This window comes from Papio anubis, chromosome 12, assembly GCF_008728515.1.
Source record: "Papio anubis isolate 15944 chromosome 12, Panubis1.0, whole genome shotgun sequence".
Lineage (NCBI taxonomy): Eukaryota > Metazoa > Chordata > Mammalia > Primates > Cercopithecidae > Papio > Papio anubis.
Window position 1 is genome coordinate 116,994,185 of NC_044987.1, and position 60,948 is coordinate 117,055,132.

Consider the following 60,948-nt stretch of genomic DNA (forward strand, 5'->3'; position numbering starts at 1 on the left):
ATTTGATATGAAAAGATTAAAAAAAATTTAAAAATAGAACTGAGGACCTTAATATTGTCAACAAAAAGAGTCAAACTCTGTACAATATTTGAAGAGATGTATTTTTTTTTTTTTTTTTTTTTTGGAGACAGAGTTTTGCTCTGTTGCCCAGGCTGGAGTGCAATGGCACGATCTCGGCTCACTGCAACCTCCGCCTCCAAGTTCAAACAATTGTCCTGCCTCAGCCTCCCCAGTAGCTGAGATTACAGGCATGTACCACCACGCCTGGCTAATTTTTTGTATTTTTAGTAGAGACAAGGTTTCACCATGTTGGCCAGGCTGGTCTTGAACTCCTGACCTCAAGAGATCTGCCTGCCTCAGCTTCCCAAAGTGCTGGGATTACAGGCGTGAGCCGCTGTGCCCAGCCAATATTTATTCTAAGTTGAATGTGAGTGACTGGCGGTCTGTGACACAGCCCTCAGGAGATCCTGAGAACATGTGCCCAAGGTGGTTGGGCCACAACTTAATTTTATACATTTTAGGGAGACATAAGACATCAATCAATACATGTAAGATTCCAAACATAGGAAGCAGGTTGGGGGCTGCTTCCAGGTACTAGGTGGATTCGAAGGTTTTTCTGATTGGCAATCAGTTGAAAGAGTGATCAACAGAAAGGAATGTCTAGGTTACAAAGGGGTTGTGGAGACCAAGGTTTTGTCATGCAGATAAAGCCCCTAGGTAGCAGGCTTCGGAGAGAATAGATCATCAATGTTCCTTGTCAGACATAAGAGTCTGTTCTATCAGTAATTCCGAAAGAGAGGAGGGTATAATGAGGCATGTCCAGCTCCCCTTTTCATCATGGCCTGAACTAGCTTTTCAGGTTAACTTTGGAAAGCGCTTGCTGAGAGGAGGTGTCCACTCGGATGGGTGAGGGGCTTAGAATTTTCCTTTTGGTTTATAATGTCAAACCTTTACACATTCCCATTAAAGTCACACCCCAGATAAGGAAGCTTGCTATCACCACTATTCAGCCTTATTCTGAAGTTTTTAGTTGTAATAATGAAAGGAAACAAGATATCTGATATTAGAAAGGAAGAGACACCATCCTTACTATTTCTCAACAGTGGCTTACGCCTGTAATTCCAGCACTTTGGGAGGCCAGCGCAGGTGGATCACCTGAGGTCAGGAATTCGAGACCAGCCTGATGAGACTCTGATCACCAGCAGAGAAAACAGAAAAGCAGGCTGGGCGCAGTGGCTCAGGCTTATAGTCTCAGCACTTTGGGAGGCTGAAGTGGGAGAATCACCTGAGCCTGGGAGGGCAAGGCTGTGGTGAGCTATGATCATGCCACTGCACTCCAACCTATGTGATGGAGTGAGACCCTGTCTCAAAAAACAACAACTACAACAAGAACAAAACAAGAAAAGCTTGACTGGGTACAATTTATTTATTTTATTTTTTACTTCCCACACTACACTGATGTAGCCTTTTAAAAATCATTTATTGGCCAGGCGCAGTGGCTCACGCCTGTATTCCCAGCACTTTGGGAGGCCAAGGCAGGCGGATCACGAGGTCAGGAGATCGAGACCACCCTGGCTAACATGGTGAAACCCCGTCTCTACTAAAAATACAAAAAAAAATTAGCCAGGCATGGTGGCGGGCGCCTGTAGTCCCAGCTACTCGGGCAAGCCGAGATCGCGCCACTGCACTCCAGCCTGGGCAACACAGCGAGACTCCGTCCCCACCTCCCCCCAAAAATAAAAATAAAAAATAAATAAATAAAATAAAAATCCTTTATTTAGTTAGTTTTTTTTTGTTTTGGTTTTGAGACAGGGTCTTGCTGTCTCATCGAAGCTGGAGCACAGTGGTGCTGTCATGGCTTACTGCAGTCTCACCTTCCCAGGCTCAAACCATCTTCCTGCCTTAGCATCCCAAGGAGCTGGGATTATAGGTGTGCACCACCACGGCCAGCGAAGTTTTCACTTTTTTTTTTTTTTTGTAGAGATAGGATCTCACTCTGTTGCCAGGGCTGGTCTTGTACTCCTGGGTTCAAGCAATCCTCCTGCCTCAGCCTCCCAAAGTGCTAGGGTTACAGACGTGAGCTGCCACACCTGGCCTGGATAAACTTTTGTAATAGCAGAGTCCATTAAGTCATCTAGATACAATATCAAAAAGGTAAATCGATAGTATTCCATTCACAAGCAACAACCAATTAGAAATGTAATCAGAAAAGGGATTACAAAAACATAAAACCACAAAAATATCACAGAAAATTCCTGCACTAAAAAAGTACAGAATTAAAAAATAATTCTAAATCTTTAGTGAAGGAGCTAAAAGATCTGAATCAATGGGAGTGACCATTCCCTGGGTAGGAAGATGCATGATTGTAAAGACATGGTTCTTCTCTGAATTCATTTAGAATTCTGTGCACGGAGTTAAACACTCTTGGGACATTTGCTGTGTGTCAGGCATGGCTCTGAGCACTTTACAAGCACCTTGTTCACTTTCTCAGTAACTCTAACCATCACTCCTTTAGGGTATATGTTATCTTCATTTTCCACTTGAGGAAACTGAGGCAGGGGTCATAAAATCTCACTGGTAGGAAGTGACAGAAGCAGGATTTTGAATCCAAGCCCTTAACCTTGAAGCTTTGATGCCACTTGCAGATAATCATGTTTCTAAATCTATTTGTGCCAGCGTGGACTAATCTCAAAAACATTGTGTTGAATGAAAAAAGCAAGGTGTAGACTCATTACGTCAAAATACTAGGCTGGGTGCAGCTGCTCATGCCTGTATTCCCAGTACTTTGGGAAGCAAAGACCTGAGGATCACTTAAGCCCAGGAGTTCGAGACCAGCCTGGGCAACATAGAGAGTCCGTGTATATACAAATTTTAAAAAATAGCCCGGTATGGTGACACACATCTTTGGCTCCAGCTACTCAGGAAGGTGAGGCAGGAGGATCACTTGAGGCTGGGGGGTCAAGGCTGCAGTGAGCCATGATCTTGCCACTGCACTCCAGCCTGGGTGACAGAGTGAGACACGTCTCAAATCAAACATACAAAATGCCATTACTGCAAATAAAAATCACCAAACACTCATATTTTTCTGTGGGTAAATATAAGTAAAGTAAAAGCACAAGTAAAGTAATTTTTTTAAAGGATTGGAAGATGATATCAGATTCAACAGCATTTGGCTCCAAGATGGCAGGAGGGGACTTTATAGTTTTTTGGTAAAGGTCTAAACTTTTAAGAACCAGTATATTAATATGCTACTGTGAAGTGTTTTAAAATCACCTAGAAAACCAGCCAGGCACAGTGGCTCATGCCTATAATCCCAGCACTTTGGGAGGCTGTGGTGGGTGGATCACCTGAGGTCAGGAGTTCAAGACCAGCCTGGTCAACATGGTGAAACCCTGTCTCTACTAAAAATACAAAAATTAGCCTGTGTGGTGGTGTGCACCTGTAATCCCAGCTACTTGGGAGGCTGAGGCAGGAGAATCGCTTGAACCCAGGAGGCAGAGGTTGCAGCAAGCTGATTGTACCACTGCACTCTGGCCTGGGTGGCAAGAGCGAGACTCCATCTCAATAAATAAATATTTTTTAAGAAATCACGTAGAAACAGTAACGGGTATTGTTAGGATGGTCATAATATGTTATTACTTTTTTCTTGCTTTTTTGGTATTCAACTTCAAATGCAGGAAAAAAATTGATGTTTTTCATTTTCCAAATATAATATTTGATTACAATATTGAGTAAGTCCTTCCCTTGAGAAGCTCTGTGCTGGAGGTTGGGGAAGATCTGATCATGCCTTCCTCACACTGGGCCTGACAATAGATGCTCAAAATAGTTGCATGGGGTTGTTGTAGGACTAGCAGGTTTGTATGCCCGTATGTATGCAGTAACAGACCAATTACACTGAGATAGTAGGGTTTGCAGCAGAGAAAGAGTTTAATGATTGCAGGGCACCAAGTTTGGAGATGGGAAGAGACCTTCAAATCCATCTCCCCAAGGAGTTTTGGGCTGGTTTTTTAAGGAGATTGTGGAGGGCAAAGGGCTGGATATTTGGGATTGCTGATTATCCCAGCAAGGGGCATGAAATAATTGGGATTGGAAATCGCATCCTTAGGTGAGCCAGCTCTTCATGAGGACCAGCTGAGTCAGTAGTTTTATCAGCATGCAGGACCTGGAGGAATATTTCAAAAGGAAAATTTAACATTTCATGTTCAAGTTGTTATTTATACAGCAGTTAAGGGCAGCTATAATCTAGGGTCTTTGTGACTCCGGGACAACAGGCACCAAACAGCCACGAGGAAGTAGGTTAGAGAGCAGCTGACCTCATGATGAATGCTGAGTGTGCTGAAGGCTTGGTTTATTTTCATCTTTCCCCCCTACTTCTTCCCTAATTGGTTTTATGAAGTTTATAGGGATGGTTGTAGGGTGGTTGCAGAAAACTTCCTGGGGGAGGTGATGTCCAAAGGGCTCCTAGGAGGAGTAGGGCCAAGTCGGGAGGAAGACAGAGCCTCTGGTGCAGATCCAGCTTGTATAGGCAAAACCAAAGGAGCTGGAACTGGGGAGGTCGACAGGTGGCAGCCACAAAGGACCTGGAATGGCAGGCCAAAGGGTCTTCAGCTTTGTTCTGAGGGCAGTGGAGAACCACAAAAACTCTCAGGCAGGAAAGGGGCAAAACGGGTCTGAGATTTATAATAATCCCACTGTTCCATGTTTGCAGAGAAGGGGCTGGAGAAGCCAAAATGTGAGGGTGGGAGACCCCAAGGACACATTGTTAATTTCAGGTGAGAGATGACAGGGCCACAGCCATCTCTCACTGTGCTGGGAATGTTTGGAAGGTAAAGTTGACCAGATAGACACAGTGGATGTGGGATCAGTGGAACAGGAATAAGCCCTTGATACCCCGTGGCTTGTGGTCTGGAGGCTGGTGGGGGAGGCTGATACACAGAGTGACACAGGATGGGATGGGTGCTGAGGAGGTGAGAGCCAGGACCTGAGATGCTGCAGAGGAGGCTCCTGGGAGACGACATCAGAGTGGATCTCCTTCTTCACTTGAGAAGCCTGGCAAGCAGGTGCTCCAGTGGGTGGGGACCAGTGGGGGATTTGTCATTAGGAGACCTCAGGCCGAGTTCTGGCAGTTGTGTCATCCTAGGCAGGCCACTCAGCCATGCTGACACTCTGCTTCTGAAAACAGGGCTCATCATTCCTGAGACTGGAGTTTTGGAGGATTAAGGAGGTAACACATGGCAAGTGCTTGGCACAGAGCCTGCCACTGAATGAACAGAGGATCCTGCCCCTCACTCTCCATTTCCCATCCCTCCATGCCCAGCATCTCCTGTCCCCAGCATCCCCAACCTGCCTCTCCTTCAGCCTGTATTCCTTTGACCCAGTTAGAGAGAGATGAGGAAGGAATCCACCCCATGGCTCCAACCCGCCCCCCTTCTTCTGCCCCAAAGGGAGGGATCCGAGGACTCAGGTCTGAGCCCGGATTAGCTGTGTAATCCCCAGCTTTGCCTAGGCAACCTCTTTCCTTGCCCAAGAGAAGGGGCCTGGGGCTGGCAGCCAGGACTCCTGGGCTCTGGGCCTGATACTACCCTACCTGTCTGGGCAACCTCAGACAGGGGAGAGATGCTCTTGGTGCCTCTCTTGGGAATGTCACTGACGTCCACAGTGACTGTCACATGCGCGTCAGTTGTTCTGTAGGTTTTTCTGTGCGGGGCACTGTGGGAGGGAAGAAAGGCCTAGATTCCAGTCCAGCTCCACCACTCAGCAGCTTCATGCCCACAGACAAAGGACAAAATCCCCCTGAGCCTCAGTTTTTTCATTTACAAAATGGAGTGAACACCTTGTGGGGCTGCTGTGGGGTATGTGAGAAAAATAGCTGCAAAGGAGTTTTGTGAATAGCACATTTTAGAGAGATCAGAAAGGATGATTACAGCACAAAAGAACAGAGATGGTTCCTTCCCAGGAGGACTGGAAAACAGCTGGGGAGAGCAGGCCAGAAAGGTCACTCTCATCACGAGGACCAGAGCAGAGGGTTCCAGGAAACTGAAAAAGATGAGTTCATCAGGCTTCCAAGTCCTCCTGGGAAGGCAAAGGACAGAGGGACCTCCCCAGGTCAGGGGAAAACCGAGGGAAGGGGACAGCGACACAAACGCCCTAAAGTCTAATGATGGCAGGAAGGGGTCTTGGGGGACGGGGGTGGGGTTCACAGCAGTGGCCTGGGCGTGATGACCCTGGTGAAGGACGGGGTTGCAAAGCCCTTAAATCCTGGTCCAGTGGCTGATTCCAAAGGCAGCAGGGACCATGCCAGGATTTTGGGCAGAAGCACAAAGTGCTGGACTCTCCTGAAAAGGGCTGAGAGAACTCAGCGGTGTAGGGACCAGCCCCACAGGGTCGGTGGGTTTTTCTCTCCATGTGTGGAGACGAGATGTTGTAGAAATGAAGACACAAGACAAAGAGATGAAAGAAAAGACAGCTGGGCCCAAGGGACAACTACCACCAAGATGCGGAGACCGGTAGTGGCCCCGAATGCCAGGCTGTGCTGATATTTATTGGATACAAGACAAAGGGGCAGGGTAAGGAGTGGAGTGTGAGCCATCTCCAATGATAGGTGAGGTCACGTGGGTCACGTGTCCACTGTACAGGGGGCCCCTCCCTGCCTGGCAGGCAAGGCAGAGAGAGAGAGAGAGAGAGAAAGACAGCTTATGTCATTATTTCTGCATATTAGAGACTTTTAGTACTTTCGTTAATTTTGCTACTGCTATCTAAAAGGCCTCTGGAACATGAAGGCGGACTACGAGTGTGACCACTGAAGCACAGCATCACAGGGAGACGGTTAGGCCTCCGGATAACTGCGGGCGGGAGCAGGCCCTCCACAAGAGGTGGAGGAGTCGTTTTCTCTAAACTCCCCTGGGGGAAAGGGAGACTCCCTTTCCTGGTCAGTCTCCCTTTCCCGTTCTGCTAACCAGCGGGTGTTTTTCCTTGGCACTGATGCTACTTCTAGACCACGGTCCATTTGGCAACGGGCGTCTTCCCAGACGCGGCATTACTGCTAGACCAAAGAGACCTCTAGTGGCCCTGTCTGGGCGTGACAGAGGGCTCACACTCTTGTCTTCTGGTCACTTTTATGTTCCTTCAGCTCCTATCTCTGTATGGCCTGGTTTTTTCTAGGTTATGATTGTAGAGCGAGGATTATTATAATATTGGAATAAAGAGTAATTACAACAAACTAATGATTAATGATATTCATATATAATTATATCTATGATCTATATCTAGTATAACGATTCTTATTTTATATATTTTATTATGCTGGAACAGTTCGTGCCCTGGGTCTCTTGCCTCGGCACCTGGGTGGCTTGCTGCCCACACAGCTGTGCCAGCAAAAGGATGTGCCATGCACTGACCATCTGCATCCTCTCTGCCTCACTCCAGCCTAGGACTCCGTGAGAGACCCTCCGGGGAGACCTCTGCGAACAACCCCCTGCCTTGGAGTCTGCAGTCCTTCCTCAAGCACACGGACGTCCCGGGTGGGGAAGTCCACAGTCTGGCAGGGCTCAGACTGGGCAGAATAACTGCAACGTAGTCGTGAGGATCGGGCTGTGGCCTGCCTGACTTCTCCCTCCTCCCATGATACACCGATGCATACAGCAGGTGCACACTAAACGCCAAATCCATAGAAAGTGGAACACATCAGGACCCAGCAGAAGGCGACATGCGAGTTTTGTTTACTCGTGGCATGAAAGGCTGGGAGCCAGCAGGCGTAGTCCACGAAGTGAAGCGGGCTAAGGAGGGCGCGAAAGAGCAGTGGGGACAGCCGCCACTAAATGCCAGCCGGGCAGAGGGAGGAAGGCGGGCCCTAGGCCGGCGGGACCACATCTCCCAGAAGTCCCGGCGCCAAGGCATTGGCCTCTCCGCCCTCCCCCAAGGAGGCGGGGCCGCGGGCGAAGCGGAAGGGGTGCAGCGATGCCAGTGCGCGGCGCCGGCGTCGGGAGCGTGACGTCTTTCCTGTGCGCCACCTAGCGTTTCTATCGCGCCGGTTCCTCAGCTTGAGTGCTGTGAAGGTGACAGCTTGAGGTGACCCAGCTGGCCCCCCGCGATGCTGGCAGCACGGCGGCTGCTCGGCGGGTCGCTCCCCTCGCGGGTATCTGTGCGTTTCAGCGGCGACACGGTGAGGCCCGGCCTGGCTGGGGCCAGGGGTTTTCGGGGCCCGGTGTCGCGGCCGCGCCTGTGGACGAGCAGTCCCTGGGGTCTGAAGTGGCCTCTGGAGAGCCCTTCTCCCCAGGCCAGGCGGGAAGACTCCCGCTCCGGCCTGGTTGAAGTAGGGGAACGGGTCCCATCGCGGGGCCGACTCCCTTGGCCCGCCGGCTTGCTGGCTTCCCTTGTTTCACAGTCCTCGGCCTGGCGGAAGTTTTGCAGGTTATGAAGGGCCCTTGTTTTCATTCCTTCCTTGTTACAGCCTTGTAGGGCGTGAAGGGGTCATTGCCTCATTTAGGGATGCGCACCCCCTGATTTCCTGTCCACTGCTCTGCACCCTGAAGTGGCTGAAAAGTGCTCTTACACGGATGGGAATCCCATCGCCCTTAGCTGGGGCGCTCTCCACTGGGTTGTGGGGCTCCTCATTTTCATCCTAAGTGAGCCGCTCCATCATGTGTGTGTTAGGGAGGCATTTCTTTCCCATGAGTAAACACATTTCGCCTCTTCGGCCGAGTTAGGAATATAAAAGGCCCCTGGCCTACCCGAAGCCAGGCCAGGAAAGGGCCATGCCCACACTCGGCTTGTGGGGCGGTGTGGTGCCGTGATGCAGGTGTGGGCTTCGGCCACCGACAGACCTGGGCTCAAATTCGACCTGCTGCTTTTGACTGTGAGACGTTCCATAAGTTCCTTTTGCTCCGAGCCTCAGTTTTCTCCTCTGTGAAATAGAGAAAATCGTTCCTATCAGGGTTGTTATGAGGATGAAATGGGATTTTGAATGTAAAATGCTTCCATCCAGTATCTGCTAAACAAAAATGCTTACTAATGGCCGGGTGCGGTGGCTCATGCCTGTAATCCCAGCACTTTGGGAGGCTGAGGCGGGTGGATCGCTTGAGGTCAGGAGTTCGAGACCAGCCTGGCCAATATGGTGAAACCCCGTCTCTACTAAAAATGCAAAAATTACCCTGGCGTGGTGGTGAAAGCCTGTGATCCCAGCTATCCGGAGGCTGAGGCACAAGAATCACTTGAACTTGGGAGGTGGAGGGTGCAGTGAGCTGAGATTATGCCACTGCACTCCAGCCTGGGCAACAGAGCAAGAGTCTGTCTCAAAAAAAAAAAGGTTACTAAGTGGCAGTGGTAGCTGTGATGCTATAGATGCTCCCCTAGCCCTAGCCCAGCCCCTCCTAAATAGGGAGACCCAAGATTCTGTAGCTTCTGGCCCAATCCCTCATGGCCCCAGAGCGCTGCTGGGCCTCCTGACCCTCTGTCTCCCCAGACAGCACCCAAGAAAACCTCATTTGGCTCGCTGAAGGATGAAGACCGGATCTTCAGCAACCTGTACGGCCGCCATGACTGGAGGTGAGACAGTGCCCTTCGTGTGTTGGGTCCCGGAGCAAGGCGTCCCCTTCACTGCCTTCCCTACTCTGTCCAGGCTGAAAGGTGCCCTGAGTCGAGGTGACTGGTACAAGACAAAGGAGATCCTGCTGAAGGGGCCCGATTGGATCCTGGGTGAGATCAAGACATCTGGTTTGCGGGGCCGTGGAGGCGCTGGCTTCCCCACTGGCCTCAAGTGGAGCTTCATGAATAAGCCCTCAGATGGCAGGTGTGTGTTGGGGAGTGGGGCAGATGTGGCTGTGGGAGAGACCTTAGGGGTGGCTGGGGCTTCCCTGGGCCTTTGGGCTCTTTAATTAAAAACAGCATGAATGAGGTGGGCACATGTTCCCAGGCCTTAAATGGATGGGACTTACTCTGTGGACTTCCACAGGGGAGACTTACGTAGCAGAATCAACACATGATTTTGACTCAGGTAGACTTTGTTCAAATCCTAGCTCTGCCTCCTAATCATAGAGCTTTGGGCAATTTCCTGGCCTTTGTGAATCTTAGCTTCTTTTTTGTAAATAGGTACAGTGATACCATGCAAGGATTAAAGAGATAATGTTCATACAGCTTTTGGCCTGTATGCTGATTGGCACATAAAGCAAATGATAAATGTCACCTGCTTTACCTCCTTTTGGTGGTAGAGCTTGAGGAATGCTCTTTGTCACCAAGAGCAGAATCTGGTCTCAGGGGCAGACACAAGGAGAGATGTTTGGATGAGCTGAATGAAGACCTTTCTTGTGGTTATAGCTGGCCAAAGATAGAATAGGCAGTAAGCTCCCTGTCATTTGGTGGTGAGCAAGCAGAGCCCCTGGGACATGTTGGGAGGGCAGTGAAGGATTGGCTGTCTGAGGAGACATCTTTGAGGCCTCCCTGGGTGGAGTGGGGTAGCATGGAGTTGAAGACCCAGCCCTGGTGGCCCTGTAGCCTCTCTGACCTGTGGGCCCCTGCAGGCCCAAGTATCTGGTGGTGAACGCAGACGAGGGGGAGCCAGGCACCTGCAAGGACCGGGAGATCATACGCCATGATCCTCACAAGCTGGTGGAAGGCTGCCTGGTTGGGGGCCGGGCCATGGGCGCCCGCGCCGCCTATATCTACATCCGAGGGGAATTCTACAATGAGGCCTCCAATCTGCAGGTGGGCAGGGAGAGACGTGGGCAGATGAGAAGGTGCTCAGTGTGCACTTACACACCCCTCACCCAGCACAGTTGTTCTGAGGTGTTAGCACCTGGTCTCTCAATGGTTGAACTGGGGGAGTGGTGGCCAGTCTTGCATGCATCCCTAATGGGACTTGGCTCCCAAAGCCACCTTCCAGGGCTCCTAATGCTGCTGGTATGATTTTTTTTTTTTTTTGCTTCAAAAATAATAGTATTTATTATAACAACAGGTAGCAAGAAGAACATAAGTGGAACTATGTGTTTAGCAAGAGAGCTGAATAATTATGAATATAAATAATTCCTATTTGGAGAAAATACATTATGTTCATTGCTTGGAACTATGAATAATACTTATATCTGTAGGAAATACAGAAAAATAAAATAGGTTAAGGCAATAAGGATATAGGCAATTACATTTTTATTTTAATTTTATAAAGACTTTTATTTTTCCTTACAAACTGGGGTAGTTAGGAGACCTGATAATAGCTACTTCACTTTTATTTTCCTGGCAGCAAAGCAGCTTACTTACGTGTTCCTTCTTGCATATCTGTTGCAGATTATAGTCAAGTTTTCCAATTTGTTTTACTAAGTTAGCAAAATTTTTTATACCAGGAGCATTAGGAGCCTCACCATAGGAGGCCTTCAAGGGCTTCATGACTCCTGAAGTTATAGGCTGACTGCTGGGCTGGGGGTCGGCTGGGAAAGTCACACCTTTGTCCTGCAGGTGGCCATCCGAGAGGCCTATGAGGCAGGTCTGATTGGCAAGAATGCCTGTGGCTCTGGCTATGATTTTGACGTGTTTGTGGTGCGCGGGGCTGGGGCCTACATCTGTGGAGAGGAGACAGCGCTCATCGAGTCCATTGAGGGCAAGCAGGGCAAGCCCCGCCTGAAGCCCCCCTTCCCTGCAGACGTGGGTAAGGCCTGGCGTAACCCTGGGTCAGACTGTGTCCTGTGACACCCGGGATCTGGCTAGGTTCCCTTCGAATTGTTCTTATGGATTTCTGAGTGCCTTCCCGGCTGGGGTCAGATAAAGAGTAGGCTGGCAACAATACACAGGCTCCCCCAGGGCTGCCTGCAGTCCCTCCTCCTGCCTCGGTCCCCCCACACCCATGCTGCTCTGTGGCTCCACCTTCACAGTGCCTGTTCTGAGGCTAAGGGCATGGTGGTGAACAAGGCAATGAGGCATCTCTGGAGTTTGGGGTCCAGCAGGGATAAGAATGATAACGGGATATTAGAGCAGGGGTTCTGCCATGGGAGCAAGACCCTGGGACACACCTCCCTGCCAGGAAACTTGCCCCACCCACTAGCAGCCACCAGTTGTCTTCCCATTTCCCTGAAGGAGTGTTTGGCTGCCCCACAACTGTGGCCAACGTGGAGACAGTGGCAGTGTCCCCCACCATCTGCCGCCGTGGGGGCACCTGGTTTGCTGGCTTTGGCAGAGAGCGCAACTCAGGCACCAAACTATTCAACATCTCTGGCCATGTCAACCAACCTTGCACTGTGGAGGAGGAGATGTCTGTGCCCTTGAAAGAACTGATTGAGAAGCATGCTGGTAAGGCCTGGGGCCAGCCAGGATGTGGGTGGACAGGTGTCCATGAAGAGAGCCTAAGCGGGAGGGCTCAGGAGACGGGGCTGGGTCTAGGGGCTGACTAAGGGCCTGGGGTCAGGACTAGGCAGGTGTGCCGGCCCCAGCCCTGACCATGCATCCCTTTGGGGACTGACTTGGGGCCCCAGGGGGTGTCACGGGCGGCTGGGACAACCTCCTTGCTGTGATTCCTGGCGGCTCGTCTACCCCACTGATCCCCAAGTCTGTGTGTGAGACGGTGCTGATGGACTTCGACGCGCTGGTGCAGGCACAGACAGGCTTGGGCACAGCTGCGGTGATCGTCATGGACCGCTCGGTAAGGGTTCACACACCAGCCCCGGTCCCTGCCCTCCTGGTTGCTGTCTTCCTCCCTGGGCCTCCCAGAAAACCCTCTTGCCAGCACTCAGGTCTTAGTTCCTGCAGCCTGAGGTAAAGCAAGGTGGAAGAGGAGGGAGGAAGGCCGCTCTGAGGAGAATACCCCAGAGTCTGGGCAGCACAGGGGGCCCAGGGAGGCTGGAGGAGGCCAGAATGCTGGGTGGGCTGGGAAGAGCTTCTGGAACTGGGGGAGGGGCTGTCACTAGGGGGTTGAGGCCCAGGCTTCTGTCTGGCCGTGGGTGCCTGCTGATTGCCCCTTGTCACCCAGACGGACATCGTGAAAGCCATCGCCCGCCTCATTGAGTTCTATAAGCACGAGAGCTGTGGCCAGTGCACCCCATGCCGCGAGGGTGAGCAGCGGGCAGGCTGGGGGTTTGCTTGCCGTGGCTTCACTTAACCTCCACCCCACCATGTGGCCTGCACCCCTCAAGCACCATCCCACATCCTGGCTGGGGAGATCATCAGGCCCTCTCTTGTGGCTGTGGCTGCAGGTGTGGACTGGATGAACAAGGTGATGGCTCGTTTCGTGAGGGGGGACGCCCAGCCGGCCGAGATTGACTCCCTGTGGGAGATCAGCAAGCAGATAGAAGGCCACACCATTTGTGCTCTGGGTGACGGGGCTGCCTGGCCTGTGCAGGTATTCACCGCCCTTCTGCGTAGCGCGGAGGGTGGGTGGCATCAAGGGCCCAGGGTGTTGGGGGATTTTTGGACTCTGTTTCACACAGTCCCCCCACCGACCCCAGGGTCTGATCCGCCACTTTCGGCCGGAGCTTGAGGAACGGATGCAGCGGTTTGCCCAGCAGCATCAGGCCCGGCAGGCTGCCTCTTAGCCCACCACCCTGGCCTGCTGTCCTGTGTCTGTCCGTCTGGAATGCTGGACAATAAAGCGAGTGCTGCCCACCCTCCCGCTGCAGCTGCTGTGACTGTGCTCTTTACCCTTTACCCAGCACCGGATCCTCAAGGGTGGGAGGGGAGAACAGGGCCCAGTCTGGCTCGTGGCCAGAGGAAGGACAGGGTCTCGTCTGGCTTGAAAGAGATGTTTATTTCGGCTCCATGATTTGGGGAGGGGGGGTGAATGTGAAAGCGGGGAGAGAGGAAACACCTCTCTGACTTGGGACTGGGGGGCGTGATGGGTGGGGCAGCCCCAACCTCCATCATTTTTGTGGGGACGCTTCAGGCAGCTGTAGTGGAGGGGCGGCAGGCAGGGCCCCTGGGCTAGTTGCTGAGCTGGACAGGCTTGCTGTCCAGTGGGTGCCACAGCTCCAGGCGGTGGTCACTGTGGCCCAGGCACTCAAGCCAGTGCTGCAGGCGCTCCCCACTGGCATGGCTGCCCAGCTGCACCCCGCCTGCCATGGGGGATGGGTCAGGAACCGCCAGTAGCCTACTGGGCCCCCACCCCAGCTCCTCATGTTCCCACTCACCAATGAAGTCATCAGCCGTGCCCAGGTCATAGTCCCACACAGACACTAGCAGCGTCTTCTGGGCCAGCTCCTCCCGTGGGCCTGAGTAGAAGAATTCCTGCAGGGAGAAGGGCAGAGAGGTGGGAAGGAGGCAGCCTTGGCTCTCCCAAAGTTTAAGAAGCAGGCCTCAGCAAGGGAGTGGCTCAGCATGTCAAGGCCAGGGTTGGCTGGGACCTGCCTGGTCCTGGCTCACCTCATTGAACTCGGGGTTCAGGGTCTTCCTGCGAACACTGGTCTTGAATTTAGATTTCTTCCCTGCATTTGGATGCAGGAAACTGATCGGGGAGGATTGGCAGGTTAGGTGTGGCCCTGGAGAGGTGAGGAGCCACCGTCTTGTCCTCACCTCCCACCTGCCCACCCCATTCACTCACAGGCGCACAAAGGGGTCCGAGTAACCATTGGCATCCATGGGGGCCAGGTGGACGCAGCGCAGCACACCCACCAGCAAGCCACCCTGCTGAGAGCTGTAGCACAGTGACAGCAGGACGCGCCCATGTTCCTCCCAGGCCACCTCTGTCTCCACCTCCTCCTGCAGGTGTAGGCTGAGGTCAGCCCCCATCCAGCCCAAAGCCCAGCCCCTTTAGCCTCCGCGCTCTGGGCAGGAAAGCTCAACCTGGCCCCAAAGAAATCAGGGGCAATGGCTTCATTTCCCAATACAGCCACTCGCACAGTGCCGTGGAAGCGGTCCTATGGGTCAGCTGTACCCTCCAGGGCCTGACCAAAGGTGAGGCTTGCTGACCACATGACCAGTCAGATACGTCTGTCATGGAGGGGAAGGGAACTGGCTGACATGCCAGGAGCTCCCTAAGTGGTCTCCCATCCGGTGCCCGTAGCCATCCCTGTAGGCAAGTGGCTCTGAGAGGATGTTCATTTCCCAAGGAGAAGCAGATCTCTTCAAAACCCCACCCTCTTCACCCCTTACTTCCCTGGGGACCAGATTCTGAGTGTTCTTTGCCACACTCTGGGCCCTGGTGCTTCTGAACAGGCTCAGGGAGGAAGCCCCAGGAGGATGTGCTGCTCTCACCCGCAGGGTAGGTTTCCCTTTGCAGAAAGCCCCACCACCTTGTTCACAGGCGGCTCTCAGGAATGCGGGAGTGCTCTGTGAGCACCCACCATGCTCTGGGCGCTGTTGTGCTTGGGATCTGGGGCAGAGGGTACACAGGGCTGGCGCTGGGAGAAGTGGCCTGTTCGTGCCACCTTGGTGGGCCTCAGCCACTTGGGCTTAGCTAATCAACAGCTGCAGCAACTTGTGGTTCCACCAGAGGGCAGGGCACCCGGCACTTTGGGGAGGAGCTGGTAGGGGGCCCTGCTGTCAGCATCCCAGCTGCCTCCCCCACTGACCACAGGGGTTCTAGCTAGGTCTTTGGTCTCCAGTGGCGTCAAAGAAACCTCTGCAGTCACCCTCACTGCCTCCGGACAAGGGCCTGTCTAGGACGGCCTGCCCCAGGAGTGGTCCCCACACTCCCCTCAGGGCCAGACCCCACCCAGTGAGCCCCGCCCGTCTGTCTTCTCTTCCACCTTGCCCAGCCTCCCATCTCAGGCCACGGATAAATGCCGCCAGTTGCAGCCTCTGCCTCAAGGCAGGTGTCTGCCCGGCTGTGCCCCCAAGGGCTCTGCTTGTCCCAGTGCCCCACAGCTCCTCGGGGCTGCCCTGGCAAGGGAGTCACCCTCACTTTGCCATTGGGGACCTGGCTGTCCCCTGGGACAATGAGGGCTCACAGGGCCTGTGAGAGCTGGCCTCAGGTTCCTCCAAGCCCCCTACGCCCCTGCCACCAGGCTTGCCCCCTTATCCCTGCTCAGCCCAGCCGTCCTACCCACCTCATAAAGGGACATGCCGCGGGCTGTGTCCAGGCTCTTGGGCCTCTTGGCCTGAAAGGGAAGAGAGCCCGGTCATCCTGGCCAGATGCTGCCCAGGTCCCCCTCCCTATTCCTCCCCTCTAGCTCCCATCACAAGATTCCTGGCCCCTGCAGCCCCACCCTGTGCTCCAGCCCCACTTACCAGCCTCCGCTTCTCCAGATAGATGTCGAAGCTCCTGGCTCGGTTTGGCACCAGCTTCCTCAGGGGCACCTGCAGCAACCCTAGGGGAGGTACCCGCCGCCGTCGCCGCAGCCATGGGTCCTCGCACACACACAGCCTGGTGGCCGCCCAGGTCAGACCTGGCCAGGCCAGCCCCATCCCTCTGCTCCACCCCCAGGTGGCCCAGGCTGGATCCTCACCTAAGGGTCTTGCACGCAGCATCCTGGCGGGTGAAGCCGTGATAGGTGAGTGTCTCCTCCCAGACAGGTACCCTCGTACCTCGAATGGTGCGTGTCCGAAGCTGGCTGGCCTAGGGCCCAAGCAGGGTGGGTCAGGGCCTCCTAGGGTTAAGACCATCCTCCAACCCCCTACCCTGCCTCCCTGGTAGGACCTCCCACTATTTGCACATCCCAGCAACTGGGACCCAGGCCTTGGGGGGTGGGGAGGAGCCAAGCAGAGCCAGGTGGGTGCCGCAGGCTGGATGTTCCACCAGAGGGCAGCAGTGGGGGCCTGGGGCTTGCCCTCACCTTGCTGTTCCCTGGCAGCAGATTCGCTTTGACATAGGTGTCCACGGAGCCTGAGGCCAACGGCTTGAGGCCCTGGGAACAGACAGTGGGTATGAGATAGGCCTGTGGCCCAGCCCTCTGTCCCAGGGATGCCCACCCCCATCCTCACCTTGGCACGATGAACTGTGCAGTGCAAGGCACTGTTGTCCGCATCAAAAAGAAGTGTGAACTCCAGGGTGGCCAGGGCAGCTAAAGGCAGGTGGCAGGCAGGGTCACCTCCTACCTCAGCTCAATCTGCCCCCACCCATGGCACATACCTCCTGCCTTGCCCCTCCACGGCCAGATGGCAGGGACACCCCAATGCCCCTCCTGGCTGGACTGAGCTCAGGGTGTCCCCTCCTCCCGCCCCTACTCACTGCTGTCGTCTGAGTCTCTCTCTGGCTCTGGGTCGGGCTGCGGCTGGGGTGCAGAGCGGATGGTGGACGCCGCCGCGGGGCGCTGGTCCGGAGGGTGCAGGGTAGGCTCCGTCAAAGGGTAAAAGTGCGGGAAGTAGTGGGAGATGAGGCGGATGGGCTGGATGGGGCCCGAGCTCACATCGATGGCCATGTGCTCCTGCATGCTCACCCAGGGAGGCTGCCCACCTGCTGCCGCCGTGCCCACCATGGGGACCCCGACGGGGGGCGAGGACTCAGAGAAATGCCTGAGGACTGGGGCCGGGGGGAACACACCCGGCCTCGGAGATGGGGTGAAGAAGCATCGCTGATACCATGCAGGGGACCTGAGGACAGAGCGCAGGGTTGGGGGAGGGGCCAGGGGAGTCCCCAGCCTGGAGGGTCGTGGCAGGCTTTGGAGGGGACTGGGTGTGTCAGGAGTCAGTCCAGCTCCCAGTCCTTACCGCTTTGGGAGCTACTTCACCCAGTGTGAGTCGCTGCTGCTGGCAATGGGTGTGCACTCTCGGGGGTAGAGCCCGTGACTGCTATGTCCCCAGTGAGCGAGGGTGACCCAGAGCTCAGAACCCTCCCAGAGCTCCTTCCTAGCGCTGGGGCCCAGCTTCCCTCCTTCCTCTGCCTTCACACTTTGTCAAAGGGAGTTATTTTTACCACCATCATGTGGCTCTGCTCCCAGGTGAGAAGGCTGGAGGCCCGGAGGTGACAGAGGGCTGTGGAGGTGATAAGTGGTTAGTGGGAAGGAGGGAGCGCATAGGAGGAGGGGAGGGGGTGCATGGGAAAGTGGGAGGGGAGCCACAGGAAGGGGCCCCTGTGATTGAGCCCTGCGGGGGTGGCCAGTTTACACTCTGAAACATGAACCAGATCATCCCACCTCCACCCCTGCTTGGAATAAAATCCGAACCCTTTGATGAGGCACGACCCCTTTTCACCTCACCAAGGAGTGTCCCCTTGGCATCTCACAGTGAGAGCCCACTCCCCTCCCAAACTGGGCCACTCCTACTCACCTTTGGTTTCTGGGTCACCCCCTGCAGGGGATCTTGGCTGGTTTTAATCATCCAGCATTCCCTCTCCTCTCTTCTCCCCAGTTATTCTTTTAATTTTTAATCAACATAACCATAGATATTTATGGGGTACAATATGATGTTCTGATGTGATATGTGTAGAAATGTGATTTCTACAATATGCATTGTAGAAAGATTCAGTCAAGCTAATGAAAAAAGAACACTTAAAATGTACTCTTTAAACAACTGTGAAATACACAAGGTGCTATTGTTAGGGATGTTTGCCATGCTGTGCAATAGGGCCTTCAGCTTACTCTTCCTGACTGGAACTTTGTACCCTAAGAGCAATGTCTCCCCTCTCCCCATCCCTAGTCCCCTACTCTCCAGCTCCTGGTGACCACCATTCTCTCTGCTTCTAGGAGTTCAACTTTTTCAGATTCCACATAAAAATCAGACCGTATAGTATTCGTCGTTCTGTGCCTAGCTTATTTCACTTAGCATATCGTCCTCTGGGTTCATCCATGTTGTCATAAATGATAGAATGGCCATCTTTGTTAAGGCTGAACAGTGTAGACACGCCATCCTATCCATCCGTCTGATGCTGGGCAGTCGGGTTGCTGCCGTGTCTTAGCTGTTGTGAATGGCACTGCACTGAACATGGAGGCAGACACCTCTTCAGCATGCTGACTTCAATTCCCGTGGATACCATCCACAAGTGGGGTTGCTGGATCACATGGTACCTCTATTTTTGGTGTTCTAAGGGACTGCCATATGATTTTCCAAAATGGTTGCGCTCATTTCCCTTCCCACCGACAGCACGTAAGGCTTCCCTTTCCTCCACATCCTCACGAGCATCTGTTATCTCCTATGGTTTGGTAGTAGCCTTTCTAACAGGTGTGAGGTGGTATCTCATTGAGATTTTCACTTGTATTTCCTGCACGATCAGCGATGGTGTTTAAACATTTTTTCATGTGTCTGTTGAGAAATGTATGTTCAGGTGCTTTGCCCGTGTTTAAATTCGGATATTTGTTTCTTGTTATTGAGTTCCTTGTTTCTTTTGGATATTAGCCCCCTTATCAGATGTATGGTTTACAAAGATTTTCTCCCATCCTGTAGCCTCGCTCCTCACTTTGTTGTTTCTTTTGCTGTGCAGAAGCTTTTTAGTTGGGTGCCATCCCATTTGTCTATTTTTACTTTTGATGCCTTTGCTTTTGGGGTCCTATCCAAGAAATCATTGCCCAGACCAATGTCTAGAACTTTTCCCATATGTTTCCTTCAAGTAGTGTTACCATTGCAGGTTTTTGTTTTTTTTTTTTTTCCCCCTTTAAGATAGGATCTCACTCTGTTGCCCAGGCTGGAGTGCAGTGGCACAATCTCAGTTCACTGCAGCCTCTGCCTCCTGGGCTCAAGCGATCCTCCCATCTCAGCTTCTTGAGTAGCTGGGACTACAAGCATGCACCACCATGCCTGGCTAATTTTTTTGTATTTCTGTACAGACAGGGTTTCACTACATATGACCAGGCCAGTCTTGAACTCCTGAAGTCACGGTGGCCCGCCTTGGCCAACCAAAGTGCTGGGATTACAGGCATGAGCCACAGAGTCCAGTTCGCTTCAGGTTTTATAGCCCATTTTGAGTTGATTTTTGTATAAGGTGTGAACCTCAGTTGTTCTTTGGGAACCACTGCTTCTCAGTCCAGGGAGTTCACCCTCCTACCCAGGCAAGCATCCCAGACTCTATCTATCAATGTATTGTAAATCCAACTGGCCATGTGACAGGCTCAGGGAAGGACATGTGACTCAAGACAGGCCAGTGAGGTGCACTTCTGGGTTAGACTGGCCGGGCGGAGTGGCCATGTTTTCTGTTGATGGATGCTGCTGCCCTCTCCTCAACCTCTCACACTCTGCACTAGAGACAACCTCCCCAGGGCTGAGGCCAGCACAGTGCAAAGCACAGCAAGAAGAGAGCCCCTGAGCCCCTGGATCCAGCCATCCTGCCATGGCAAGTTCAGACCACCCACTCCCTCAACTCTTTCACAGAACCCTGGTCTACCTAGTTGACATCTTATGTAATTCCACTATTATCTGTGATTAATTAATGTGGAATCACATGATTATCTGTGTGACCTGGTCTGAGGTCTCCCTTAGACTGAGCACCCCCTCTGGAGGGCAGGTCAGCATCTGACTGGTCCACAGCTATGGCCCCCACACAGCAGCTGGCACACACAGGGGCTCTGTATGTTAGACCCCTGCAGTAACACCCAGGGGCATGCGTGCACCTTACTGCTCTCTGGGATCCCGGAGCCCAGCACAGGGTCAGCCAGGCACAGCAGAGAGAACAGGAGGTGCAGGCTGAGACACGGGCAGTGCATGCCTAAGAGTCTGGGCTGTGGAGTCTGACAGCCCTGGTTCCAATCCCAGCCTGGGGTCCTTAGGCAAGGTGTCTATCCCCCCGAAAGCAGTCTCACCAGCCAGAGACAGTGCTGGCCCCGCCTTATGGGCTGTTGTGAGGGTGAGATGAATTGACTTCGAGTACTTGGCACCCAGGAAGTGTCCACTGCTGTGGGGAATGGCGTGACTGGAAGGAGGAGCCCCAACCAGCAGCCTGGAGTGGTCTGCCCAATGTCAAGGCCCCAGCACAGGACAAGCAGGAGCTCTAGAGCTGTCAAAGGCCTTTATTCAGTCCTGAAGTGGAGCTGGCCTGGCAGGGTGAAACCAGGGGCTGCTGAGGGTGGGCCAGGCCCTCAGCCCCTGGCCAGCTCAGGCCGGCCAGGCGGGGCTGGTAGGTACCAGGTGCCAGCAGCTGCAAGGCAAACTCGGTGATGACAGCTGTGAGGCCCCAGACCCGGTGTGGTCCATGCAGGAAGACAGGTAGTGTGTAGCGGAAGTGGCCACGCTGGCAGAAGTGGGTATAGCCCTGATTCTGCGTCTGCAGCAGGTGGGCTAGTGGGAGTGCAAACACCTCATCCACCTGCAGGCAGGAGGCAGAGAGGGTAGACAGAGAACTGGAACAGTCCAACCCCCTCACATCCCCCAGCTCACCTCCTCCGAGTTGGGCCTGAGGCTCTGGGGATCCAGTGGGCCCACACCAGCAAGCACTGGCACCACGGTGGCCTTTTGCTGGGGAAGAGGGCAGGTGGCAGGGAAGCATGGCTTCAGTTGGGTTTGAAGGCTGGGGAGGGGAGTGTGAGAGGAAGACCCCCTTTGCCATGCACAGGCCTTAGGTAGTGATGTTCAGGTCCACCTGCCTGTGTCCTCCAGCCATGCCGACTGACTCAGGTCTCCTCAAATGCACTAGACCTGTTCCCTCTGCTTAGGACAATCTCCCACTTGGCATTCAAGCCCAGGTTCAATCCCTGCCTACCCCATGAAGCCTCCCTGACCCTAATCCACCAAGCTGAGCAGAGGTGGCCCACCCCATCGCCCTGGGCCACCTCTACTCAGGACACCAGAGCTTCCCCAATCTCTTCCCAAGGGGTTGTGTGGGGTGGCGCATGTGACCAGGCAGGTTAGGGGCACCCCTCCACACTTTGTGCCTGTGGGGGTCCATGACCACTCTCCTGGTCCGTGGGGGCCTAGCTCCAGGGCAGGCACAGAGTGAGTGAATGAGGGGGCGGTGGCCTCAGCCAGGTGGCTTACCGGATCATACACAGGCCGCAGCAGGCCCCACACGTGCTCCTCGGGCACTGCCAGGCCCAGTTCCTCCTGGGTTTCCCGCAGGGCCGTGTGCACCACGTCTTGGTCAGCCGGGTCGCACTTGCCGCCTGGGAAACTAAACAGACACAGGGAGTCTGATCCTTGGACTCTTAGGGCCATGGAGAGGTTGGGGTGTCGGCAGTGCGGGGGGCCAGTGGCCCACCAAAGCATCGCCTGCCTCTGCTCCTAGTTTGCTGGGAAGCCCCAGGCAAGCCACACGACCTCTGGAGGCCAGTTTATCTCCCTGAGCAATGGCGATAAGGAAGAGAAGCCCAGGGCAGCGCAGGACAAGAGGGTCTGCAGCAGGAGCAAGAAGATCCTGGGGCTCAGATACTCAAATTCGGCCTATGGTGGCCCCAGTAGCACTGACATTGTCCTCGGGGACTATGTCCTCAAATCCCGCCGGGCGGGGCCCGAACCTCTCCGTAGTCGCCGGCAGGGGGCGGCGTCCGCGTTCTTAGCGGGAAACAGCTCAGAGGGGTGTCCCCGGCTGAGGCGTGCGCGCAGGGACTAGCACGAGGGGTCGACGCGGTGAGGGCGTGGCGCCCAGGCAGGTGCACTGGAGCCGAGGCACACGGATCGCTGATCCCTCGCCGCAGCCCGTGGGCGTAGGGGCTCTCCCCAGACCCATTTTACGGAGGCGGAAACCGAGGCTCGAAGGGGCTAGGTGCCCTGCCCGAGGTCCCTGCCAGCCGCGGCCTCCGGCAAAGGGCAAGGAATTCCTGGCCGCTGTACCTGACGTCGCCCTTGTGCCTCCCGGTCAGGCGGCTGGACCGTAGCGTATACAGCAGAGCCGGGACCCCGCGCACTGAGCAGAGCGGCACGAGCACCGCGGCCGACGCGGGCCGTGCGCGGAGTCGGGCCGTGGCCCCCGCCAGCAGCCGGCGGCAGCGCAGCTCGCCCTCGGCCGACAGGCAGTCGGGCAGCATGCCGAGTCCTGCGCGGCCGTGACGCGGAGGGCGCGGGGTCGAGCGAGGGAAGAGGCGGGGCGGGGCGGGGCAGGATGGGGCGGGGCGATCAGCCCGGGTCCCTCCGGTAGCTGAGAGGGAGAAGGGACCACCCGCCCGACGCGTCCAGCCCGGGGGGCTGCGGAGCGGCGGCAGTGTGGGGGTCCTCGGTGGGACTGGGTCTGTTCCGGGGCGGGGCCTGTCCGGAGACAAGGTCTCGGTGGGACTGGGTCTGTTCGAGGGCGGGGCCTGTTTGAAGGCGGGGCCTCGGTGGGACGGGGTCTGTTAGGGGGCGGGGCCTTGTAGACAATCGACGCTGGGGCGGCCTGGGGGCGGGGCCTGGACTGGAGTTTTTGCTAAGAAGGACTAGGGGGAGAGAGGGGGCGGCTCGAGGTGGAGGGCGTGGCCGGAAAGGCGTGTCCCGGCGGACTGTGCTTCCGGCAGGGCTGGGCCGGGGGCGGGGCCGGGGGCGTGGCCGCGGGGAGGGAGGTGGGCGCGGAGCTGGAGGACCTGCCGGGTGTGTCCTTCGAGATCCTGGAACCGCGCGAACCGTGAAGCGCCCGGCGACCGTCCTCGGTCCCGTTGGGTCCTGGCGTTGGGGTGTCTGATGAGGCCTCGCCGGCCCCCGCTGGTCCGTCCCTCCCCTAGGGGCTCCAGGATGTGCGGAGCTGGGATTCCACGGGAACGCCCCTCTAGGACCCCGAGGTCGATCGGTGCACGAGAGGAGCGTCCGGCCTAGCCCTCCCTCTGGTGCTCCCTCCCGGTGCCGCTGAGTGGCGTGCGCCGCTCCCAGTCTTGTTTTCCCCTCAGGTTCCTTCGGACTCCAGCCCAGGCCTTTGACCTCCTTGTCCCAGCGTCCAGAGCTCTTCTCCCTGCCTTGAGTCTTGACCGGATTCCCAAATCCCTCCCCCGTCCCTTCCTCGGCTCCTGTGATCACTGACCACCGTGGTTCCGCACCCTTCCACCAGACCCTGGGCTTGGGGACCAAATGACCCCAACCTTGCACACAGTATTTAAACGTGGGGTGGCGGGTGTCCGCCATGCCCTGCTGTGTGACTTTGAGCAGATCCCGTGCCTCTCTGAGCGCCAGTTTCGATCCTCATCTGGGCAAGTGCAGCCCTGCCACTGGGCTGGAGTCACCACTTTTAATATCACTGTGTGCTCCCAGGGATGCGGACGGCACTGAGCAGAGCCTCGGGATGCCTACACAGGGCTGCTGTGGGGACTGTGATGGGTCTGGGAGTTCCTGAGGGCCCCGCCCTGACCACGAGGACGGAAGTGCTCTGACCACTCGTGCCAAATAGTTTAATGTTAGGGGGAAGAGAGAGGTAAGGCAGGGTTTTTGGGAGTTACCCCCAAAGCAAGAGGGCACAGTATTCAGGCTGCTGGGGTTGGGAGGTAGAAGGCCTGGTTCCAAGCTTGCCATGGTCTCAGCCTTGCTGTGACCCTGGGCAGGTAGTCTCTTTCTCTAGACTTTCACCTACTCTGCTGTCCTTGAGACAGAGGTGGGGCTGGACGGGGTGGGGCAGAGGCTGATTCCCACGCCGGGTGTAAGGTCCAGGGTAGCAGGGCTTCCCCACAGGGCTTCTGCCATCACTGGGAGTCCTGGCCAGGCCCCAGGCACACCACAGTGGGGGACAGGAGCCCCAGCCCAGCTGGGAGAGGCAGGCCTCCTTGATCACTATCAGCCCGGATGTTGGGGAGGGGGTATGGTGCCGGTCGGGTCCTTGGGATCCCTAGGTGGCTTGAGGCTCCAGAGTACAGGCTCTGATAGGTGACAGGCCTGTGGGTGGCTGGGGCCAGCAGGGCCTCAGGTGGGGGCAGCAGCTGATGATGGAGCCGAGCAGGGGTCCTGGAGGTGGAAGCTGAAGCTTTGTTGGGGTCTGAGGGAGGAAATGGTCTGAGTGGACTCTGGGCCTCCCATCGTATCCTCAGCCCTCATCCCAGGCCTGCCCTGGTCCCTTCCTGCTCCTCCTTCCCAAGTTACCTACCTCTCAGCCTTTGCCCTTGCTTTTTCCTCTATCTGGAATTTCTTCTTCACCTTCTCCCTCTGTCCAAACGCTTCCCAGTCCTCCAAAGCCCAGTTTGGGAGCCACCTCCTGCAGGAAGCCCGCCTGGCACCCCCTGCCTGTGCTGTCTGTTCTGAGCCCCATATTGTCTTAGGCATGTTTGCTTCCCCCTCTGTGTCCACACAGGGGCCCTGTGGGTTTGCTGAGCTACTGAAGCCCCTTCCTGGAGGTCCTGTCCCTTTGCTTCCCACCCACCGTGTACGCCTTAGTCCCACTGTCTGCAGGCCTGGAGCCTTACCTTTCTTCCTCCCTGTGGCGCCCTTCAGCAAACAGGGACTGAGGCTGCTGTGAATCGGGGCTGGGACACTGAGCAGGGGCTGTGGGGCCACAGGCCTGAAGATGGAGCGAGCAGGAATTGGGGGAGGGGATCAAGGGGAAGAACCCAGGCCAGGGATCATGGCCAGATTCAGATGGTGGGGCCCCAGGATGGGTCAGAGGGTGTGACCCTGAAACAAGGGTCAGGAACTGAGGCCTTAGGATATGCCTGGGGTTGGGAGTGAGGGGCTAGGGTTGGGGTCAGACAGTACCAGGAGTCCAGGTCACTCTCTCTAAAGCCCTTGGCAAAAGGGTTGCTGGCGATTTTCAGCTGGGTGATCTGCAGGGGACAAAGTGCAGTTGTGGGGCTGGCCCTGAGCCAGGCTCAGCCACCTTGTCTTCCCTGGCACCCGGTCCCCTTGGCCCAGGAACTCTGAGCTGATAGGAGTGCGGGCAGGGCCTTGACTGACAGCAGATGCTCAGGATAAGTGGGGAGGGCAGTAGTCTGTGCCAGTGAGGGCTGCAAGCCTCCGGGCTCAGTCTCCACCCCTGTGAAATGGGCCTGCAGCGGGTGCTTCCGAGCTGGTTCACCCACCCTGTGGTTCTGATAGGCCGTCACGGCTGTGAACTGGGTCTCCGTGAAGATGAAGGATTTGAAGTTCTCCTGGGCGTAGCGCTCACTGTCCTTGCGTGGGTCCACGAAGACCACGTGGAAACGGGGCTGGTAGCGGTGCATGGAGTTGAGAATGATCTGTGGAAGGGACAGAGCAGGGGTACAGGGGTGAGGCAGGCCGCAGCGGACTCCCTGAGGCTGGAGTCCTTCCCTCCAAGCTGGAGGCCTGCCCCGGGCCTACTGCCCTGTTCCTTTCATGGTGGCGCAGGGTCTGAGCTGGAAAGGCTGTGGTTCTGTGTTAAAGGCCCCTTGTGTTTGAGGATCCTTGCCTCCGTGTCCTCTCACACCCCACATCGCAGCTGCCACCCGCTACCTGCGTGCCGGCCCGCCACTGTCACGTTCACTGGTTTCCTCGGTTGCCTGTCCTCTGTCCCCGCCTTACCCCTCTGTTTCTTCTCCACACAGCTGCCTAGGAAGCCACATCACATAGCCCCCTGCTCCTAACCTTCCATCGACTTCCACCCCACACGGTAAAAGCCAGAGCCCTCAGCAGTCAGCCCCGGCCCCTCAGGCACTCGCCTCTTTGGCTTCCCCTCCTGGCTCCACTCCGGCCCCATGGGTGCCTCTTGCAGTTCTGCGGGCCCAAGATTCTCCAGCCTCAGGGCCTTTGCACCTGCTCTCCCCTCTGACAGGCATGGGCCCCTCCGTCCCCACCTCCTTCAGGTCTTCAGCTCGCTGCACCCCCTGAGAGCAGCAGCACCCTTTCTCCGCCCCCTTCCATAGCTCCGCTTTCTCTTTGGCATTTGTCCCTATCTGAGATGCTGGACACAGTGTCTTCTGGACCCTGCCCCTGCCCCAGGAAGTGACCTCTGTGAGCGCAGGGATTGTTGGCTCTTTGACCAAGTATCAATGATGCTGTGTCCACACATATAGCGGCCTGGCCTAGGCTGGGCGTTCCATACATTGTCCTCCCTCTCCTTGTGGGGGACAACGTATGCTGGAACATTCCCCCGGCCCCACCCCCTTTTCCACCTGCCTGGACAGCCCTCCCTGCTGTGCCACCCCCACTCCCCGCCCAGCCTTGGCCAGCAGCAGGCCCAGGTGATGGTCACCAAGGCCATTGGGCACCAAGGGCCCCACCAGCCCTGACCCCAGGCCCTTCCGTCCCCGCCGTGGCCCGGGCCTCACGTGGCCATTGTCATCCAGCAGGTTGTTGGTCAGCTTGAGCTTGTCGAAGGACACGATCTGGCGCATCCACTGGGCGCCCTTGGCCGGCGAGTCAGGGTGGAAGTGCACGCGGCCGGGTGTGGCTGGGTCTGCCTTGCCCGCCACCAGCCAGGCCGAGCTGTGGAAGGCATACCTGGGGAGCACAGCGAGGTGGTGAGGGCTGCCCTAACCAGAGTCATACCTGAACAATATGGGCGGGGTGAAGGGCCTGCTGCTGACTCCAACACTGCCCAGCCCACCTTGTGGACACCTGGCTAAGGAACCCAAGGCTCAGAGAAGCCTGCTGAGACCTGAGCTCCCTGTGGCTGCACCCGGCTGGTGGATGACAGGATAACCCCTGCTGCCCTGGGCTAGACCTCTCTGCCTGCCCAAGGCTAGCCCACTGCCCAAGGAATGCTGCCTGCCCGAGGCTAGCCTACTGCCCATGGAAGTCTGCCGGGTACCCTGAGCTGGGCTCCCTCCTGCCCTCAGGCTGTTGTTGCCTGTCTGTCGTCCTGCCCTTATGCTGGGCCTTCCTGACATTGCTTGGACAGGCCCCTGCCTCACCTGGGAGTGCAGGAAGGGTCTAATTCCTGGTCTCAGCACCTGAGGCCCGAGCCTGCGCCCCAGGCCGGTCCCCGCACCTGTATCTCTTGTCGTCCAGGGGGATGAAGTCCATGAGCAGGGCGTAGTCAGCCAGGGAGTCCATGCCCAGGATCTTCACCTGGAAGGGGGGAAACATCCTTCTGCAGGGGGGAGGTGCTCAGCAGCCGGATATGGCTCCAGCCCTGGCCCCTGCCCCGCCCCGCCCCCGCTGCTCACACCTGCCTGCCTTGGTAACGATCATCTCGGTTCCCAGCTGGTTGAATTCCTCCCACAGAGGCTTCATCTCCAACTGAACCGTCACACTGGACACACGTGGGTTCTTGGGGCCCTGCCCATTGGACTCGGCCACAGCTTGGGCCCCAGTAGAGCTGATGCAAGGGCCTGATGGGAATGGCGACCTCAGCCGGGGCTCCCAGCCAGAGCTGGTTGTGGGTAGTGGGTAGGTCTCTGAGGGTGCAAGTATGCCGAAGCCAGCGGACAGGAAGGCTGCAGAGAGAGGACGGAAGCGTGGGCCTCATGCATCACCCGGCAAGCTCTCATCCTTCAGGCTGCACCTATATGCCTCTTCCTCCAGGAAGCCCTCCCTGACTGCCAGGGCTGTGTTCTCACAGGATCCCCCACTCAGCATCACTCTGTGAAGTAAATGCTCACTTAAAGTCTTTTTTGCCAGCGTGCTCCTTGAGGGTAGTGTCAGGGCCTGTCTTGCTCCCCAGAGAATGTTTGGGCCATCTTGTGTCTATGTGGCCTCAAGCAAATTGTTTCACCCCTGGAGCCTCAGTTTCCACATCTATTGGAAGGGTTTCTTTATACCTGCCTCACAAGGCTGATGTGAGGATTAGTGACCACACGAAGGGGCTGGTGCACAAGGGGCCCTTCACAAACAGCATCTGTTCTAGATGATATGTGTGTGTGGTGGGGGGAGGGGGCCGGGGTCTTCCCCAGCTCTGTGGGACCCTGCTTCCCGGTGCTGCTGAAGGAGAGCTGAGCCAAGAAGAGTCCCCCATTCAGCACCAATTACCCATCCCTGACCCTGACAACCCACCCAGAGCCTGCCTCCAGAAGCCCATCCTACCGTCTTTTTCTCTGGCCTCTGCACCCTTTTCTAAACATCTTGTCTTTTGATCTGCAATCCTGGCACAAGTCTTGGTCAAATGCTTTGCCACCCTTCACCCCTCCAATAAAAAAAAAAAAAAAAACTTAGCTAAATAAGATACCATTTTACACCCATTAAGGTGGCTATTAGAAAAGAAACCAGAAAATAAAAAGTGTTGGTAAGGAGATGGAAAAATTAGAACTTCTTTTTATTTATTTATGTATTTATTTAAGGCAGGGTCTCACTCTGTTGCCCAGGCTGGAGTGCAGCAATGGCTCAGTCATAGCTCACTGCAGCCTCGACCTCCTGGCCTCAAGTAATCCTCCCATATCAGCCTTACAGGTAGCTGGGACTATAGCCACACACCACTATACACGGCTATTTTTAAATTTTTATTTATTTATTTATTTATTTTTAGAAATAGGATCTCCCTACGTTGACCAGGCTGGTCTTGAACTCCTGAGCTCAAGTGATTCTCCCACCTCGGCCTCCTAAAGTGTTGGGATTACAGGCATGAGCCACTACGCCTGGCCTCAAGAAACTGGAACTCTTGTGCACTGCTGGTGAGAATGTAAAATGGTGCAGCTGCTGGGGAGAACAGCATGGTAGCTCCTCAAAAAATTAAAACTGGAATTACTAAACATATATATATTTGTTTTTTTCTTTTTGAGATGGAGTCTTGCTCTGTCACCCAGGCTGGAGTGCAGTGGCATGATCTCGGCTCACTGCAACCTCTGCCTCCCTGGTTCAAAAGATTCTCCTGCCTCAGCCTCCTGAGTAGCTGGGATTACAGGTGTGTACCATCATGCCTGGCTAGTTTTTGTATTTTCATTAGAGATGCGGTTTCACCATGTTGTCCAGGCTGGTCTCGATCTCCTGACCTCAGGTGATTTGCCCACCTCAGCCTCCCAAAGTGCTGGGGTTACAGGCGTGAGCCACCATGAGCAGCCTAGAATTACCATTATGATCCAGCAATTCCACTTCTGGGTCTATACCAGAAAGAATTGAAAGAAGGAACTCAAACAGATATTTACACATCCATGTTCGTATCAGCATGATTCACAATAGCCAAGAAATGGAAGCAACCCAGTGTCCATCGGAGAATGGATGGATGAACAAAGTGGGGCCATCTGTGCAAGGGAATAGCATCCAGCCTGAACAGGGAAGAACATTCTGACACATGCTACAATATGGATGAGCCCTGAAGACACTGTTGTGTGAAATGAGCCAGACACCAAAGGACAAATACCATATGATTCTACTCATAGGTGGTACCTGGTGAGGCCAAATTCATAGAAACAGAAAGTAGAACGGTGGTTGCCAGGGGCTGGGAAGGAGGAAATGGAGAGTTGTTGTTTCATAAGGACAGAATATCAGTTCTGCAAGATGCAAAAAGTTCTAGAGATGGATGCAAATGATGGTTGCACAACAACGTTGTTAGAAACGCTTGTTTTCCGGTGCCGTAAAGAAATAGCACTTGAACGGCCAGGTGCGGTGGCTCACACCTGTAATCCCAGCACTCTGGGAGGTCGAGGCGGGTGGATCACAAGGTCAGGAGATCAAGACCATCCTGGCTAACACGCTTGAAACCCCGTCTCTACTAAAAATACAAAAAATTAGCCAGGTGTGGTGGCGGGCGCCTGTAGTCCCAGCTACTTGGGAGGCTGAGGCAGGAGAATGGCGTGAACCCAGGAGGCAGAGCTTGCAGTGAGCTGAGATCACGCCATTGCACTCCAGCCTGGGCGGTAGAGCGAGACTTCATCAAAAAAAAAAAAAAAAGAAAAAGAAAAAAAAAAAAGAAATAGCACTTGAACATAAATTTAATTTCCTCAGCAAGGTCATTTTTTTACTTTTTGCAGAAAGGGCACACTCGCCAGCAGTTTTGCCACGAGAGTGCACCGAACAAAGGAGACAGGGTCATTTACAACCTGACATGTGTCCGGTTCTCATTGGCTGGAATGGGACCTCACATTCTGTATTTGTCCTGATTGCCTAGTAACTTAGAACTTTTAAAAGAGGCAAAGTCAGAGGAGAACAAAGAAGGAGGGAAAACTTGTAGCATGCCAGGGCAAATATTTAGGCTAAATTGTGGGAGCTAAGAACATAAAGTATATTGATTTTTTTTTATTATGGCTAGCAGATATTTAAGAATGTTAGCATAGGTCTTTGAATACATTTTGTTTCGAAGAGAAGTTATTATTTATTCCTAATTATATGGGAGGAAAGTATTTGAAGAGGAACCTCTACTTGTACAATGTGAATGTAATTAATGTCACAAAACCGTGCATTTAAAAATGGTTAAGGTGGGCCGGGCGCGGTGGCTCGTGCCTGTAATCCCAGCACTTTGGGAGGCCGAGGCGGGCGGGTCATTTGAGGTCAGGAGTTTGAGACCAGCCTGGCCAACATGGCAAACCCCATCTCTACTTAAAATATAAAAATTAGCCAGGAGTGCTGGCGGGCGCCTGTAATCCCAGCTACTCAGGGGGCTGAGACACAAGAGTCACTTGAACCCAAGGGGGTGGAGGTTGCAGTGAGCCAAGACTGTACCACTGCACTCCAGCCTGGGTGACAGAGCGAGACTGTGTCTTAAAAAAAAAAAAAAAAAAAGGTTAAGATGGTAAATTTTGTTATGTGTATTTTATAATTAAAATATTTTAAATGGAAAAAAATCCTGAAAAACGAACTATTATTTTATTGCAGCCCCATAAGGGACTGAGGAGCTGGAGGGGCCATGGAAGCCACAGTGGCTGGGAGTCCGGGGACAAGGTTTTATTCTCAGCTGTGTCCCCACCCGAGTGGCTTTGGGGCATTTACACGACTGTAAAACCGTGGGATGCCTGGAGCAGAGGGGGGATGCTAGGTGTTGCAGAGATGGATGAACTGGCAGACAGGCAGGTGGTGGAGGCTCCCAGGGTGGCATAGCATCTGCCGAGGTACGAGGTGGATGGCACCTGGCGAGGGTGAGCTCTTAGTATGTGCCTGGGGAGACTGTGGAGCCCAGGGCCATGGCTGCGTCCTCAGCAGCCCTGAGAGCTACATGCGAAGCTCCTGGAATTTCTCACAGAGGAGGGGGCGTCTTTGTGACAGCAATGGGTCACATCAGGTTTGAGGACCCTGGGCAGGATGGATAGATGGGCTGATGTCCCCCTGCCCCTGCGGCCAGTCCCTCAGAAGGGTAACTGCTTGTCACCCGGCTGCCCTGCTGGGGCAGGTACGTCATCCAGGCGATGCCAGTACCCCCTGCGTCCATGGCGATGGGTCCCAAGGGGAGGGGCTCATGACTTCGCTGGGCCTGGAGGCTTTGCCGGTCCTCACTGGCTCCCAAGTCCTCTACGGGCTCACCCGCTGCCCATCGCAGCCAATGTGCTGCCCCTCGACACTTTCAGGGACTCTGGGGAGGGAGCCTGTCCTCTGCTCAGTCCCTCTAGAAGCCAGCACTCCTTAGGGCCCAGAGATGACAGCTTGCCGGAAGCATCGAGTGTCAAGTCTGGAAGGGAAGCTAAGCCTTCTTGTCCAGCCCCCAACTTTGACGCTGAAGGAGCTGGGGCTCAGGGAGAGGCCTGAGGTCACACGTGCGCAGTGAGGCGCTCATCTCCCGGAACAGCATGGTCCCTGGCCTCTCCCATCATTGCACTTGGGCAGCCGTGAGCCCTGTCCCATGGGGATCTCAGACCTTAGCCTGGGGTGCCCCTGCCCCACCCTCTTGCACAGGGCCTGGGTTCAGCGGGGCTGCCTTGGTTCCCACCCTGCCCACCCACCCTGGAACCTGAGCCCGACCCATGAGGCCACCTCTGCTTCACGTAGCCTACCTGCCATGGAGACAGAGCGGCTGTCCAGCTCCTGGAGAAACACTGCTTGGCTGGGGCTGGGCTGTGGCTGCCACCCAAGGGGACCCTACCTGCCGGGAGGAGTGGTCACCACTCGTCCACTCGGCACCTCAGCTCAGCCCTCAGGTGCTCACACAGGCTGTGGTCTCTCGGCAGGACTGTCCTTGCGTCTTCAATCGCCCTTCGTCCACGTCCCGAGGTTGTGGTCTTCCCACTTGAGCTGGACTCTGGTCTCCGAAGGTGAGATGCAGACTCTGGGGCGTGCAGGGGCCCTTCTCCAAGCCACTCTCAGGCTGTGCTGTCCAAGGCTGTGCGGAAGGAGGGCAGGTGGGCAGGTTCTGACGTTGCAGAGCCCCCCCTTCCTCCCTCCTTGTCCTCCCTCTTCAGGCCCCTCCCTTCCCTAACTAAGAACCCCCTAGCTATTCCTGATCGATGGGCTCAGGCGTGGCAGGGGTGAGTGGGTGGGAGCGTGGTTCTTGAGGACGGCTGGGCATCTGCAGGGGTCCAGGCCTGGCTGACTGGAGGGGCTGGGCCCCAGGGGTTGGGAGGCACAGTGGGAGCAGCAGATTGAGGGCTGAATGGCGGAGGAGGTGCCCTCCCACCAAGACCCAGACCCCTGACCTGAGGCTGGCCCCAGCCGGCCGGCAGATGCGCAATTGTCAGGAGGAGTGTGAGCAGGAAACACAAGGGGGCAGCAGCAATGAGTGTGGTCAGCATAGAGCCCCAGACTGGGGTGGCGGGAAGCCCAGGTCCTGTGGCATGCGAATCCACACACACAGACACGTGGATGAACTCAGGGAGCTGCGCAACGCTGGCAGATCCTACAGTCTCCGGAGTGCCTCAGTCTCCCCAGTTAACCTAAGCACATAATCTCTTCTGCCTGTGATGGTCCAGCCTAGCCTGGAGAGCGGTAAGCCCATCCCGCCTGGCACTGGGGGCAGTGCCCTGGCTGAACGGTGCCCACGTAGCCTCCATCTGGGCATGAGTGGAAACGGTGAGGCTGGCCCAGGTGAGAAGTGGGCGTCCGCTCTGCCTGTGGGTCTGTCTGTTTTCTCTGGCCTGACTGGGTCGCTTCTCCAGGCTGCCTGCAGCCTGTGCTGGGCATTCAGGGGACACACGGATCACTCTGCAGGGAGGCAGAACCCGGAGGTCCCCCTGAGCTGATGCCAGTCCCTTGGTTGAGAGTGCTCTTTGGCCTTTTGACTCTTGCCCAATGGCACAGAGTGGGTCGTCTGGCGGGAGCACCCCACACCTCCTCCACAATCCTGTCTTGGGGATGTTGGGTTGACAGTGACCTTGATTCCTAAGAGGGGCACGGAGGGGCTGGGGGGTGGCAGGGCTGCTTCTCCCTGAGCACTATGTTCTGGGCGCTCCTCCCTGCAGCTCAGAGATGCCTGTGGCTCAATCCCTTGTGTCTCAGATCTCAGCCTGCAGAGCTGGATGGGACCCCACACGAAGAGGGTGGGCTGGCTCTGGGGGCATGTAACGGGAGGAGGGCCAGCCCCTGGCCCAACCCCATGCCCAGCTGTGTCAGAGAAGGCTGCCAGTGCTCTGGAGTTGCTGCCAGGCAAGATGGGGGTGATCTGTGTGAGATGGAGGGTCTGAGCAGCCCCTTGGGGCTATACCACAAGGTGTAGTCATCTGCCCTGGCCATGGCATGGTGGGTGGGAAGTGGGGAGATGATGGAGGGAGTTGGGGGATCCATTCCAGTCCTGGTGGCTCCCCTTCACTGAGATAACCAAGGGAGGGCCAGGCTGGGATTGTAGTGGCCCCTGATATGTGTGTGTGTGCGATTCTGATCTGTGTGATGGGAAACAGCCGCCCCCCGACACACACATGAGCACACTGACATGCTAACCCACACACACACAGACACACGGATGAACTCAGAGCCTGCTGACTCGCCACACAGTGCACACACGTGCAGCTTCTGTGCACATGGACTTACCACACGGCATGTGCACAGACGCAGGCATGCACACGCACACACGCAGGCAGGCCTCCCTGCACACCCCTCCCCGGCTGGCCTGCCCTGCCTGCCCGAGGCGCCTGCTGGCCCCCTGCCCCCTCATCCATCTTGCCTGCCAGCCTGTCCCTGGTGCCCTCGTATCCTTCACACCTTCTCATCTCACTGCTCAATACCAGGAGCTGGTGTGGCAGCCGTGGCCGCAGGGAAATGGAAGGGGCGGGCGGGGGTGTAGAGGGCTGCGGGAGTGGCACTGCAAGGGGACTCTGGGCTCCAGCAGCCCCAGCTGTCCAACAAGAGTCCATTAGGCTCAGGCAGGTGCGGGCAGTGAGGCTGCAGCCAGGTCGCATGTAGCCCTGCCTATTTGTCCTGCCATGACGCTCTGAAGGGTGCCAGCATCAGGACAGAGGGGCCCTCAGCAGCGGGCCTCATGCCGGCTCGCTGGACATCAGTGCGCGGTGTCCTGGGGATGGTGGAAATGATGGCTTCCCAATTAGAGCTGGGAAGTCCCTCTGCCCCAACCCAAGTCACCTCCTCCCTGCGTCTCTGCAGTTGGACAGGCTGTCCCGCATGGGGACAGCCTTGTCTTGCTGTGGCTCTTCCCCCAGCCCTGACTCCCTGCTTGAGCCACTATGGGCACCGGGCTCATTACACACTTGGAAATGCACATCTGGCCACATAGAGATCCCCTTAGAACGCCCAAGCAACTGAGGCTCTTGGAAACACGTATGTGTGGGAAATGCACAGACACGCACGCCAAAGAGCACACGGGGCAGGCGCCATGCATGGACAAACACACACGTGTGCACAGACATGGGCCCGGCTCTGCGCTCCCCACACTCACCCTCTGGCCCCAGGACTGTAGGAGGGTTGGGGGGTCCCCCTCTGGGTTGTGGCTTCCTCTGAAAGCCCCTCTGCTGGACCCAGAGCAAAATTCTTCTCCAGGTTCTCCTCCTACACTCTGGGATCCTCCTCTGGGCATGGATGGACAGTTGTGGGCACAGAGGCAGCCACCACTGGCCCCAAGACACTTGTGCATCCAAGGCTGCACTGGCCAGACCTCCCCCAGATCCTGTGGTCAACCTCCCTTCCTCCATCCACTGCCCCAGCCAGACAGGAGCTGTGCAGGACAGAGGACACAAACCATGGACCTCTGGACATCTTCCATTTTATAGAATGGAAAACTGAGGCCAGGGGCTGGGGGGCCTGGCAAGGAACATGGTACATGGTAGGTGGCAAAAGGGACCTCTGTGCTCAGAGCTATGCCTCAGGACCCATTGTTCAGATGGGAAGACTGAAGTTGGGGAGGTGTGGCTTGGGTTAGGAAGTTGGGCTCGGGACAGGGTTCAGCACAGGCATGGCAGGCACGGTGAATGTGAACTTCTCAGTCTGGACAAAGGCAATGCCCTTCTCATAGTAGGCAGCCTCATTAATGAACACGGGGTACACCGTGGACTCCTCGTCATAGAGCAGGTCCTCCCCACTGAACATTTGGAAGATGGGAGCACCGGGCTGCAGCGGCTGGAAGTCTCGGTCCTGGGAGGAGAGCCAAGTCCAAGATTGCTGGAGCCACCTCTGCCCTGGCCCCAGAGGGAGGTGACCCCAGCTTGGCACCCAAAAGATGCCCCTCATTTGTGGCCTTTCCCACCCACGCTTCACTTCCTCAATCCGTAAGACAGCAGGTCTGGTGAGATGCCAGTCTGCTCTGTGTCTAGAAATGAAGGCACAAGTCACCGTGGGGAGGCATGTGCCCATGTGGAAGTGGACCCTCATGGACATGGGCACAGGTATTGAAGCTGGAGTTCAAATCCTTGCTAACTGTGTGACTGTGAGCAAGTCACTTAACCTCTGTTCCTCAGTTTTCTTGTCTGTAAAATAAGGATTACAGTATCTCCTCCTATCATTCTGAAGTTTAAACTAAACAGGTTAATAGTGCTTACAGCATGTCTGGCACACAGTAAGTACAATATGATTCTTTATTAAATAAAATTTGGCTGGGCACAGTGGCTCATGCTCGTAATCCCAGCACTTTGGGAGGCCAAGGCTGGTGGATCATAAGGTCAGGAGTTCAAGACCAGCCTGGCCAACATGGTGAAACTTCATCTCTACTGAAAATACAAAAATTAGCTAGGTGTGGTGGTGGGCGCCTATAATCCTAGCTACTCGGGAGGCTGAGGCAGGAGAATCGCTTGAACTTGGGAGGCGGAGGTTATGGTAAGCCAATATTATGCAACTGCACTCCAGCCTGGGCAACAGAGCAAGGCTCTGTCTCAAATAAATAAATAAATAAATTTTAAGGCCGGGCACAGTGGCTCATGCCTGTAATCTCAGCACTTTGGGAGGCCGAGATGGGCAGATCACTTGAGGTCAGGAGTTCGAGACCAGCCTGGCCAACATGGTGAAACCCTGTCTGTACTAAAAATACAAAAATTAGCTGGGTGTGGTGGCAAGTGCCTGTAATCCCAGCTACTCAGGAGGCTGAGGCAGGAGAACTGCTTGAACCCAGGAGGCAGAGGTCACAGTGAGTTAAGATTGCACCACTGCACTCCAGCCTGGGCGATGAAGCAAGATTCTGTCTCAAAAAATAATAATAATAAATAAAAAATAAAATAAATTTTAGAATTGTAGGAGGGGCCACCCAAATTGACCGTTACTACTTAACATCTGCAAGGTAGCTGGGCACGGCTGGACTAAGACTGCCTAGCCCTAAACACGGACAGGACGGTGCTGCCTCCATTTGTAAGAAAGTAACTCCTCAAAATGAAACTTTAGGGCACAAAAGGCCACAAAACTGCACCAGACCCTATTCAAAAATGACCCATGTGGCAGCAAGCAGAGCAGCAGCCAGTGGGTTCTCCCCAGGCACCCAAGAGAAAGGTGTGGAAGCAGGATTGCCCAATCCTGGAACATTCCAGAAGGGAAGGCCTGCAGAGAGAGAGACCTGGACGACCTGCCAACAGGCATGGGGATGCTCTCAACTGAAAATCAGAAGAGAGTTTTGTATTTGCACCTCCAAGCAGGTGAATTGAGTCATGCCTGCTCCATGTCCCCTCCCTCTGCCTTTTATGGCCAGGGTAAGGTTGTCTCCATCATGCCCTCCACAGGAGCTATGGGGATCACTGTGGCCTCTTATGCTAGGCCTGAGTGTGGGGTTCCAGGGAAGGCAGCAGGGCCAGGAGAAGTAGGACGGTGGAGCCCAGCCTCCCATCCTGCTCCTCAACCCGAGATGCTGGTGAGATCATGGGAGGCTTGGCTGCACCCTCTGGGGCTCAGTTTTCCTTGACAACCCTCCTCCCCAAGGCTGTGGCCCCAGCAATCACCCCCCACCACACACACACCCACCTGCAGCTGAGGATGCACAGTGCCTGCCAGGTTCCCGGCATCAGTGCAAGGGAAGTCCACGACGCCCACGGGTCTATAGGCTTCCATCTCAAAGGCGGGAAAGGCCGTACCTGTGTGGGAGGCTGGGCTTGTGAGCTCATCCCTCCCTCCAGGCTAGGGGACAGAGTGGGCTGTGGGGGAACCTCAGGGTTAGATGCCAGCCTGCCTGTGAGCCTGGCTCCCCAACCCCTGAGCCAGGCCTGCTCTTCCCCAGACCTGTTTCCCGAAAGTCCCCTGGGGTCTCACCCTGGTTGAAGAGTTCGATGAAGTCCAGAACTGTGGCCACCAGGGTCCTCATCCTTGAGAAAATGTCAGCCCGCAGCACACCCTGTGGCTGGGGGCCCAGCTCCAGAGCTGGGGACCAGGAAGCAAGGGGTTAGGCAGGCGCAGTACCCATATACTCCTTGAAGAGGCCCCGCCCCTTGGTGCCTGGTCCTGCCCCTCCAACCCTCCTGGCCCCGCCCACTTCTCAGAAGGTTGCTGCCCACCCAATCCATTTTTGGCCACGGAGTCCAGGTTGTAGCTTTCCTCCCCAGACCGCTGGCACAGGAAGACCTGGCAGGACAGCTCGGGGTACTGCAGCTGGGGGCAAGAGAGGCAGGTTAGGGGCCCAGGCCTACGTGGGAGGGGAAACTGAGGTGGGAGGGTGTTGCATGGAGGAAACACAGGGCACCACCCTCCTTGGCCAGGTCTCCCTCTGCCCTCTGGCAGGGTGGGGGAGGGGGTACCAGGGGCCTGGAGTGCTGGCGGGTGGCAGACCCCAGGGGCTGAAGCCCAGGGAAACTTGGCCCAGGGAAGAGGGGCTAAGCAAAGGAAGCTCCAGCATTGTCCCGTCCTGCCCTCCCTCTCCCCTCTGAGAGGCTGTGTGCTGGGGGCTGGGGCCACCTGCAGGTGGCGACACAGGTGCATGGCAAAGACTTCGTGGGAGGACTTCGCGATTAAGCAGGTGCCCATGTTGGCCGTGGTGTTGTGCAGATCAAGGACAAAGTCAAAGGCCCGGCCTGAGGCCTTGGGCCCCAGCAGCTGGTTCAGCTCTCGGGCTCTTGTCACCTCATATGGGTCGTCCGGGGTGGGCCTGGAACTGTGGAGATGGGAATGGGTGACAGCGACCCCCACAGTCTCAGTCAGTCTTCAGTGGTTTAAGGGGGAAGGGGCAATGGCCCTGCAGGAGCTACTCTGAGCATCGCGAGGGCTTTCTCTTCCGCCATTGTGGCTGTGTCCGCTCCTGCCCATGGCCCTCTTGGCTCTGCACTTCCCGGTAAAATCCAAGCCCTCAGCCTGGCCCGCCCTGCTGCCTGCCTGCCCACTTGCCTGCTTCTCATGCCCTCACTGCAACCACACAGCCTGAGAACCATGCTGGTCTCACCCCTGGGCCTGTGCTGTGCTTGGCCCTCCACTGGAAACTCCCTCTCACCTCTCTTCCCCTGGCTAGCTTTTACTCAGCCTTTGGGGCTTGGCTGATAGACCATTGCCTCCAGGAAGCCTTTCCTGACTGCTCTCAGCCAGGTTAGCTGCTTTGTGTAGCCCCTGGCCCTGCCTTTAGCCTCCTGGGTTATGGTTGCCCGGTTCTTGGTCCCCCCATTAAGCTTGAAGCCAACACCTTGGTCCTATTCCCCATTCTCTCACCTGAGCTGGCCAGAGTCTGGCCTGGAGATAGGACTCAGTGACTATTCATTGGAAGAAGGCATGAACAGTGGTCAGGGCACACAAGTAAACGTGGCCTGTGGGGCTAATCTGAGGGAAGCCCCGAGTCTGGGATCCCCAGAAGAGGTCCTGACCCAACCTGCAGTCAGAAAGGGCTTCCTGGAGGAGGTGACATCAATCTGGGTTTCTCTAAATGTTCAGTTTGTCCCTGTGGTGGAATGGGTCACACAGGCAGAGGGGAAGCAGAAGTGAAGACAGGGAGGGCCCTGCTGGTGGCTGGAGGGAAGGTTTGTGGTGGGGACTTGGTGCCTGACTGCCTGGGCCAACCTGGAGGCAAGAGCACTCACTTGAGGAAGCTGCTGGTGAAGGCGCGGTTGAGGTCATGGTCCACGTAGCGGCAGCAGGCGGCTGTGGCTGCGGGATTGGCCAGCACCGGCACAGCGGAGAAGCTGAGTCTCTGCAGCTCTGCAGGGGCCTGCAGCCAGTGCTGGGCCAGGTAGACACCTGACATCTCGTTGCCATGTGTGCCCCCGGTGACAGCCACGCGACGCAGAGGCTCCCGGGGCACAGGCAGTGAGCACATGCTGGTGTGGGGTGCAGCACCTGGGGGTGGGCATACTTAGGAGACCCCGGCCCTGATGCAGGGCCTTGGGCACAGAGCGGGGATGGCAGTGGGAGGCCCCTCAGGGCAACCGCCTGTCAAGAGGTGTGGCTGGCTGGGAGCGTCTCAGCTGTGTCCCCCCTGCACCCCCAGGGGCTCTTTCTCTGAGGAGACAATTTTCCTGCTCCTTTGGAGAAAAGAAGTTTATTTTTCCAGAATTGAGAAGAAGGGCCCAACTGTTCGGGAAGATGTGTTCACCAAGGCACACTCCCTATAGGAAGAGGACTGTGCTCCTTTTTATAGACAGGGAAACTGAGGCACAGCGTGGGGAGTGGAAAGCGTCACCGGAGTTAGCTGTGGAGTGTCTGGGTTCTAGGCAACAACTTCGCCTTCCTGCCCCTCCTGTTTGCTCCTCCAAGCTGGTGCAGGGGTCTCAGGGCAGGGGGTACTTGCCTGCTGATGCGAATCTGGGCTTCCCGGGCCACCAGGACTGGCGTCTAACTCGCAGACAGGCTGATATTTATGGGCCTGGAGATCCACAGATGGGAAGTTTTGTGGCAAGTTAGCAGAGAGCAGCTGGCGGGTGGGACGGGCTGAGGTTCACGCAGTCAAAGGTCGGAGTGCTGGGGCTGCTCCACTGCCCCTGCCCCGCCCTCCCCACTCTGTTACTTGTGCTGCCACGGTCCATCGAGTCCAGGTCCTGCGGGCAAGTTCCTGCCCCTGCCCTTTGTCCTTCTGCTGGTCCCCAGAGGGGCCACCTTCCTTAACACCACTAAGAGGTACACCCGCAGTGGGGTGGTGACTCGGGTTTGGTCACCACCAGAGCAGGCTATTGAAAGTTACTATAGAGGTGTCACCTTGATGGCCACCAAGATGACAAGCTGCTCCTCCTTCGCCACCTCGCAGCATGCCTCTGTCCTTGCAGCGGGCTGTGGTCACTTCTGAGTCGCCCTTACCCAAAGATGCCACGGGGAGCCCCAGTTTTACAGCTCTTTGTTGCTTTAAGCAAAATTTCAAAATGTTTGATCCGGTATTTCAGTCATTTTCAAGGACAGTGTAACTCAGATGACTCGGTTTGCTCTGTTTTGGAAACGAACCTCAGGCTCATTTTATAGATGTGAAAACTGAGGTTCAGACAGATGTCCACAGGCACACGAGCCCTAGAGGCGGGCTGCCCACAGACACACAGAGCCCTAGAGGTGGTAGAGGTGGGCTGCCCATGGGCACACAGAGCCCTAGAGTTGGTAGAGGTGGACTGCCCATGGCACACAGAGCCCTAGAGGCGGGCTGCAGGTGGCACTCAGGGCGTCCAATCTGGCTCCATCCCCTCCTGATGCCTCTTAAGAGCAAAGTGGGGAAGGATGAAGGTGAGGTCCCCTGCACTCAGCCCTGGGGCCTCTCCCTCCCACCAGGCTCAGCTATCTGCTGGGAGGAGCTGAGGCCAGTTCAGAAGTCACTGGGGAGTGAGGCAAGCTGCTTTGCCAGGGCCTGCTGGATGCCAGGTGCTGGGACCCTGAGCTGGAGCCTCCCCCAGGCATCTGATCCCAGGCCTTCTTTACCACCACACTGGGTCTCCCCGGGCCAGTCCAGCCCTGCTTCAGATGCCAGGCCCACCAGCCTGGGGGGCTCTGGGTGGCCAGGACCCTCTTAAGTTACACCCTCTCGGAAGCTGCCCCAGATCACACTCAACTCCATGTGGCCTGGGCTCTCCTGCCCTCCACACCCAGGGCTCCGTGAGCTCAGAGCATACGGATTGTGGGGACAGGGGATTTGTCATCCTGGCTCCCATCAGGGCTGCTGGGACCTTGACAGGGTGTTAAGAGGGGTGGATGGAGTGTGAGGCTGAGCCCCCAGCGGGCCGGGGCTCCCTATGAGCCCCCTCCAGGGACCACTTCTCCTGGCACCTGGAGCCTCAGCAAAGGGAGGGCAGAGACTGTCATTAGGGGGCCATGCCATGCCATCAACTCCTGTATCTGATCCAGCCCTGGGGGCAGCTGTCACTGGCTCCATTTTGCAGGTGTGGACGGAAGCTCTAGGGGTTGGGTGACTCGACTGAGTCCTTGGCAGGTGGTGGGAGAGGGAGTCAGCAGAGGAGCCTGTCGGCCTGGGTCTGGTCCCTCCTTGCTTGGGGTAGGGTCTCAGGGACCCCCATGCCGCTTCACCAGTCCCAGGCCATGGTCTTTGTTGGAAGGCCCCGCCAACCCCCACAGAGGCTGGGATCCTGCTGACTCGGTGTGGTGCCTCTCAGGAACGAAGGGCCTGCTTGGCAGACCTAGCTACTTTGGGGGCTGCTGGGGGCCGGGGTGCTTCCTGCCATGAGGCGCTGGGCCCCCAGCTTCGAGGAGGACAGCAGTAGGGGTGCTGGAAAGTTTCACTTCCCTTGGCTGGGGTCCGGCTTCTGCATTTCAGTGAGTGTTTATGGAACAGAAAGGGGGCCAGGAGCCCATGCAGGAGCCCTCAGAAACAGCAGCCCCCAGTCCCAGCAGTGTGTGTGCATGTGTGCATGTGTGTGCATGCATGTGTGCATCTGTAAATGTGTGCATGTGCATGAGAGCATGTGTGCGTGCATGTGCGTGAGAGCATGCATGTGTGCATGAGTGTGTACCTGTGTGTGCATGTGCAAGAGAGTATTGTGTGTGCATGTGTGTGTGCATGCGTGTACATGTGTGCACGTGTGCGTGTGAGAACATGTGTGTATGTGTGCATGCATGTGTGCATGTGCTTGAGAGCGTGTGTGTGCATGTATGTAAGCATGTGTGCATGTGTGTGTATGTGCACACGTGTGACCTGGATTTGACCCCACCTCCCTGACAGGCCGTGTGACCTGGAGAGATTCAGTGCCCTCTCTGGGCCTTGGCTCCACGCTGTGAAAGTCCTGGCCAAGGACAGCTGTGGGGAGTGAGGAATAAAGGGCAGGCACAAGCTTGAAAATGGGCACATGGAGACCCCAGCATGAGTGAGGGCAGAGGATGGTGGTGTCATGGGCATCATCACTGGGGCCAATTTCTTCACTGCAGTTGGGGAAACTGAGACCCAGAGAGGGGTCAGAGCTGTGGTATCCCCCTGTGGCAGCATCCAATTAGATCATGCCTCCCAGCATCACCTCATTGCAAGATGCAATCAGATCACGCCTCATTACCCTATGCTTAGAAAACCTGCGGCAGCTTGGGGAGACACCACTCTGGGAGATGTCTCGGTGTTCTCCTTACTTGTTGCAAGAAATCAAATCCCCTGTTAAATCCTCTTTAGTTGACACCCGCCAAGCAACTGAGCCCACCCGTTGTGTGGATAACAAAACCCTGGCGACCCAGACGGGGCCAGCTGGGATTCTGATCCTAACTCCTTGACGCTCACTAAGGTGAAGCAGTGGGCAGCGGCACCTCCCCCGGGAGAACTCACCCACGTGGCCCCAGAGGGTTGAGGATGACTCCCGGGGATCTTCCGCTTGCTGCACGGCCCATGGGGCTGTCACTTGGCCCTACCTCCGAAACAGCGGAAGCAGCTGCCTGGAGCTTTTGTTCGGCGCTGCTCCTTCAGGGAAGAAAGTGGACGTTGCCCCTTGGGTTGACTGAAAGGGTAAACTCTTTGGATCTAGCAGTGGGATCTCTAGACTTCAGCGCAGTGCAGCTCTGCTTGCAGTTTCTGTCTCTGCTCTGTGTGCCTTGGGAGATTGAGAGGCATCTCCAGCCAGGTCAAGGGCAACCCGGATCTGGGTAGACAACAGTGGGACTGGTTTTGGGAAGTCGGTTTTTTTTTTCTGGAGACGGAGTCTCACTCTGTCACCCAGGCTGGAGTGCAGTGGCGTGATCTTGGCTCACTGCAAGCCCCACCTCCTGGGTTCATCCCAATCTCCTGCCTCAGTCTCCTGAGTAGCTGGGACTACAGGCTCCTGCTACCACGCTCAGCCTCCCAAAGTGCTGGGATTATGGGTGTGAGCCACCGTGCCCGGCACGGGAATTTGTTCTTTTTTAGAGAAACAGATTTTTTCACAGGAGGCTGAGCTGCTCCATCTCCCAGAGCCCCTGTTTGCCATACCCTGGGTTACCAGAAACAGGAGCTCTGCTATTTGATGGAAAAAATACTTTTTTCAGATAAGTGTTTTTATTGTATTATCACACAAAGCGGGTAAAGTTGTATATATACACATACAACTTTTTACAAATACGTGATCATATGTACAAAGGCTAGAAGGAAATACACAGAAAAATATGTATTAAAATACTGGGTTTTTTTCATTATTTTATAAGATACTCCACAAAACATTACATTGAGGTAGGACTATTTTAATGCTAATTTCATTAAATGGATTTGTTCAAGAGCTTCTTTGTCAGCCAGGTGCAGTGGCTCACACCTGTAATCTCAACACTTTGGGAGGCCAAGGGGAGCAGATCGCTTGAGCCTAGGAGTTCAAGACTAGCCTGGGCAACATAAGGAGACTTTGTCTCTACCAAAAAAAAAAAATTAGAGTGGGCGCAGTGGGTCACACCTGTAATCCCAGCACTTTGGGAGGCTGAGGGGGGCGGATCATCTGATGTCAGGAGTTTGAGACCAGCCTGGCCAGCATGGCGAAACCCCGTCTCTACTAAAAATACAAAAATTAGCTGGGCGTGGTGGTGGGTGCCTGTAATCCCAGCTACTCGGGACGCTGAGGCATGAGGCAGAGGTTGCAGTGAGCCGAGATCACACCATTGCACTGCAGCCTGGGCGACAAGAGCGGCACTCTGTCTCAAAAAAAAAAAAAAAAAAAAAAATAGCCAGGTGGTGGCACACACAGCCGTGGCCCCAGCTACTCAGGAGGCTGAGGCAGGAGGATCACTTGAGCATGGGGAGTTGAAGGTTACAGTGAGCTGTTATCGTACCGCTGCATTCCAGGCTAGATAGCAGAGTAAGACCTTGTCTCAGAAGAAAAAATAAATAAACAAACGAACAAATAAATAAATAAATAAAGAGCTTCTTTGTCAATATCCTTTTGTGGGTATACGTCATAGTCCCACAGTACTTCTTCAGCCCAAGGAGATAAATGTGTATTAGTCTGAAGACCCAGGAGAGAATCTTCAAGACTTGGCACTGTCACTAATAATGATCTGATTCCTTACGTTATGGCGAATATATTCCTAGCTCTGGCCTGTTCTGCCTCATTAAGAGAATATTTGAAGACATTATTCGTGATAACAGCATGAACATTTTGCAGAAGAAACCCTGGGGACAGATGTCTGCATGAAGCACCTTTATTCTGTGAGTAAACTGGTATTTTTTAATGACCATTTCCTGCAACTGGCAAAAGTCTCCATTCAGTTCTACTCCACAGAGTTGCACCTGCTAAACTATAAGATCACCCCATAAAGACTGTGCTGAGCCTGGAGCTGACGTCAGTCACAACCTTTCCTGATTGATCAGAGAGTGCACGAAGATAAATGAACTTCAATTCCATGAGGGAGAAGGAACAAACAATCAGTCTAAAGGTTCTGTTTGGTGTGAACCACACAGTAGTTGCTGCTTGTTTTCCCGTTGTCACATAATGAATCAATGAAGTCTTCATCACAAAGGAATGCATCAGCGTGAATGGTGGGTCCTGGCTGCTGCTGTAGTTTTTGAAGGGTGAGATGTTCTAAGGACAGCATGGTTTCTAGAGGCAAGCAATTCTGAAGGTCTTCTGCAATGGGTTTTTTTTTTTTAATCTGGGGACAAGGTCTGGCTCTGTCACCCAGGCTGCAGTGCAGTGGCCCAATCTTGGCTCACTGCAACCTCCAACTTCCAGGTTCAAACAGTCCTCCCGTCTCAGCCTCCCAAGTAACTGAAACTACAGGCACGTGCCCAGCTAATTTTTTTTCTCAGATGGGGTCTTGCTATGCTGTCCAGTCTGGTCTCAAACTCCTGAGCTCAAGTGATCCACCCCCTTCAGCCTCCTAAAGTGCTGAGATTACAGGTGTGAGTCACCACACCCAGCTTTTCTGCTGTGTTTTTCAACACAATGTCTTTATTGCCTTCAGTCAATTCATCTAAATCTCGGGCAGTTTGCATCCTCTGGAGCAGCGCCGGGTGGTCAGCAGAGCCAGTGTAGAGCAGTTACGAGATTTCCTGCCTTTCTGAGTGAAATCTATGCCTTCCAATTTTTAAAATTAATTTTTAAAAAATCAGATTGGTGCAAAAGTAATAGAAGTTTTTGCTGTAATTGCCATTGTTACTCTCAATGGCAAAAACAGCGGTTACTTTTGAACCAACCTAATATTATAGAGACAAGGTTCCACCATCTTACCTAGGTTGGTCTCGAACTCTTAAGCTCAAGTGATCTGCCCACTTTTGCCTCCCAAAGTGTGGTGATTATAGGCATGAGCCACCATACCCACCCCTCCCGCCAATTTTTTTTTTTTTAAAACTAGTTGAGTGTGGGCCAAGAGTTGTGGGATCTGTGTCACCACCAATCCCTCCTCTAAGCTGCTGGGTGGGTAATATGGGAAAACAGTAATTATAGCAGGACTCCAGTGGCACAAGCCATGCGTGTAAACTACAAAAAGCAGAAGGGACATTTGGGATGCTGACATCTCAATTGGTTGAGATTGCCCTTAAAGTATTAAGCAACTGTGGCCAAATCCAGGAAGGGGCAAAAAACAAAAAAACAAAAAAACAAAAAAAACCAACAAGGCAACACAAGATAAGAAGCTACTGAGTCTCTTGGCTACAACCAGCCAGTAAGTACACAAGAAACAGTTCACTGCGGCCAGGTGTGGTGGCTCATGCCTGTAATCCCAGCACTTTGGGAGGCTGAGGTGGGCAGATCACCTGAGGTCAGGAGTTCAAGACCAGCGTGGCCAATGTGGCTAAACCCTGTCTCTACTAAAAATACAAAAAATTAGCCAGTCATGGTGGTGGGCACTTGCAATCCCAGCTACTCGGGAGGCTGAAGCAGGAGAATCTCTTGAACCCAGGAAGCAGAGGTTGTGAGCCAATACTGCGCCATTGCACTCTAGCCTGGGCGACAAGAGCAAAACTCTTTCTTGAAAAAAACAAACAAAACAAAACACAGTTCACTGGAGATGATCAGCCATAAGTAAGATCCCTAGGGCCCCCACTGCCTGGCCAAAGGGCCTCCCGCTCTTGAGACCACAACAATGTGCATATTGTAAACAAGAGGGCCATTGGGTACTAGAGTGTCCTAACTGTCCCCAGTGGGTAGGGGAAGAAACTTCCTCGTCAATCAGCCCACCCGATGCTACAGTTTGCTAATAGTGACCAGAAGCGATGGGACTCAGGGACGCCTCTATGATCTAGGAACTCCTAGATTGGGTAACAATTGCTGTGGGAGAGACTCATGGGTTTTCTAACTGATACTAGAGCCAGATTTTTGCCTGTCTCCTTTCTACTGTGTTCTTCCTAAAATTTAGTAAAGGGCTTCTGCTGTATGGGACAGATAAATTTTAGCTAAAATTGTTAGTTGGACAGAGACAGAGTTGGAATCTGTCTTTTAAGTAGTGAATTTTACTTGACCCGTGGCTAAACCTTTAAAAGTTAAAGCTACAAGATCATTGTTTATATCTGATAGTATGTACAGGTCTGGTTGTATTTGTCTATGGTACCGAACTGGCTTATAAAGAAATGAGTACTCATAAACTAAGCAAATAAGACTAAGTGCTTTTCAAGTTCACATGACGGTAATCTTTTGGTGAATGGAACTAGTCTAAAATTGTTGGTTTGATGGGAATGGTGTGTCTTCTGAAACGCAACTTAAAGGCTCTTACTTTTTTTTTTTGAGACAGAGTCTCGCTCTGTCGCCCAGGCTGGAGTGCAGTGGCGCGATCTCAGCTCACTGCAAGCTCCACCTCCCGGGTTCACGTCATTCTCTGGCCTCAGCCTCCGGAGTAGCTGGGACTACAGGCGCCCGCCACCACGCCCGGCTATTTTGTTGTATTTTTTTTTTAGTAGAGACGGGGTTTCACCATGTTAGCCAGGATGGTCTTGATCTCCTGACCTCGTGATCCACCCGCCTTGGCCTCCCAAAGTGCTGGGATTACATGTGTGAGTCACTGCACCCGGCCTTAAAGGTTCTTACTTTTATGATAGTTGCCTGACATACAGCTATATAAAAAGGTAATTAACAGATAAATAATTTGGAATGATGACTAGCTTTGTCTAATATATCAGTTCTCATAAGTAATCCTGGTGAACCGCTAAAAATAAACAAAGTATGTAAAGGTAAATGGGATAAGTATCTATCAATCCTTTTTTTTTTTTTTTTTGAGACGGAGTCTGCTTGGCCTCTGGCTGAGTGCAGGGCTGATCTCAGCTCACTGCAAGCTCCACCCTCCCTGGTTTACGCCCATTCTCCTGCCTCAGCCTCCCGAGTAGCTGGGACTACAGGCCAAGCCGCCTTCGCTGTTTTTGTATTTTTGTAGAGATCGGGTTTCACCGTGTGATGGTCTCACCTCCTGACTTGATCCGCCTGCCTCGCCTCCCAAAGTGCTGGGATTACAGGCTTGAGCCACCGCTACTTCAGCCTCAAACTTTTTAATGTAATTTGAAATCCTCTATTAAGTAATGGATACTCATTAACTATGTGAGTTATTTCCAAATAAGACGAAAACTGAAACAAATTGCTGACCGTAAATATGTTTGCTGTTGGTCTCTTAAATTTAATTTAAAGACTAAATATGTTTGGGCCTATAAATATGTATAAAAATTATGCTATAGGAAAACATGTTTTTCTAACAATTACAAAATGGCATACAATGGCATAAAATACCAATATGTGATAGTCAGTTCAAGATTTTGTGCTTCCTATGTTTTTAACAAAATTTAAGGGAACTGGATGGGTGCTCATGCCTGTAATTCCAGCAATTTGGGAAGCTGAAGTGGGAGGATCATTTGAGATCAGGAGGTCCAGACCAGCCTGGGCAAAATGGTGAGACCCTGTTTCTACAAAAAAAAAAAAAAATTAGCCAGGGGTGGTGGCACATGCCTACTGTAGTCCCAGCTACTCAGGAGGCTGAGATGGGAGGATCACTTGAGCCAGGGAGGTCGAGGCTGCAGTAAGCCAAATCAATGCCACTACACTCCAGCCTGGGTGATGGAGCAAGACCCTGTTTCAAAAAAAGGAAAAAGATAATTAAAAACAAAAATTTGAGAGTACTAAGGGTTTTTAAAAATCCTAATATACAATTCTATATAGGAAGTGTGCCAAAAGTAAGGTGTACTTAATAAGAAAACAATAAGAAAGGTATAAAATATATTCTTTATTGAGAAAAAAAGTAATTTGTCTAATTTAGCAGTTATTTAAAGGGAGTTTTAAAATATGGATTTAGGAAAGAAATAGAAAAAAGATTAAAAGGAACCAGTAAGAAGATGAGACATAGATGTAAAGAAAGTTACAGATGTGAAGCAATGAGAGTAATTTTGTATAGGAAAGAATCTTGTGTGGTCAATCTCTGTCTTAGACTAAAATGACTAGACATTTAAGAAAGAGGAAGTACAGGGCAAGTCCAAGCATGCCACAGGTGTCTGAGTAAGTCATGATTAGGCCTGTGAATGGGAACTTGTGATGGAAGTGTTGGGAGTGATTAAATTGGCTGTAATTAAATTAAATGATTTGTAATAGTTGTTTTTTGTTTGTTTGTTTGTTTGTTTTTTGAGATGGAGTCTTGCTCTCTCACTCGCTTGCCGAGGCTGGAGTGCAGTGGTTTGATCTTGCTTCACTGCAACTTCCATCTCCTGGGTTCAACTTCTGCCTCCCGGGTTCATGCCATTCTCCTGCCTCAGCCTCCTGAGTAGCTGGGATTACAGGCATGCACCACCATGCCTGGCTAATCTTTGTATATTTAGTAGAGATGGGGTTTCACCATGTTGGTCAGGCTGTTCTTGAACTCCTGACCTCAGGTGATCCTGGCCTCCCAGTGTGCTGGGATTTACAGGTATAAGCCACCATGCCTGGCCTATAACAGTTTTTCTAAAGAATGAATTTGGATATTAAAACATATGACACATAACTTAAAATTTTGGCCCCCTATGTTAAATTAACAGTGGTTTCAGCCAGGCCCAGTGGCTCACACCTGTAATCTCAGCACTTTGGGAGGCCGAGGTAGGTAGATCACAAGGTCAGGAGATCAAGACCATCCTGGCTAACATGGTGAAACCCTGTCTCTACTAAAAATACACAAAATTAGCCAGGCGTGGTGGTGGGCACCCATATTCCCAGCTACTTGGGAGGCTGAGGCAGGAGAATGGCAGGAGGAGGCAGAGCTTGCAGTGAGCCAAAATTGCACCACTGCACTCCAGCCTGGGTGACAGAGCAAGACTCCGTCTTTTCAAATAAGTTTTTGCTTTGTTTTGTTTTTGTTTTTAATGTGAATTATGTACCTCTGTGGTCCAATTTTATATTTTACTTTTCAAGACTCCGTCTTAAACAAACAAACAAACAAACAAAAAAACAGCGGTTTCTTAAGACATTAATTTACTCTTAGTAAAGTTCCAAGAGGCTTTGACATGCATTTCTAAAACCTGCTTCGTTAATAGCCATTCTCTAAATTACAAATTAGTTTCTGTTTCTGTTATATTCCTTCTTAATATCAAATTTCTCTGGTTTCAAGTTTGTCTCAAAGGTCGACAAAAGCAGTTTTATACCAGTATAAATTGATTCTGTGTTCTTGGTTTTTCTTAATGTGTCTGAATTGTTTCATGTAACCAGGACTTCCCACGGTATTACTAATGTATTCCCCTGCTCATTGGCTTAGGAAAACAGATTGCTTAGGGAGACTGAGCTTTAAAGTGCTAAGGTTTTTCCATGCATGTAACTTTCCATGTTGCTTTTGAAGTCTTTTGATCATCACTGTGGTTAAACGAGTAACTATCATTTGGCAGTGATCTCTGATTCTGTTGAAGGAAGCCATTTGAACTTTTTGACATTTTTGGCAGGCTTCCCTGGATCCAAATCCTAAATGAAGCCATCTGGCCTAAAATCAACTTTGAGATTCTTCCAGAAGGGCCTCCTGGAGCAAGCCTCAAAGGTTGTGTCTCTCATCTTTTGGAGACATTAAATGATCAGGCTTATTTGGTAAATAATATGGGAAGCATTGTCAAATAGAAATGGTGTTAACTTCCTTTAAGTAATGTTTGTGTAAGTGTGTCACTAAACTATGGGAAATGGTTTGAGATTCCTAAAACTCTGATATGCCAAAATATGTGTCATGACTGTGATGATTGTGTCGCATGGTTGTATGCCACAGAAATGCTTAAATTTCTGGCAGGGCGCAGTGGCTCACGTCTGTACTCCCAGCACTTTGGGAGGCGGAGGCAGGCGGATTAAGAGGTCAGGAGATGGAGACCATCCTGGCTAACATGGTGAAACCCCGTCTCCACTAAAAATACAAAAAATTAGCCAGGCGTGTTGGCAGGTGCCTGTAGTCCCAGCTACTTGGTAGACAGGAGTGTGACCGCTGAAGCACAGCATCACCGGGAGACTGTTAAGCCTCCAGATGGCTGTGGGCGGGCCTCACTGATGTCAGGCTTTCCACAAGAGGTGGTGGAGCAGAGTCTTCTCTAATCACCGCCCCCCTGGGGAAAGAGAGACTCCCTTTCCCGGTCTGCTAAGTAACAGGTGCCTTCCCCAGGCACTGATGCTACCTCTAGACCAAGGTCCGCTAGGTAATGGGTGCCTTCCCAGGCGCTGGCGTTACTGCTACACCAGGGAGCCCTCTAGTGGCCCTGTCCAGGTGTAACAGAGGGCTCACACCCTTGTCTTTTGGTCACTTCTCACCGTGCCCGTTCAGCTCCTATCTCTGAATGGCCTGGTTTTCCCTACGTTATAATTGTAGAACAAAGATTATTATCATATTGGAATAAAGAGTAATGCTAAAAACTAATGATTAATGATATTCATATACAATCATATCTATAATCTATTTCTAGTATAACTATTCTTATTCTATATATTTTCATTATTATACTGGAACAGCTTGTGCCCTAAGTCTCTTGCCTTGGCACCTAGGTGGCTTGCCGCCCACACCTGTAATCTCAGCACTTGGGGAGACCGAGGTGGATGGATCACTTGAGGCCAGGAGTTTGAGACCAGCCTGGCCAACATGGTGAAACCCTATCTCTCCTAAAAATACAAAAAAATTAGTCGGGTGTGGTGGTGGGCACCTGTAATCCCAGCTACTCAGGAGGCTGCGCAGGTGAATCGCTTGAACCTGGGAGGTGGAGGTTTCAGTGACCCAAGAATGTGCCACTGCACTCCAGCCTGGGTGATGGAGCAAGACTCTGTGGTAATAAAATAAAATAAAAAGATTGAACAAAACAAAAATAATTACATGAAATTAAGTAATTGATACAAATACTTAAATGTGAGACTTAATATGACTTAAATATGAGACTGTCACCTCACTTTGTTTTCCAGATTCAAGGAAATTTTCTGTCATAAAGTGCCTATAGTTTGTGAGGACTAAACTCTGATTTTTTTTCTTCTTTTGCCCAAATTCCCCCCTAAGGGGCCTGGGGATTCACGCCCTACAAACCACAGAGTCTCATCAGAGAGGCTTTAATTTTAACCCTGTAGCGTGGTCTGCTTTCTGACCTGACTCTGGCATAACCTCACATAACAAAAAAGAGAAGAAATCAAAATACTTTAACCCCAAATGTATTTCCTTGCCATATCTTGCAACTGCCCTGCAAAGTTGTCTCCTGTGGGAAAAATCTACATTCTGTAGAGAATCCCCTTTTCCTTTTTTTTTTTAACTTCTTTCCAGATCCAGGAGATAATCAGCTAAGAGCCAGGCACCCTTTTATGTTAGATAAGAAACATTTTAGGCCAGTGTGGTGGCTCATGCCTGTAATGCCTGCTCTTTGGGAGGCCGAGGCATGTGGATCACTTGAGGTCAGGAGTTCAAGACCAGACTGGCCAACGTGATGAAACCCTGTCTCTACAAAACTACAAAAATTAACCAGGCGTGGTGGTGTGCGCCTGTAATCCCAGCTGCTCGGGAGGCTGAGGCAGGAGAATCACTTGAATGCAGGTGGCAGAGGTTGCAGTGAGCTGAGATCGCTCCACTGTACTCCAGCCTGGGCAACAGAGCAAGACCCCATCTCAAAAAAAAAAAAAAAAAAGAAAGAAAAAAAAAGAAAAAGAAAGATTTTACCACCTGCTATCTGAGAGCTTCCTCTGCACAATAAAACTTGGTCTCCACAATCCTTTATCTTAACCTGAACATTTCCTTTCTATTGATCACAGGTCTTCAGATAAGCTCAACCAATTGTCAAGCAGAAAATTTTTTAATTTACCTATAGCCTGAAAGCCCCTGCTTTGAGTTCTCCCATCTTTCTGGACCAAACCAACATATATCTTGCACATATTGATTGATGCCTCACGTCTCCCTAAAATGTATAAATCCAAGCTGTGACCTGACAATCTTGGGTACACGTTCTCAGGATCTCCTAAGGGCTGTGTCACAGGCCATGGTCATTCATATTTGGATCAGAATAAATCTCTTCAAATATTGTACAGAGTTTGGCTCTTTGGGTCGACATTTGCAATAATTTGACTAAGTGTCCTCTGTGAACAAAGGCAGAAGTATTCACTTTTTCTCCCTACTTGATTCCTGCAAAATTCAGAAACTATTCATGAATATTCTTATTTAAATATACAAAAAACAAACAAAAACAAACACACAGAAACCCTGCTCTCTGGGCCGGGTGCAGTGGCTCACACCTGTAATCCCAGCACTTTCAGAGGCCAAGGCGGGCGGATCACCTGAGGTCAGGAGTTCAAGACCAGCCTGACCAACATGGTGAAACCCCGTCTCTACTAAAAATACAACAAATTAGTTGGGCATGGTGGTGGGCGCCTGTAATCCCAGCTACTAGGGAGGCTGAGGCAGGAGAATTGCTTCAACCCGGGAGGCAGAGGTTGCAGTGAGCAGAGATCGCGCCTCTGCACTGCAGCCTGGGATACAGGGTGAGATGCCACCTCAAAAAACGAAAAACAAATCCTGCTCCCTGTAAGCAGGACACAATTAGAAACATCGATTGTATTACCAAGGTTTGGACTGAATCACCGTATTTAAGAAATGTGGGCTGGGCATGGTGGTTCACACCTGTAATCCCAGCATTCTGGGAGGCCGAGGTAGACTGCTTGAGCCCAGGAGTTCAAGAGCAGCCTGGGTAACGTAGTTCTAAATCTGAGATTTCCTTTATGATCAAAGATGGGTGGCAACCCCATTCTACAAGATAAGTGTCAACCTCAGAGAGACAGACTTTCCAGAACAGGTGAATTTATTTGGGAAGAGCAGAGGATTAATATCTGGGCTATGAGTGCTAGGAAGGATCCCAGGCATACGCAGAGGGCCACAGCCAAGGGGAAGCTTTTAAAGGACAGAAGTCCATGTAAGCTGCTTTTAAACAAGGTTTGTTTAAAAGGTTTGTAGGTCACAAGCTGATCGCAGAGTTGGCGATGGTTTTCTGGTGGAGATGGCCATGGTAGGTAAGCGTCTGCAGCTCATTTGGAATACTACAGTCTTGAGGACGTGCTTTCGAGATGCCCCGTGTCTGGTCTACATGCAGGAGTGTCTTGTGATAAATCCCGTTATGGGCATGTGTGTGTGAGGGCTTCTTTGTGGCCCCCCGACTCCATTGTATTAGAGTTTGACATAAGTGACTCCATTTTGGTTCCAGCAACTTTCACATAAGGAAACTGAGGCTCAGAGAAGTGAAGGGACTTGCCCACACGTTCCAGTAACACTGCAGTGGAAGGATGCAAACCCCGGCTTTCTCTGTGGATGGAGCTGCTGTGGGTGAGTGCAGGGTGCTGTGTGAACCAGAGGGGTGGTGCAGAGACCAGTGTGGGATGTGAGAGGATCCCTGGGGGAGGCAGTGCTGGAGCAATTGGGACGGGGCAGAGGCGGAAGTGCGTGTGTGCCTAGAGGAGAGAGCAAAGGCCTGGAGAGATCCACGCTCTCAACCGTTCAGTGCTGCTGCCCCTAAGAAGGCAGAGCACCGTATTTTCCAGGGTCACGCTGCCCCTGGGACTGGGCCTGGCCAACCTTGACCGAGAGAGCAAAGGGCTAGAATTGGGGAGGGTGGGATGAGTGAGGTTACTTGGCATGTTCTATAGTCTCTTGGCCTCTCTCGAACAGCATCCCTCAGATAGAAGCAAGACTTTGCTTTGCAACCCTGGCAGCCAGGATGCAGTCACATGACAGCTCCAGCAACCTGAGGCTGGGGGACCCTGCGGTCTGGAGGAACAATGTGAGTTGGGAGCACAAGCCCATCATGGCTAGACTCAGGTTTCTCTGCGTGACCCATTGGAGGCGGGTGGGACGCTCACAGGAGGGTGCAGCTGTTGGAGCCCATGCCCCAGCGCAACAGCTGCTGGTTCCAGTCGGTGTAGGGCGGGTAGCGGATCTCCTTTAACTTCTCCAGGCCAGAGGGGGCGAGCAGGCAGGTGCGGTGGTGGGAGAAGGTGTCGAAGGTGAACTTGCCATGGTACCGGCCCATCCCGCTGTGGCCTAGGTGGGCACAGAGAGCAAGGACCTGAGGCCAGGCTGCCCATGCAGCCCTAGCAGCAGGCCACTGCCCTGGCCAGGGGCACACAGCTGGCAGGGAGCTCAGAGAGAGCCAGGCCACTCACAGAGCCATTGTACAGATAGGGAAACTGAGGCCTTGAGAGGCCCAGGGCCCGGATCAAGGTTGAACAGTGAGCAAAGGGACTTCCTCGGTCTGGGGTACCAAAGCCAAGCTTTCCTGGGGGTGGGAATGGGCAGGTACCTACCAACTCCCCCCAGCGGCACAGACAGCAGAGACAGATAGAGGAAGCCGTCGTTGCCTGCAAAGCTGCCACTGCTGGTCCGCTCCAGCATCTGGTTCACAACCTGCCGGGGAGTGGGAAGGTGGGTGGTGGGCTCCAGTCATGGGAAGAGGGCTTGAGCCCCCCACATTCCACAGTGGAGGTGAGCCTCATCCTCACATGCCCCTCCACCTGCCCCTCCACCCTCTAACAGGCAATAATCTCCCCTCTAAGCATCTTCTGGGGACAGCACCTGTCAGTGATGGTTGGGGTGCCGTGGGGTGAATACCAACATGGCGCAAAGACCAGGAAGCCCTGCAGGACCGCGGGGCTGGCAGCCTTGAGTCTAACGGTGAGGTTAGGATACTGCAGTGTGGGCTGCAGGCCCCACCACGACCCGCTGGGCTCTATCAGGCCCCCGCTCTGCTCTGTCCCTGACCTCCATTCCGGGCCTCTGCTTGCCCATGCAGAACCTTTGCACAGTCCAGGTGCAGGCTGCTCCGGCCAGGACAGAGGACGGGCCCACTACATGCCTGGTGGGTTTGGGCCCTGTCCTCTCTGCCAGGCATCCTTGCGCCAGATGCGGTGGTACCAGCTGGCCTAGATATAGTCACCCTTGAGGCATCTGCTGCTCCAAAGCCCTCCTAGGAAGGGCTGTGAAAGGAAAGGGGCCAGTCTGTGCCCCTTTCAGCCCCTCATTGCCCCCAACCTGGCTGTACACCCACCTGGCTGCTGTTGGAGAAGGCATACAGGGCCAGGGGCTTCTCCCGCCTGTTGATGAACTCAATGGCTTCATCCACACTCCTCACGTTCACGATGGGCAGGATGGGCCCGAAGATCTCCTCCTGCATCACCGGCTCCATCTCCTGCACGTCCACCAGCACTGTGGGGGCTGCCGGGCACCAGAGATAGCTCAGCCCCAGAGCCACAGTCAGGATAGCACCCAGGGGTGGGGGTAGAGATGGGGACAGGGCCACGGGCCAGGGCTCCAGGCCAGGATCCTAAGGTCTGACTTCCCACGGCTTCAGGCTTCGGAGTGTTTAGGGAAGAAAGTCTCCCCATAGACTCCCAGGAGGGACCCTAGGTCTTCCCCAGCCTGCTCAGGGCCTATGGGGCCCAGAGAATCCCCCAACCTTGGTCTTACAGTCAGGGGTGATGGGATTCTTAGAACCTTGGGGTTCATGAGGCGACAGCACCCCAGAATGTTGGAGCCACAGTGTCCCGTGAGCTGCTGAGCCGCACGCCCAGGAGACTGTGAGCTCAGGACGGGCCATTAGAGCTTAGGAACCTGGGATCGTGGCCTCGAGAATCTGAGGTTGTGGCCTTTCAGGACAGCCGGTGGTGGGATGGGGAGTTCATCTAGCACGCTGGCCCTGGAGCCCTGGGATCCCAACCAGCCAATCCAGGGCTGAGGGACCAGAGTCACCTTGTAGCCACAGGCTCAGCACAGAGACGGAGTCACGGGCACTGAGCCGCAGCTCAAGGCCGGCCTGACAGTGTGGGGCCGGCTTCAGGTGCTGGTCCAGACTTGTGGCCCAGCCGCGGGCCCTCCCGCGAGGAGGGGCCCTGGCCCAGGTGGCTGTGGTAGGGGCAGCAGGACTCCACCTACGTAGCGATCGCCTGGGCCACTCTGGCCCCCAACGGCCACGCAGTCGCGAGCCCCAGCAGCCCGCAGCTGGAACTGTTTCTGGTTGATGATGCGGCCAAGTTTGGGAGCTCTGGGGGTCGTCGCCATAGAAACGGGTGATGGTGCTCTGCAGGGCGGCAGCAGCCTTCCTGCATCTCGGGCTGCACAGGACATAGTCGGGGCCACGATCTGGCCGGCGCTGAAGTAGCGGGAACCAGGCCACGCTGTTGGCCACAGTCTGGGCTGGGGGTCGGAGTTGTCAGCCCACGAGTAGGGTTCTGCCCCCAGCTCCAGGGTGACAGGTGCCGTGGGTGCTTGGCGGCAGCAGTCATGATAATCTTGCCCACACTCCAGGGCTCCCTGGGTGCGGAAGGAAACCAGAGTGGCTGTTCAGTGACCTGGGCCAGGCGGATGGTTTCCAGCCTCCCGGCCCCGGGCCCTCCCTGGAAAGGTGTTGGAGTCAGCGGGCTCCCTAGGCACGCGGTGAGGAGACCCCATCCTCAACTGGCCTTGACCACACGCTCCAGGCACCTGAGTCTTGCCTGCTTTCTTCATAGAAAGTCCTGGCCCGTCTCACCGCTCTCCTGGCTGCTGTGGCTCACACAATGGGACCTGCCTCCAGCCCGGTCACCCCAGGATCCAATTGCTCCAATGTGCCCAGGGCCTGGCCTGTGCAAGCAGACGGCCTCTGTGCCAGCTCCAGCTCCCATGTGTCGCCACTACTGGCCCCAGCCTCCTCCCTCCACAGCCCTCCCACCCTCTGCCCTGCTGATCCCCTCCGCCTACTCTGGGAACCTGGCCTGGCCCCTCACCCGTGAAGAAGATGTAGTCAAACTTGTGCTCCAGCAGCTGCCCTGTCTCCTGGGACCCGCCCAGCACCACAGCAAAGCAGCTCTGCAAGGCAGGATGGGCGGCTCAGGGTAGCTCGGGGGCGGGCTTAGGGGCCAGCTGGGCCTCCTCAGCCTGCAGGGGTGAGGTATAGGGATGCCGGGCACTGCTGGGGCAGGGCCACCCTCACCTGGTCCAGGTACTGGGGCAGCACCTCAGCCAGGACCTTCTCTGTGCCCTGGCTGATTTCTGACGGCTTCAGCACCACGCAATTCCCTGCAGGGGCAGATGGGGACGTCACTGGGGGAGCCCAGGGTCCCCATGCCCAACCAGGGGCTGGGTTCAGAGGGCATGTGAGGCTGAGGGTGCCTCATAGGCAGGATTCCAGGGGCCTTTTTGGGAGGGGCTACTGGGCGGGAAGAGCATGGGGTTCGGAACTCCCTCCTCACCTGCAGCGAGGGCGCCCACCAGGGGCACCAGGGTCAGGTTCACGGGATAGTTCCAGGGTGCGATGATGAGGACCAGGCCAAAGGGTTCCTTCCGGATGAAGACCGAGTCCAACTTCGTGAACTGAGGCACAGGGCAGACGGTGAGGCCCTGCCAAGGGCTACCCCAAAGCCTACCCACTGCGCACTTGGGGCCTCAGCTCCCTGTGCGATGGAATCCCAGGAAAGACGAGAAAATCAGTGACTCGCCCGGGGCCTCGGTGGCAGAAGGGGGCCTGGACCAGAGCTGCCTGGTGCCCTGCCCTTCCCTCCCACCGCCTGCCAGCAGGACTCACCAGGTTCGTGGAGCCCGGTTCGTCCTTCATCCAGGCCTGCAGGTTCTTGAGGGCATAGTCAACCTCATTCTGGCTGGTGATGATCTCAGATACGTCTGCCTCGAAGGCTAACTGTGGTGGTGGAGGTGAGAGAGGTCAGTCCCAGACCCGGGCCAGGAGGGGTCCAGAATTTGAGGAGGGCACACTCAGGCACCACCAGCACCGGACACATAAAGACAGCTCCTATGGGAGGCACTGCGGTCCCCTGGGAACTGCGCATGGCTGCGATTCTGATCTGTGACTTCCTGGCTGTGTGGTCTTGGGCAAGCGATGTTAACCCCCGAGTGCCCCAGTTTCCTCATTTGCAACATGGGGACAGCCATCAAGCTTGCATCACAGGGTGGCTGTGAGTGTTCAGGAGTGAAGGTCAGGTGCCTGCCACACTCCACATGCCAGGGAAGGGGTCTGTTAAACAAACAGGGATAAAACTAGGGACACAGCCAGTCACTAGGGGGCATGGACCCTTCTGAAAGAGGACAGGGATGCCGCTCCAGCCCCTGCCTGGGCGCACCCTCCACGGCCCACCTTATGCAGGTCCTGGGCCAGTGCGTCTTGCAGAAGCTGCTTGTTTTCTTGAAGAAAGCGGCCCAGGCCTTGGAGCTGCGCAGCCCGGAACTCGGCCGGCCGCGTGCGCCCCGACTTGAAGGCCTCCCGCAGCCGCCGCAGCGTGCCCTGGAAGGGGTCCATCCTGTCAGACAGGGCAGAGTGAACTGGATGGCTGGGCTGCCCCTCCTTCACAGGCACCCTCCAGCCACCCCAGAGTCTGCACACCCTTGCCCCACCTGCACCCATGGGGGCTCACAGACACCCCACCTCGTACACACACAGACCCACTCGAATGACCCCACGGGGCTGGGCCTGCCTGCGCCACCACCCCCCAACTCACCTGCCTCCCAGGCGTGTCCATGAGGGAGGGCCCTGGGCTTGACCTCCCCCACTCCTGGGAGAAGATCCCCCTCCTGGGCGCTCTGGAAGCCCAGCACACCCCACACCTTGGGTGACCACCATCCCAGCTCTTCACTGCACTTCCCCTCCTTGCACAGACACACACCCACCCACGTTGGCACCTGGCCACGGCTCCGCCCAGACCACTCAGGCGGAACAGAGCTCTCCCCTGGGCCTCCCTCCCTTCTGGGTCTAAACGAGGGACTCGGAGGGTTCTTTGCTCCAGAGCTCACAGAGGTTGCAGATGGGGAAACTGAAGCCATAGACGTGCCCTAGCGCTGATGAGGGTTTGGCACCCGCTCTGGGCGGGGGTGGCACTCGGCGGGTCGTAGAAGGAAGTAGAAGCGGAGGAGAGAGCTCCGGGGTTGGTATCCGTGGGCACAGGTGGCAGGTGGAGGTAGGTTGGCAGAGCTGAGACTGCCCCAGGGCATGAACCCCTCTGGGCTTTAGCCTGAGGGCCCAAGGGAACCCCGGTGGGTTCTGGAGAGGAGGAAGGATCAGGACCGCGGGGGTGGGGGAAGGGGTCCAGGGGGACACTCAGGAGGATTGCCAGGTCCTAGCAAGGGGATTCTGAGCATTCCAGCCCAGGGGCTGAAGAATGGCGTGCAAATCCTGTGTCTTTGTGTATCCGTGGGTCTGTCTGTGTCTTTGTGTCTCTGTGTCTTTGTGTGGGTCTCTCTGTGTATGGCTGTCTTTGTGCCCTTTTGTGGGTATGGGTGTCCGCGTGTGTCTGTGTATGTATGGGTGCTGTGTGTCTTTGTGTGTATGGGAGTCTGTGTGCATGGGTGTGTGTATGGGTATCTGTGTCTCTGTGTGTATGGGTGCTGTGTGTCTGTGTGTGTATGGGTGTCTGTATGTCTGTGTGTCTCTGTGTATGGGTGTCTGTGTGCTGTATGTATCTGTGCCGCGTAAGGTCTGTCAGTGTGCGTCCGGGTGTCCAAAATGTGGCTGGG

General features: G+C 54.4%; 5 protein-coding genes and 1 pseudogene across 14 annotated transcripts; 1 reads left to right on the forward strand and 5 right to left on the reverse strand.

Annotated features, from left to right (window-relative positions):
• Positions 1-3,510: 3,510 nt before the first annotated feature.
• LOC110741170 lies at positions 3,511-7,952 on the reverse strand (annotated as a pseudogene).
• On the forward strand, positions 7,937-13,591 carry NDUFV1 (NADH:ubiquinone oxidoreductase core subunit V1). The gene is made up of 10 exons (XM_021925479.2): positions 7,937-8,161; positions 9,461-9,543; positions 9,617-9,787; positions 10,515-10,698; positions 11,443-11,632; positions 12,058-12,270; positions 12,453-12,619; positions 12,947-13,028; positions 13,170-13,315; positions 13,422-13,591. Exons 1-10 carry the CDS (start codon positions 8,090-8,092, stop codon positions 13,506-13,508), a joined length of 1,395 nt encoding a protein of 464 aa, XP_021781171.2. The 5' UTR covers positions 7,937-8,089; the 3' UTR covers positions 13,509-13,591.
• A 108-nt stretch (positions 13,592-13,699) lies between these two features.
• LOC101019569 (double C2-like domain-containing protein gamma) lies at positions 13,700-17,551 on the reverse strand. The gene is made up of 10 exons (XM_003909493.5): positions 17,078-17,551; positions 16,831-16,910; positions 16,683-16,754; positions 16,356-16,465; positions 16,138-16,273; positions 15,957-16,007; positions 14,510-14,667; positions 14,332-14,413; positions 14,100-14,196; positions 13,700-14,024 (listed from the first exon to the last, which is right to left on the reverse strand). The coding sequence occupies exons 1-10, from the start codon at positions 17,322-17,324 to the stop codon at positions 13,894-13,896; spliced, it is 1,164 nt and encodes a 387-aa protein (XP_003909542.2). The 5' UTR covers positions 17,325-17,551; the 3' UTR covers positions 13,700-13,893.
• Positions 17,552-19,358: 1,807 nt separating this feature from the next.
• Positions 19,359-22,783, reverse strand: NUDT8 (nudix hydrolase 8). 3 transcript variants are annotated; one of them, XM_003909457.4, is made up of 4 exons: positions 22,540-22,780; positions 21,748-21,880; positions 21,151-21,228; positions 19,359-21,079 (listed from the first exon to the last, which is right to left on the reverse strand). In XM_003909457.4, exons 1-4 carry the CDS (start codon positions 22,731-22,733, stop codon positions 20,774-20,776), a joined length of 711 nt encoding a protein of 236 aa, XP_003909506.1. In that variant the 5' UTR covers positions 22,734-22,780; the 3' UTR covers positions 19,359-20,773. The 3 variants fall into 3 exon arrangements, with proteins under 3 accessions (XP_003909506.1, XP_031509617.1, XP_009183768.1); XM_031653757.1 differs by having other exon boundaries at positions 19,359-21,280; positions 22,540-22,783; XM_009185504.4 differs by lacking the exon at positions 21,151-21,228 and having other exon boundaries at positions 22,540-22,782.
• A 1,258-nt stretch (positions 22,784-24,041) lies between these two features.
• LOC101006249 (T-box transcription factor TBX10) lies at positions 24,042-40,845 on the reverse strand. 8 transcript variants are annotated; one of them, XR_004177592.1, is made up of 9 exons: positions 40,466-40,844; positions 39,759-40,014; positions 38,653-38,848; positions 38,256-38,349; positions 38,014-38,121; positions 37,729-37,838; positions 32,403-32,728; positions 28,573-28,672; positions 27,962-27,986 (listed from the first exon to the last, which is right to left on the reverse strand). XR_004177592.1 is itself a non-coding variant. In XM_003909456.4 (8 exons), the coding sequence occupies exons 1-8, from the start codon at positions 32,407-32,409 to the stop codon at positions 24,345-24,347; spliced, it is 1,158 nt and encodes a 385-aa protein (XP_003909505.2). In that variant the 5' UTR covers positions 32,410-32,544; the 3' UTR covers positions 24,042-24,344. The 8 variants fall into 8 exon arrangements, 4 of the variants coding, with proteins under 4 accessions (XP_003909505.2, XP_031509618.1, XP_021781169.2 ...); XM_003909456.4 differs by lacking the exons at positions 28,573-28,672; positions 37,729-37,838; positions 38,014-38,121; ... (2 more) ...; positions 39,759-40,014; positions 40,466-40,844 and adding exons at positions 24,042-24,634; positions 25,059-25,153; positions 25,348-25,415; ... (1 more) ...; positions 26,877-27,048; positions 27,539-27,640 and having other exon boundaries at positions 27,719-27,986; positions 32,403-32,544; XM_031653758.1 differs by lacking the exons at positions 28,573-28,672; positions 37,729-37,838; positions 38,014-38,121; ... (2 more) ...; positions 39,759-40,014; positions 40,466-40,844 and adding exons at positions 24,452-24,634; positions 24,743-25,153; positions 25,348-25,415; ... (1 more) ...; positions 26,877-27,048; positions 27,539-27,640 and having other exon boundaries at positions 27,719-27,986; positions 32,403-32,544.
• Positions 40,846-54,247: 13,402 nt separating this feature from the next.
• Positions 54,248-58,300, reverse strand: LOC101005556 (aldehyde dehydrogenase family 3 member B2). The gene is given in 8 exon segments (XM_031653760.1): positions 54,248-55,497; positions 55,761-55,860; positions 56,501-56,667; positions 57,381-57,490; positions 57,492-57,588; positions 57,591-57,711; positions 57,714-57,762; positions 58,215-58,300. Coding segments are annotated over 7 exon segments (801 nt in total). The 5' UTR covers positions 57,735-57,762; positions 58,215-58,300; the 3' UTR covers positions 54,248-55,312.
• Between the last annotated feature and the right edge of the window lie 2,648 nt (positions 58,301-60,948).

What these genes read in the sequence shown, in the direction of transcription:
- NDUFV1 (XM_021925479.2), top strand. Translation starts at nt 8,090, where the DNA reads ATGCTGGCAGCACGGCGGCTGCTCGGCGGGTCGCTCCCCTCGCGGGTA. An exon ending in TACGGCCGCCATGACTGGAG is followed by an intron (nt 9,544 to 9,616) that starts GTGAGACAGTGC and finishes TACTCTGTCCAG; the next exon opens with GCTGAAAGGTGCCCTGAGTC. An exon ending in GTGCACCCCATGCCGCGAGG is followed by an intron (nt 13,029 to 13,169) that starts GTGAGCAGCGGG and finishes CTGTGGCTGCAG; the next exon opens with GTGTGGACTGGATGAACAAG.
- LOC101019569 (XM_003909493.5), bottom strand. Translation starts at nt 17,324, where the DNA reads ATGGTGGGCACGGCGGCAGCAGGTGGGCAGCCTCCCTGGGTGAGCATG. An exon ending in GCGGCATGTCCCTTTATGAG is followed by an intron (nt 14,668 to 15,956) that starts GTGGGTAGGACG and finishes CTACACCTGCAG; the next exon opens with GAGGAGGTGGAGACAGAGGT. An exon ending in TGAACCCCGAGTTCAATGAG is followed by an intron (nt 14,197 to 14,331) that starts GTGAGCCAGGAC and finishes TTCTCCCTGCAG; the next exon opens with GAATTCTTCTACTCAGGCCC.
- NUDT8 (XM_031653757.1), bottom strand. Translation starts at nt 22,733, where the DNA reads ATGCTGCCCGACTGCCTGTCGGCCGAGGGCGAGCTGCGCTGCCGCCGG. An exon ending in AGGCACAAGGGCGACGTCAG is followed by an intron (nt 21,881 to 22,539) that starts GTACAGCGGCCA and finishes GTGTCTGTTTAG; the next exon opens with TTTCCCAGGCGGCAAGTGCG. An exon ending in TGCGGCCTGTGTATGATCCG is followed by an intron (nt 21,281 to 21,747) that starts GTAAGCCACCTG and finishes TCCCCTCCCCAG; the next exon opens with CCTTCAAACCCAACTGAAGC.
- LOC101006249 (XM_031653758.1), bottom strand. An exon ending in CGGCCTATCAGAACCACAGG is followed by an intron (nt 25,416 to 25,670) that starts GTGGGTGAACCA and finishes TGTCCCCTGCAG; the next exon opens with ATCACCCAGCTGAAAATCGC. An exon ending in GAGAGTGACCTGGACTCCTG is followed by an intron (nt 25,154 to 25,347) that starts GTACTGTCTGAC and finishes CTCCATCTTCAG; the next exon opens with GCCTGTGGCCCCACAGCCCC.